The sequence below is a fragment of the Epinephelus moara genome, chromosome 22, assembly GCF_006386435.1.
Source record: "Epinephelus moara isolate mb chromosome 22, YSFRI_EMoa_1.0, whole genome shotgun sequence".
NCBI classification, from domain to species: domain Eukaryota; kingdom Metazoa; phylum Chordata; class Actinopteri; order Perciformes; family Serranidae; genus Epinephelus; species Epinephelus moara.
The window spans coordinates 22,286,034-22,358,122 of NC_065527.1; the positions used below are offsets into that span (position 1 = coordinate 22,286,034).

The following is a 72,089-nucleotide window of genomic DNA, read 5'->3' on the forward strand; positions in this document are numbered from 1 at the left end:
TTTAACACCATCAGCAAAACGAGCTGCAAAAGGCGACTGCGGAAAGTTGCATGAGTACTACTTCCCATCTGTCAGCGGGAGTCAGCAGCAATGCCACTGTGGCCGTTGAGTGGACGTGCATGTAAAGTATAACCTCTTGTTAGCAATGGTGTCACTTGCTGTTGCTGTCAGTGTGACAGTCAGGATGGCACTATTCTGGGCATGCCAACTGCCGATGTCTCCTCTCTCCCTCAAGGATCCCCAGGGCTGATCAGTGCTGGGAAGGTCTGGGCACTTTGGACAGATCGCTGCTCTTCGGGGGAAGGCAGAGCATGTCACTTTCATTTCAACATATTTCAGGGGGTAATGAGGAAAACGTGGACGGCTTCAGCGTCCTTGGGATTGACAGCGTGAGTGCATGCTGTTCTCACTCAAATCCGGTTACGTTGACTCTTCTCGGGATCAGGTGCATCTAGCCTGCAGCTTCTTCCAAAAAAAAACATGGCTCTGCAAACCTTGTCATTACTATTCAGCTTCCCTTCTGCAGATTTTCTCTGCAGAATGGTGCTCAGCTGGCCCCTGCGAGATTGTTGGAGCTTTAGGTTTAGAGGTCCAGTGTGTGGGATTTAGGAGGATATAATGGCAGATATGGAATATCATAAAATAAATATGATTTCTTCAGTGCAAATAAACAATGTGTTGTCAGTACCTTAGAATGAGCCATTCTTATCTACATAGGGAGCGGGTCCTTGTCTTGCACCGCTATGTTTCTACAGAAGCCCAGAACGGACAAACCAAAGACTGGCTCTAGATAGGGCCATTCACGTTTTTGCATTTTTGCATTTTTGCATCACCAACTAGTTAAGAGCCCCTGCACGATGAGAGTGTCAGCAAAATGCTTATTTTTTTTAAAACATGAAATTACTTTATTCAGTGTTTTTACTGGTTTAAATCACAGGGTCCATTTGTTTTGGAGAGTATGAGACCTTTGTAGATAATTTGGCTCCCAGTAAAATCTCCTGAAAATCTGGACCTTAAGTTATTAGAGAAAAAAGGTGAGCACAGATTTGAAGTCGTTGGGCTAGTGGCCCATCTGCAACGAGCCAAATAGCATCTGAGAAACCCTGATTTGTAACATGAGACTATTTTATTCAGTATTTTTACCAGTTTAAATCAAGTCCATTTGTTTTGTAGAGGAGGATAATTCGGCTCCCTGAACAATGAACACTGAAGCAGTCCCTCCAGGATCTCGCAGCAAAAAAAAAAATTGAATTTGCGGCCAACTTTGTCAAAAATTGCAGTAAAAATTGTCACATTTTTATGCTTTTTTTTTGGGCAGGAAATTGCGGCTAATGACAAAAGGAGAAAAAAAATTGATTTTTTTTTTTAATTACTACTTCCAAAAAAATAAGTCATGTAATCACTTGCTATAATAATCATACTGAATACTACAAAATAGCTGCTAATGTTTCTTATAGTTCTTTAGTTTTATTTAATTAGTTTCAAAACATGCACTCCAATAATGTTGCAAAAAATCCTGAGTGAATGTTGTAGCTCTCAAACCAGACAATGTGACAGTAAAACAACATGTAAGCTACATTTTCTGTAAACTTAACAGTTTAATAAATTCAACACATATTGTATGCATTTAAACAGTGCAAATTCTTATGTCAATACAGAGCGTTTCTCCATACTGCAATGCCATTAGCGCATTTGATAATGCGTCTGATGACGTTTCAAATGACGTCAAATGCGCTACGACTTCCGGTCGGCTGGAAAAATCGCAGGAAATTGCAAGCCAATCAAATATTGCGGACTTTCGTTGAATTTGCGTTAATTATTGCGACCGCAAAAAGAAGGTGTCTAGAAGAAGTTTCATCTTGTTGCAATCTGCAATCCCTCACCGCTAGATGCCACTAAATCCCCCTAAATCTTACACACTGGACCTTTAAAACCCTGATTGTATAAGTGTGGTGTGGTGCTGGGTTGTTTACTAAGCGATATGATTTTGGTTTCCCTTTCACTCCTGTCTTGTATGTGTTGTAATGATGTAATTGTGCTTTGGTGTGTCGTTGTAATTTAGTGGGGCAGGTTATTCACACTGAGCCTACTATGCGCCGGCAGGCTGTTGTGTTGTTGTGTCAAGGGGAAGCAGGGGATGGTAAACAGAGGCTCTGGGTGGTCCCCTTTCTCTGGACTCAGACTCCCTGGACAACACTGTAAAGTCTGCTGACAGGAGAAGAGCTCTTTCTTTTCAACACAACCTGCGTTGCTGCTCTCCTCTCCTTTCTGTTCTGTCGCTTGTTTGTGGCTGCCGGAGTCTATGGAACTGCCCTCATACATATTGAAGGGGCTTTTGAGGAATCCACCAGTGTGCAGCTTTTTCATCCAGTCTACCCTCCTCTCCCCTATTTACATTTGAGTGTCAATCTCTCCCTCTTTTTCTCCCCGCGTCTCTCTGTATCTCTCTAAAAAGTACTTTTGCATTCCACTATTCAATTTCTGTTTTTTCTCACTCTCCCACCTGCCCCCACCTCCCTTTCTCACACCACTTAGCTCCAAATTTCTCTCTGCCTAAATTTTTTCTGGCTTTTGTTTTGTAGATCAAAACTTTTTTTTCATGCATCTCTCAAAGCCTCCCTACCTTAACTCATACTCCGCTCTGTCTTTTTTTTCATCTAAATCTCTCTCCAGCTCCAAATGTTTATTTCAGTATATCTCTGTCTTTCTAGCTGTCTCCTTAAAAACTTTGCTTGAAACCTTTTATGCATCTTTCACACCCTTTCTTTCTGATCTTACTCTACTATTTTTCTTAGACTGTCTCTCCCCTGCTCCAAATATCCTCCGGTAAATACAGTAATAATCTATTTCTGCTTTTCTAAATCATCCTCGCTTCCTCTTTATTATGTTGTTGCATCCTTCCAGCCTCACTCTCGTATCCTGCTTCCCCATCTTTGTATTTGTGTGTCATTCCTCATCTGAACATCTTATTACATTTTGTGCTTCTCCTCTCTCTCCCTCTGTCCTTCTTGTTTGTTTCCTGTCTATTTCTATCTTTCTCACTCTCTCGCCAGCCCCCTCTTATTCATTTGGCATCCGTCCCTGCTTCCACTTCTCCTCTGCACTCACTTTCGCCTCAAATATATTTATGTTTACACATTAAGTCTCTTTTCACCTTTTTTTTTTTTTTAAACCTTCCTCCTTCACATCTCCTCCTCGTTATTTTTTTTTTTTTTAAACCTTCCTCCTTCACATCTCCTCCTCGTTATTAAACTTCCTGTAGATATCTGTCTCACGTGTAGGATTATTATGTGGTTTTTTGCTGCTTGAAGTGGCACGGGATGGATGAGGTGGACCCCCTCCATTTCTTGCTGCTACCCAGCCTTTCCAAATGACTCTGCATTTCCCAAGAGATGGCACCACATTGTTCATTTGTTTGTCCGTGAGTCACCTGCAATATCTCAGACACCACTTACTAGATTTTGACAGTCTAAGGGAAATGATGCATTGCACCTGTAAAATTTCAATTTGCCTAAGGGAGGAATCCATAATTACAGGTCAGTGAAGGCAACATGCTTGCTAATTACCGGCTCAAAGGTTTCCCTGCATCATTTATAGGTGAAAACGTGTTTATTGTTGCCGTATGGTATATCCCTCCTTTCCTGCATCTTTTTTGCTTTGCATATTGTTCTTCTTAAGTGCGTCTTTTTTAAGCTCTTCACTCTCATCTTGCACGCCTCCTCACTTTTGCTTTCATTCTTGGTCTTACACTCTTCGTTATCTAACATTGTGTTTGCATTTCTCCTCAATCCTCCTCCTCCTCATCCGCCTCCTTCTCAGCTGCTCTTTGTCTCTCAGTTTGGCTTGTATGGTGGGTATGCAGGCGTACATATTTGTGTGTCTGTGTGTGTGGGTGCGTCTGAGTGTGTGTGTGTGTGTGTGTGTGCTTTCCTGAATGTCTAAGCACAGCGACTGCCTGGCTGTCAGCAAGGCCACTCACTACGATGTCATCTTAATAGTCTTACCTGAACTCCAATCTCTCAGCCGACACACTGATCATTAGATACGGCTACGCATAATCAACCACCTCTTTGTTTACCTCTGATAATTAACCAAAGCTAATTAAGAACTGGCACTTACCACTTCATCTCTTCGCTGCAACGCTAGGGTTACTCACTGATTACCTTTGTTTTGCTTTAAAATTGCTCCAACTAATCATTAACTTTGCTTCTATCGCCTCAGGAAAGTCGAGGGAAAAATCAACATTTGTGCCAGAGCAGGCCAAAACAAGACCATGAACAAACTTGTTCTTCACGGCCAAACTATTGAGGGAAGGATGGTTATGCTATCTTTATAGCGTCTGTATTTCATAAGAGGAGGTAGACCTGTGCAATGCTAATTACAGGAAACACTTCACTTCCATTGTTTGCAAAGAAAGGGCTCATAGGTTCAGGAACAACTCCTGCAGAGGAGCTGCATTGACTAACAATGGAGCACACAAACCAATGCAGGCTGGTGAAATGAGGCACACAGTGGACCGAGCACTGCCGGGCTGCTGCACAGTTCACACCAACACAGTTCTCTTATGTAAATAGATGGTGGGGTGTTGTTTGGGGAAGGGAACATGATGATAGTCTGTCATTAAAGCTAACATTTGTATTCACAGTGAAGGGACTGAATGGCCATGCTGGAGAGCAAGAAGGAAGACTTCTGCAGAAGACTTGCTGTACATTAGACTTGCTCTGAGAACATTCTTAAGGGAACTTTTGAAGCTTTTCCTTATTTTCTGTCATAAATATAATGTTACAATGTCAAATGTTCATGTTATATGTGGCCAAAGCTTCAAATTATGAGGTAAACGTTAGAAAAGTAATGCCTGTGAGCAAAAATCCCAGGCTTCAGACTCTTGTGGATACTCTGTTTCCAATGTTTTTGTTCTACTTTTGAGACAAGCTGACATCAGCTCATGATGCATATTTTTACATGGTCATCTGTTCCAGGCACACTACAAGTGTTTACATTACGTAGCCTTCACTGCTACATGGAGTTACATGCTAACATCAGGGTAACATTAAATCTCTGATGATGTTCCTGTAAGAACATGTCCATTTGTGTTTAGAAGCTGTTATTGGTGAATTGGTGAGTACATCCTAGTATGAAACACAAGCCACTTAAACACTGCCTGTTCAAAGTGGGAATATCACAGCGTTATGCCACCTCGCCATTCTGTATATACGGTACGGTCATGGAAAGGGGGGACAGAGTTGTATCGCTTCTAAGCTGGAAACAGAGGAAGTAACAGCCCTGACACAAGGTCTGTAAAAAACATAACGCCGGAAAGACATGACCACTAGTGGAACGATTGTGATGTTTTGATTATGACCTACCGTGGGAGATTTAAAAAGTAGCTGTTAGCAGTTAGCGGCTAACTCAAAGAAGAAGAACAGCAGCTGTAAATGTCAGAAAATTGGGAAAAAAATGAGATTTAGGAGCTCCTTACCCTCAGAGCAGAGGACGAGATCAGCAGCCAAATAACAGAGAAGGTAAATAATTGTAGTTGACATGTTATATTATTGTTACTATTTATAAGGCGCTGCCGACACGTATGTTTTATTTCATACCAAAGGCCAACACTGTCTGTTATGCCTCTTGTGATTGCAGGATGCCAGGATGCGTGTGTAAAATCACACACTGCAGTAGATTGATGCCGCCGTCACTTGGTTCTGTGTAAAAATGCAAAGTAGGCATAAAGAAGGGACTTTGGAGCAGCTCTATAGTACGACCTCTGTGTAAAAAGGGCAACACAGGCAGTGTAGCTTCATTTTCACAGTCTTTTTACGACACACTGACTTTTTTGACTTGTTTTATCTTTAAAATTGACAAAGACGATATGCATAATTTGTGGCACAATTCAAGCAGGATCAAAAAAGTATCTGTCTCTTGTCATGAACTACCGTACATAAATTTTGTGTGACATATCTCTCATGGTGGTCGACCAGAATAGGAGGTCCTTCACCTCTCTATGCAGAGACACAGGTAACCCAACACAGACAGTACGGGGAAAACTGTGTTTTTTTACTGTTAAAGCATGTAGACATGTTCTCGCAGAAACACAAAATACAAGTATGAACCTGAAAAATAAGCACAACAGGTCCCCTTTAAACAATTAAAACCATGCAGCATGTTATAAGAACCTCTCCAAACATGGCATGCAGGTTGTTCGCATGCAGAGGTAGTTATTTTTCAATATTATTATCAGAGTCTTTAGAGGGAAAAATCCTCTGTGTTTTGGTTCCTCTTTTCAGGATCACAGAAAGTGCAACTCCATGACATCATCTAATTACTCTGGTGAAATGGCTGAAAAAAACAAATTATGGACAGTCAAGTTCCCATGCCTACATGAAACGCTTCTCCCTATCATTTTCCTATATCTTATTTTCATGCCGCAGAACAGGCTCAGTGCAAATTCTGTCAGGATTTGAGGTGGATAGGGTTGTGTTTATGTGTGTACGTGCGTCTGCGTTTGTGTCTATGTGGGCGTGCAAGCCTGCAGAGATCCATGCGTGTGTGTCTGTTTGTCTGTCTGCTGTAGAAAATATATATATATCAGGGCTGAGCTGGAGTTTGGTTCCACTTCATCTTTCTATTTACACATTCAGTATTTCAGGTTGGTTTGAAATTAGAGGTCTACTCATTTGGCTCCTGATAGAGTTTTGACATAAATGTCTGTGGCGTGGCGAAAGCTTTTCCACAACAATTTTCGATTGCAATGCAAATGACAATTATGTTGGCAGTCCCTCTCACCCTTTTATCTTCCCACCGAGCCAGAAAAAACAATTGGACGCTAAAAAATTGATCCACCGGGATGAGCGCTCTTCATGAATACAAAACACATTATTTGGGACGACCTGCTTGACACTGAATAGCACACAATTACCATATATATGTGCATTTTCGCATTTGTACTGTTAGATCTGAAATGGTTTGTCAGTTTGGACTGAATTTTTAAATGCAGATTGGATGAACTGTGACTACTCAGAACCACTGAGCACAGAATATATTGTCCAGAATATGCAGAGGACTCCTCTTGAGTCTGGATCTTTTTGCTGCATACTGGGAAAAAAAAAGGCTTTATGTAAACTGCTTGACGAAAAAGTGTGGGTGTCGCATAGAGGTGATTATTCAAAGATAAGGACAACACAGCCCAGAGTCGGACCAGGGGGTTAACAGGAGATGTAAATAGATATTAGTAGTTGCTTGGAGCTCCAGATGAGTGGGATGTAATTGCACTGTGACAATTAAACTGTCAGATAAACTGTTGATTTGCAATCAGTTGTCTACCTGACACTTTAATCATCTTGTGAAGCTGTCAGGCCTTCTCTGACAGCCGCAACCTTCTAAAATTTCATGCACTGTCTCCTGTGGCAAACCTGATGTACACTACATGAGATGACTTTAAGCAGAAACATAAAATCTTAAAGGCTCCATCTCAGGGCTGCACAGAGACTCATATACTGTAAGAATGCCCGATATATTTCACTCTTCTTTTTCTGTGCAATAGGATACCTTTCAGATTAAGTGTTACGTTCTGGTTACATCAGGAGTGTATCCTGCACTCTCTGTATTCCTACACTGCTTTCTTAAAAATGGACCAAATCCCTGCAGAGTTTATCTGATCACATCCCTTAATCGTATCTGTGTCCTGAAATTGAGTTAATCCTCCAAAAACTGTGCAATTAGCTGTTTGAATTTATTATCCAGAATGCTTCCCTTCTTTTTTTAAATTTTTACTTACTTTTCATTTACTGTTGTTTGCTGTGATACCTTTGAAAGCTGTTATGCTGCTAAGCAGGCATAGCAAATAAAGTGCTATGTCAAGCAGAAGCAGGCCTGAAAACCCCCTCTGGCAATATGGCTCACTAGGCTGAACAAGCAGCTCGCGGTCCAGATTATCCATGTCAATGGAACAGAAAATGAGAATTGGGATTTGCAATGTATCTGACAGCACGGAGGTTATGTGCTTCCAGCTGAAGGTACAGTCTTTGTTTTTCACTATCTAGGTTCCATATAGGATTTCAAAGGCTCGAAAACTCATCATATTCAGAGCAAAGGTGGATTTCCCTTCCATGTTTATATTAGAAATGAACACCATAAAATAAAATGTAAGATTTACACATGGTGGGGAAAAAAGTAATAGAAAATCTGTAGGCAAAAACAACTTCAGGTCAAGAAATCACTTTGCAAACACAGCAGATGTTGCTCAACCAGCACTCAAGCAAGGGTGGTGCACCTCAGTGACAGATAAGAGCTCAGGAGGAAAACTCAACAGTTTGAACACATTCGACATTGGACTGAATAACTGGAACAACTTCACAGTGTTATGCAACAGCCTTGCAACAAACAGGGTAAAATAATATTTTGCAGCTGGAAATGTTCAGGTTTCATTTATGTGTCAGAGAGTTGCTTAACGGTCAGTTTTTAGGCTGTTTTTCATGGTGTTTTTGGTGTTCATGTGTTTGTCTCTCCTGTAGCAGAGTATTTATATGTTGCATGACCAATTAACATGCTTATTTAACATGCAAGTTAGTAACATTAAAAATATATCATATAAATAAATGATAAGCAATTTCCTGTTTATAACCTACTTGCACATAATAAAGGCAACGACATACTGGTGTTAATATCTACAGCTATTCTCAAAGCATGATCTGCTAACCTTTGTACAGCTACTACATGACCCTACCCTGGTACACGATTAAAAGTATCCACCTTATTCCTAGCCCCCATGATACCTTGCGTGAATTATGTCCGCCGTTGAACCGAAACTGGCGATTTCCAATAGTAATCCAATAGTAACAGTTTGTTTACAGTACTCTGTTCTTCTTTCCAAGAGCAATTGGGAAATAAAACGTGGAACACACCACCTGTTATAGCTCAAACAGGGTTATGTGATCATACCTCTGCCATCTCTGACAATCAACTCAAAGCATTGTTTTTTTTTTCTTTTCAACCTAGAATGCCATCAATTAGCTCGCCTTGCTCTGTTAAAATATTGTTAACGTCAAAATGGCCCGAGCTAGCTTAAGGTAAACATCTGCTCCTTCTAAAGATGATTTATGATATATGATGAAAGCTTAGACTCAAAGACATTTTAGAAAATGCTAAGTTAACATTAGTTAAATATTTGCTGGAAAATAAATCAGTATTTGCTAAACTGAAGGCAAATTACTTTCAAAAAGAGCCAGCGTTGGCAGTTAGCCACCAAGAGTAGCCACTGGGACTAACCACAGACAGTCTAAGGGACTAACTAGCTTACTGCTACTTCGGCTATCCCACTGGAAGTAGCACACATAATCATTTCTACAGTAGTACCCTCAGGAATAAGGTGGATAGGATAGTGTAGAATGGGACTGGTTGCCACATGGGTCGGGTGTCACTTTCATTAGATCTCGTTCCCACAGGGTGCTGTTAAAACAATGTTGATCATGAAATCAGAATTACCAGAACATCTATCAGAACTGGGGTCAGAGGTCACCTAGAGGGTCAATTCAGGAGCAAGACACTTGACACTGAGGTGAGAGGACTTAAGTGTTTTTCTTGTCAAAATCTAAATGTCCAGCCCTTCTTGTTTCTCCTCCAGGCTTTTACAAAGTGGGTTTGTGATGACAGTTATTGCCATTAAATTTTTAATGGCTTTTCAAGACGGGAGAGCTATAGTTTAGATTATTTTTAATAGGCTACAACATGTAGTTGTTAGTTTAGTAGTGTTGTGTTGTTTGTACTGTTATATAAGTATGACAAATGTACCTATAGGAACAATTTCTCCTGTTTATGTTCTCTCAGTGTAGGAGATGTGTTTGCTTGATGCATTTAAATGAAACATTTCAGTGACATAGGGACAACTAACCCCTTATAGTGTGTGGACAACCGACCCCGTGATGGGGGTTGACACCAGTGCACAATTTGACAGTGCATGTTTTTCAGAGAGTAAGTTCACTCCATTCCTACCTGACATTTTAGGCTTCCATTACACATTGAAAGCGAATTTATTAAGTCTTTGAGTGGTTCAATTGGAAGTAAAAAGTGTGCCGACCAACCCCATTCTCCCCTACTATTTAGAATTGTAGGTGCGTAATAAAATCTGCAAACTAGACATTTTTATCCATGAAAATCACCACTAAGTGTGATACGTTACACTCAACAACTACCTGTGGATGTGCTCTTGCATGATTCTGATGTAGACATATGTTTAAATGTTTTGTTTAGCCCTGTTAAACATACTGTTCCTGCTGGAGTCTGGATAATGTGTACAACTACAGTGCATAAAACCTGCGGAGCTCGCGTCTCTCGGACAGCCCTCTGATTGGCTCCCATCCGGCACAGAAGGCGGGGCTTGGGGCTGTGGGCGTTTCACAAAACCAGCCACCACGCAGCTCGAGCTTTCATTCACTACGGATTTGTCGAGTAAACCTGACCTCCCTACGGTTTTTATTCCTTCTGTGAATCTGTTTGCTTTTTTTTTCCTTCACGAGCCACTTCATGCGTGAAGTGTTTTGTTGAGCGCGTGGTCTCCAGGTGCGCGGACGAGCTCTTCTAGGTGAACTTTTTTTTTTTAATTTACTTTGCACAACCTACCTGAGTTGTGTTTCCTCTCTGCATGCCTCCATTCCTCTCCACCATGGATTTGGTTTGGATTGTGGGCTGCGTTGTGAGCGTTTGCTCCTGGTTTGCTTCAGCGGAGCGACACAGCGTCTACTGGAACAGCACCAACCCAAAGTAAATATCTCTCTTTATTTCTGTTTTCCCGTGTTTATCCACTGCTCTTGAACCCAACACTTTTCTAATTATCAGTGCAAAAACAACACTGTGTGGCAGCGTAAATACAAAACAACTTTTAACTTCATTATCAGCGCAGATTGGATCATTATGAGCCATACTCGGGTGCATTAGAATAGTTGCGACTCATGCATATTCAGCGAGCTCGTTGTGATGAATTTAGGATGGGAGCAACTGACTGCTGTTGTCATGATAATGCAGGACAGTTGGGAGTCTCTCTCCCTCCCCCCTCCCTCCCTCTCTGGGCTCCAACCTGTTATTATGGGGCTGTTTACCTGCAATACTTTGTCTAACCTGTTCAGATTTAATCCGTTTCACAATCTGTGTACCTATGCTGTGGGATTAGTTACACCAGGTTGTGTCACCTATTTATCTGTGTGAACTGACAGTGAGCTAACAGTTCAGACCTTTGAGGGCAGAATTTGGGCAGAGAAATGCAGTTATATTATTCTGCCGTGCTCAGTTTTTCATTTCAGGACACAGCCCCCCCTCAATATTTAGCCATATTAAGAACATGTGTTTTCTCCCCTCCAATAAAAAACACAAAAGCATTTATATTATCAATTAATGCAGAAAAGGCAGAAAAAGATTCACAATAATGAAGCAAATGATGATCAAAATGGTCTGGCAAAGGGCCCCCAGCCACCCACCTCATTTCAAGACATAATCAAAGAAGATCTATGAATACTACAGGAAATAAATCATGTTTCTTTCATTTCTACATCTTCTGAGTGTATTCATTGTAGGCATGCAGCAATAATTTAGCAGTGTAGCACTCAGTTTAATCACACTGTTAAAAGTCAGGGCATCTGTGTGCTTTTTGTGTTGCTGTTTATTCGATGAGCTGAAATCCTATAGGGGAGTTTTTTTCCCTAGCGAGGGTTATATTTTTTGTGTTGGTTTTACAGGTCTGACTCACAGCACAACGTGTTGAAATATCTCTCGCAATATCCTCCCCATCTGACAGAGAGCCCTAACCTCTGCGTGCAGTGGGAGGCTGCTGTGTCTCCTAAATCAAGAGATATCACATGGGGTTTACGTGGCTGTCGGGGAGACATAGGGGTGTTCATATTTCAGGTGGTAAGACGAGTAATAATGGTGTATGACAGAGACAGAGGAGGTAACTTGAGGCCTGCCCAGTAGGTCACGCTGTGGGAGAGAGATGGATTGCTCAGGGAGGAGAAATTGGAGCTCAAATTGTCGGGGTTAGGGGCCGTTCGGAATAAGTGGGGGTCAATTAGACTTATGTTTGATGGCGGCTGGGGTGAAATGGCCCAGGGAACAGGGAGGTTTACACACCACAAACGAACTTCTACGTGCACCCACACACAAACACACCCACACCCACACACACACACACACACTCGGACGGGCAAGCATAAACAGGGACTCCTGGCAGACAATCACTCAATCACAAACTAGGACACTCAATCACACCAACTGACGCCATCTAAATCAATCAGTGTTGTGCTCACTCTCTCTCATGTGCAAACACAGGCCTTGTCTTGGTTGCAAACACCCAGATATTCTAATACCCCCCCCAAGCTTACACTCAACCACTGTATCCCCTCCTGCGGTTACAATTACAGCATGTTCTGTTGTCAGAGGTCACAATTATAGGGACAAAGCTCTGAAAAATCAGAGCGAAGTCCCATATGGTTTTTGTTGTTTCCCCACTGTGGAGCGACTGTGATCACTCCTGTATATATACTGGTAATCCGTCCTCTTGCACTTGCTAGTTTTTTCCGGATGACTGTGCTAAATCTCTCCCTTTGGCTACTCTTAATCCTGTATTCGCGGAAAAAGCACAGAGTCTCTGAGATGTTTTCATTTGGTACTTTTCATCATTCCCAGCAATCTGCTCTCCCCTTTGACCCGAGACTTGATACGGCGTGTTGACGTCCATCTTTTCTCTCGTCATGAGTTTTTCCCTTTTGGTTATTTGGCCTCGGTTTATTGTTCCATCCTGTCGGTCAGAAAGCTGTTGTTAATCAAATTGATCTGGAGATTGATTGCTTAAGTCCATGTAGTGTGGGCTCATTTCTCTTTTCTTTGTGTGTTTGTTGAGGGATTTGGCAATGCATACACTCAGGCATACACATGCACAGTTACCCTGCTCTACACTTTGGCTGGGCGATATGAAAAAAATAATTAAATATCAGGTTATTCTTGACCAAATACCTTGATGTCGATATTGCAACAATATTGTAGGGTTGATTACAATCTGCAGTAATGTGGACATTATAACTAAGTGGGTAAAGGTAAATAATAGAACAGCTACAATAGTCTGATAAGGTTTTTACCGAACAGGGTTGTCAAGCACAGTCCCAGGGGCAGAAAGTGTAAGGGCCCCTTGGCTCTCACTTGCAAAATGTCACTTAATTTAACATGTACTGACCAGGACCCAAAGAGGAATTGCAAAGAGACACACAATGGCTACAAAAAGGGGTAAAACAACCACCAAAAGACACAAAACTACGTGCCCACAGGGGGCCTTTGCCTATCTGTGCCCAGGGGCCCATTGTCTGAAAATCTGCCCCTGAAAATTACATCACTTTTCTGTAATGCAGCCTAAAACCATAAAAAGATGACACTTGTGATATAAGCACATCAAAAATCTAAGATTTATCTAGTCTGATGTCATGATATCCATATAATGTTGATATATCACCCAGCCCCACTCTACACTGATGTGTGTGTATATGTGTGAGCGCACTTTTAGCCCTGCTGACTTCCAAGGTCGTATCTGCCCGTACTTTCACGACTACTTTGTTTCAGCATGAGTGAATCTATTCCCGACAGTTTCAGCACTTTGTGACCTTTTCCTTGCTGGTATATTTGTAACCTTTTGTGTCTGATTCGCAACAGCTTAATCACCAGCACCGGCTGATTCCCAGAAAGAGGCTCACCAGTATGCCCAGTCAGTTCGAGCCCCTGCATGCCAGTGTGCGTGCGTGTCCTTTGTGAAGGGAGTGTCTGGGCAGAAGCGCGTGTATGCGTGTGCTAGCGCTCACAACATCACCAGATCAGAGTGACTCACACAGTCTCATACACATTAACCCCAGTCACACACACACACACACACACACACACACACACACACACATGTGCCATGATTGATGTTAACATCGTCCCAGGAGCCCTCTGGACTCTACAACCTCCAATGTGAGGCAATAATCTGCTCATTCAATGCTTCTTCCTCCCTTTCCCCCTTTCCCCTGCTGACAGAGCATGAGTAGACCACCACCTCCTCCTCCTCCTCCACCACCTCCTCCTCTGCTTTGTACCTGTCTCTCCCTCTCTCCGGCACCTCCCTCCCCCTCTTCTTGGCCAGGTTCCCTTTTCAACTTGGTTCTGTGGTCTCCACTTCTGCAAGTCTGTTAACTGTTTCATGCCTCTCATACGCACATGGTTGATCCACTGTTTATTTTAACATCATCACCTTTTCTGCTGCTCTGCCTCTGAAGTCTTGGTCTTACCATGCATTTCTAATGAGCTTTTTGATTTTGTTAAAACCGCAAATTCCAGATTGTTTTTGCTTACATTGCTGGCGCAGTGGTTTAATCCATTTAATTGAATATGCCTTTGTGCTGTGTTGGCTCAAACGAGGGAGTTATTTAAGGTATGTTTCACCCACATGAAGGATTTTTTTGGTATTTATCCAGTCAATATGGGTGTTTTTGTGATGCTTCCCATACAAATTGGGGGAATGGTCTTCACGGTGAGCCACAGAAAGAGAATAGTAACTGGTGTGACCGATTGGGGGGTCAGAGTTCGCTATGTGATGAAGTGGCACAGCCTCTATCAATCTGTCAGTCATTCTGTCACGGCGGTGGTCCCTGAATACTGGCTGCCACTCAGGCCAGCCCCTCTTCACACGACCGTGGCTCTGCCTCTGGGAAACTCTCATTCTTCCCCCTCCTGTCTTTTCGGTCCCCTTCGCTCCTTCACCAGCTTTTATCTCAACTTTACAAGCTGTCCCTTTTCAGTCTATTATTTCCTCACCTCCAACTCTGGCTCTCAGAGAAGGGGGGAAGGAGGGAAGCATGCTAAGAGGTGTGGAATTTTTTTATCGTTCTTGGCACCCATGGCGATCCGTCACAAGGCACTTTGCCCTTTCCTTCACGCTTTTTTCCCCCCTCTCTTTCTTAAAGCTTCCTTCTTCTACGTCCCTATGAAAAGCTGCTCTAGTCTTCCCAGCAAACCTTTTTTCTTTTTTTCTCCTCCTATTTCTTCACTTGTCTGACCATGTATGTGTGCTTCCCCCCTCTTGAGTGTCTTGCTGAAGTTGTGGAAGTGGTAGAGCCAGTCTGAGAACTCAAACCATGAAAGGACTGGATTTTAATGGAGAAAAAACAAAGGTATAGGCGTAGCAGTTGGTTAAACGTGCCTGTTTGCCTACTGTGCATGTGAGCGCGTACACGTTTAACAGATGAAAGACAAGATTGGGTAGTCAGCAGCTGTGATTAGGTGGACGTAATAGATGTGGGATTTCTGTGACTTCCAAGTAATCTGAACCGAAGCTACTTTCCTCGAAAAACATCCAGGTTTCCCACTTCACTTCCTAATCCGGCCTTCGCTCTAAACCCTCCACCACCTCCCCTTCTCCTCAGTAAATTCCTAAGTCTCTCCATCTTTTTCTCGCATTGTCTGTCCCCTCCCACCACCCTTAATCTGGGTTAGTAATCTGTCTGGTGAATTCAATCTGGGGAAAATACTCGAAGAGATTGTCAAACTGATGGTAATCACCTCTTATAGGCTCAATGCTCATTGAAGTGTGTTGATGCTGCCTATCTTTACAGTCCGTAATCATCTGTAAGAAGACTTTAGCTCGGTGACCATATTGACAAGAACTTTTTTCTTTTTTTCCAAAAGCTGATTTTCTTCCTGTTCGATATTCCCACTTGTTGTTGCCAGTGTCAGTGGCAGGAGGGCTTGTTTTATTGACTGTACTAGATAGAGAATCAGGCCAAAGGTTTTAACTTCCCGCAGGCGTGCTGTGTCGGTGTTACCAAAGTCTGCACGCTGTCTGCTGTGTGTTTCCCTATGAAGTGCTGCACTTCCTGGCTACGTCTTTTCCCGGGAAAACAGCGTATCCTGTCTGCACAATAAACAATACAGTTCTCACACTAACACGCAAGAGACTTTAAAAGTCTGGACTCGGGAGTTGATTGAATTTCCCAGGCTTGTTTGAGGAGTGAATGTTTTAACTCCAAGAATAAGTAGATTAGCAGTGATTTGTAGTGATTCATTGTTTTTATGAGGGATGTGTTCAACTGTCATGCCTTCAGGATGATTTGGGATCCGCCTCCCCGCCTGCGCTGCTGTCAAATCTCTGTGTGTCTCTATTTGGGATTCTCCTCTGATCAGTGTCACCCAAGCCAACCCTGTCAGCGTCCTGCTGCCCCCTGCACATCCTCATGCCTCTTCCTTATCTCCTCAGCAGACTTCCCCTGCTCCTTCCCACTCTGCTCCTCCTCTCTGTGCTACTTTACCACACTCCAACCCCACACAAAAATCACAGAGGAAGAAACACTTCATTAGTACACAGATTTATGATTTCTTTCTTTCTCATGGTGTGTGTGTGTGATGCAGAGATAGAGACTGTGTGTCCTCCAGACTTGTTTGTCAAGTCTTCAACAGTGAATATGTGTTTGGATGAGAAAGAATTAGCCAGCAAGAGTCAGATATTATCTCTGAAAATGAACCATTGTGTTTGTTTTGTTGTGTAAATAACGTTCATTGTGTAACTTTTGTTTTTCTCTAGCCTTTTTTCTCCTGTTTGTTAGATGTCTGGGTTCAGTGTGTAAACATGCCCACACAGCAAATACTGCCACCCCCTAGAGGTCAGTTGCATTATTACCATCATTACTACTAGGAATCTGTAAGCAAGAACTACTACAACTACATTTTTAAAAATCCATTCAGTAACTATGGCCTGCTCTCACATATTGTTTCCCCATGGAATTCATTAAGCCACAAGCTTAGATTGTGTTTGCAGAGAAAAAAAACATGAGCATGGAAGTTTTTGCCGTGTGGAAATCAATCCAGCAAAATCAATTTTCTTGTACAGATATTTGCCTCCTGAGAAATGTGATGTCAGTCCTGACCTTTGTGTTCTGGCCCTTATAAGATACAAATGGCTCAGGGGACAGCGTGAGACAGTTGGAAAGAGCGTATGTATTCATCTAAGCCTCCTTAGTGCGGTGGAATCAGCCAATTATTCCTCTGCTGGACTTAAAGCTTTGTCGCTTTGCTGGGTGGCAAAAGGAGCTCGGCGAGTTCAGCCAGGAACGCCGGCAGAATGACCAATGACTTGCACAGACAAAAGTTGAATGACGGACGGGAGAAAGCTGATTGAGACAGATGACAAAAAGTCAAACGGTGCAAAGAATGAAGGCTGGAATATTATGTTAAAGGGGAGGGGCCAAAATGAGTTGGACCATATTTGTTTCTATGACGACCCCGGCATACCCACGCTGCATTGTGCTCTGCAAACGGCGGGTCAGAAAGTTGCATATTTGGAATACCACCAGGAACAGTTTTGTGATTGGTTCAGCAAGACTGTGGTGGGGGGAGGGACAGAGTTGACATGAGGATCTGGTTTGCTTATTGAGTGATGAAAGACGGACAGAGAGTGGGAGGGGACGGCCGACATTGATGGATGAATAGATAAGACAGATTAAACAAAAAGAATTTGAGCAATAACGTTAAACAGTCCCGCTTAACTAAACTCCTCATGCATCTCTTAGAGGCTTCACCTCCGTCCGATGTGCCACCTCCCTCGTGGAGCGTTTACCAGATACATTTTGAAAAGAAATAGCTCCCCTGCGTCCAGCGTCTTTCATTAAACACTTCTCGCTTTACCCTCCACATCCACGGACACACTTACACCACACACATGCATAGCCAGTGTGTCTCTTTTTGAACTCCAAAACTCCAGTGTAAAGGAGTAATACCCCTTTACTGTGTGAGAACAATAGGGGTGGAAAAAAAAGCTCCACCCTGCCTATCTCACCCCTTACTCTGTCCCCAGCCCCTCAGCCCCTGCTCTGGGCCTCGCTGTCCACTCTAAGCCCCTGTATTAAGCAGGGTCTGGTGCTGATGAATGGACCAGAGCTCAGCCTCTGCCCCACCCAATAATCCAGGCTTGGACGAGCCGATTAGGTGGTCCCCACATTCCTGTTCACTCATCTGTGACGCATGCCAGTCACCTTTTGGGTCACATAAATGGTGTGTTTAAAACCCGGGAGGGAAATAATCATGTTTGTGATTAGGGTGACTGTGCGGGCCTCTGATACCCCTTTTTCACCAAAATGAAATGGGTTCCACTTAGGTTCCTGCACCTAATTATGAACCATCTGGAACATTTAAATCAAAATAAATTAGGTGGAACCAAGAAATAGCTGTTTTTTCTTTACCTGAAGTGCTAACTGTGACGACATCAGTGAGGGTGTCATATTCTACAGGTTGGAAAGAAAGGATGGAGAAGGCATTAACAGAGACATTAAATGAGAAATCATTGGAGAAAAAGAACAGTGTGCAGTGGTCTCATTAATAGCTGGTCCATGCTTTTTTGGATAAAAACAGATATCTGTAGTAACAGAATAAAGTTTGCAGGTAATCAGTGCCATCAATCACCATCTTGCTACTACTGTGTACTTCCATTGTGGGTTGTGCAGTGCCCTCAATTGATGACACATCCTTGATTATAATGGTTCTAATCAAAACTGGTGGAAACATGGGCTTATTCGTTAAATAGCACCAAAGTTTCAGAAGATCCTGAACAGACCCGGTTCAAGAACCAGAGCTACTTTGGTTGGAAAAGGGTATAAGAGACAGCACAGGTTGAGTAGACTAAAGCTTCTGTTTTTAGATTAAGTGGTCAGATACTTTGTCCTCCGGTGGCCTTTATGGACCTGAAAATAGATCTGAATCAATTTTTAAAGCGTGCAATTCCTGTCTATAGGATTTAAAATGCACAAGGCCCCTTCTCGCTGACTGTTCATGTAAAGAAATTCTCCGGTGCTGACTTGGCGATTGTCCGACCTTTGATCCACATTGCGGCCCCTTTGCCTCAGAGGTCCAGCATTCCACAGGGCGATAGAGTGAAGAGATGAGAGGGTGATGGATGGATGAAAGGAGGGGGTAGAGGTGGAGAAGAAAGCAAAATGCTGGCCAGCGAGATTAAAGAGGAGAGATTAGACTTCTGCTCCTGAAGAGGCTCCAATAAATCAGGAATTCCCTCTCAGGATAGGAGCAAGAGTGGCCGGGAACAGCCTGTAGTTTATTTTTCACCAGATTGCGCACACACACACATTTGATCACTTGACATTCCCTCACTGCTATCATCTGTGTTCATTATTGACATTTAATATCCACCTTATCATGACCGAAACACACTCCCAGATTCCTCAGAGCTCTACAGACGCAACACACACACGAAAACTCCGACACAAACAACCACATATTTAAAAGTCTGAGACACACATGCACACAATCCTCTCTGCATATTTGCCATAGCTCCACAAATCATCCTTAAGTAGACAATACAACTCCTCCACGCCGTTACTTCTGCTGAAGCTCCGAGCGTCACTGTCATTAAAAGAGCGCATCCTGGAATAAACAATGGGAATAAATCAAGACAGCCTATTGAGAAAGAAAGGGAAACAGTCTGGAGGAGGAAAATGACAAGGGACACACACCGGGGGAGACGGAGAGGAGGATTTCGTCTACTAAAGTGAAGGTGGCATGATTTGACTTTGTTAGCTAAACCTTTTCACACAGAGGCCCAGGCTCTTTTTGAAGTGCGTTACTCCAATCAGTTAATTAACCAGATGATGTGGAACGTTTCAATGCCAAGGCGTTAGAGGGGAACAAAAGGCAGCAGGATAATTAAAACTATTTGCCGTTAATAAAAGGAGCTAGCCAGCCTCCCTGGGTGTGTATTCAGCCACTGTTCTCTCTGCTAAGTGAGGTATTTCATCAGCGCGGGCACGTTGTGAATAGAGACACTGTATGAAACAGTGGCATTGATAAAGCAACTGTAGCACTCGCATAGATACTCTCACTGAGAGAAACTTCAAAAGCCATTTCCAACTCCAGCCCTTTGACCCCCCCTGCCCACGCCTATTCATGCCCTCTGCCTCCCCCACAAACTCTCAGCCTGAAGGGGCTGGGAAGTGGGGAGCAGGAGGGCATAATTACCCCCCTCCAGGGCAACTTTAATACCCTTTTTTGTGTTTTAATTGCACCCCCCTTCGACCCCCTTTTGATGAACACATTGAGAGCATACCACAACCAGTTTGTAATCCGGACTCAGAGTGAGGGAGGGATTGGGTACGGGGAGTTTGTTTGTGTGTGTTTTCTGTGTTTGCAGGGGGATGATAACTCTGTCAGGCAAAAGCAGACAACAGTGTTTGTTCAATAGTGTTATCGATTCGACTGGAATTGAAAGTGGCAGGGGGAAAAAACACTTTAGCGCCAATCTGGTAAACAGAGCGTGGCAGGCAAACTGCAGATAAGCACTAAGCTGTCTGGACCATGGCAAAATGATAATTATTGCTCTCCCCCCACCGAAAGTTGGCTGGGGCACACGATTATCAGCACAGTTAGATGGAAGTTTCATCAGTATACTAAAAAGGTGCTTGTTTTCTAACGGGCCTGTGTTGCTGTTATAATGGTGTTGCCGGCTAATCTGGTCATCAGTATTGAGGGAATGCAGTCAGGCGGAGAGGGGGAAAGGGGTGGAGGGGAGCCAGAGGGGGAGCAGGAGTCAGGGCCCGATGTTTGGAGCCACAGCGTCTGTCCTTTTTACCACGGGGTACCAGGGAGACCCCCCAGGCCAAAAACAACAACAGCAGCTAACGAGCAATGGGGGCCTGTGCCTGCACACTTTGATCGTCAGTCACACATATGGACCTTGTCACACAAACACAAACTTCCCAAATGCTGCTTGTTACATTCAGGGGCTTTTATGAGAAAACAACAGAATTCTCAGAAAAAATTTACTCCACGGGTGAGTTTTTTCCTGTGCCAAAGGTGTCCGATTAGCACCCTGTAGGCTTTTGGGAACTCATTACTCTTTGAGATCTGCAGATCTGATAAAATAGCAGTCAGTAACTTAACTCACACTGGCTGCCTGCCTCGTTTTTTTTGGTTTTTGGAGGCCTGATGAACCAACCATGTATTCATTGCAAAAGCAACAAAACCTTATATTAGACACACATTCTCCTTGTGTGTTGTGAAAATATTAAAGTCTGTCAAATTTCATCCATTCTCAGAGAACCCCCGGTGAGTCAGAACAGTAGGAGACGGTAAACTGATAGGCATCGCTGTGGAGCTCAGGGCCCGGGGAGGAGGTGTGTGTGTGGGTTCGGTGGGTGCAAATAGTAGGTAGCTACTGCTTTAGGTTGTTGATAGATGGGAATTACTGGGGAAGTGTGTGCGAGTTTGTGTGTGTGTGTGTGTGTGTCTTACTAGCGGCCAGCTACCGCTCCGGGCCGCTGATAGATGGCTTTGGCTGAGAAGAGAGCATTAGCTGTGAGCCGCCCCTGGAGCAGTCACTCAGTCAGGGGGAAGGGGACAAAGCTGAAATACCTTTAGTGGGAATTCCCTGGAGATAAACTCATAATATCTCTGAAAGCAAATCCAGGAGGGGCAAGGAATCATGGACAGTTGAGATAAGGCCAATTTAAACTGCCTCACGGTATGCTAAATTGTAGTTAAAAGTCTGTCTGTAATAATTAAATTATGTTTGTGGACATTTGAAGGAAGCTAAAAGGTTTTCTGCGAGGGCTCTTTGACCAACGTCCAAGGGGAGAGGGAGGAAGTTTACTTGAAGACCATCGTAAAGAGGGTGAAGGAGCGAAGGGAGGGATGCAGGGAGGAATGGAGGGGAGGCAGACAGTCTGACTGTCTCTCTGTATTTGTAATGAGAGGGAGTGTGGTGGGAGACGGTTACAGGCCGTCACCAGACTCATTTTCTATGTGTCCGCCTGTCTCCCTGACCCTAATGAAGGGTTTAAAACATGGGACCTTTTATTTTTATCCTTTTCCCCACTCTTAAGTAAACTCAGGTGCATGTGTCTGCTTCTGTTAAAGTGAATTTGCCATCATGCATTCTGCCTCTTTATCTGTGTGGGTGTTTGTGTGCGTAGCCCTGCAGATGTCGATACTCATCTCCTGTCTTGACGGGCTAACTGACTGCTAATGTTTCTCTGTAAACATCATTCAACTCCTGGAGGACGTGGGATCAATGTGCATTCAGTGCTAACTCTCAACACAGCAGCAAGCAGCTACACTGGCCTCACGTTCATCCATATTTATGCACATGTTCTCTGCAGATCATTCTTCCCCTTACTGCGTTTCTCCCTCTTCATTCCACTCCAACACACAAATATATCGTCACTCACAAACACACTCTCGTTCTCCTGCTCTATCTCTCACTCCCAGGCCTCTCAGTCTTTCCTCTGATTTCCCTGTTGTACACTGGCGTGCAGCCGATCAATATATAATCACAGGTTTTGAGGCTTATATTTATTACCGCTCCGATGCTATAAGCACGGTTATCAGTCTCCTGCCACTTGCATAACTGTCCCCCTCTGCCTCCTCCTCGCAGGTTTCTATGGGACGACTACACCGTGGAGGTGAAGCTCAATGACTACCTGGACATCGTCTGCCCCCATTACCCTCAGGGTGAGGTGCCGCTGCTGGATGCCGAGCGATACGTGCTCTACATGGTGGAGCGCGAAGACTACGAATCCTGCAAGCCCCAGTCATACGACCAGATGCGTTGGGAGTGTGGCCATCCATTTGCTCCTCACGCCCCGGAGAAGTTCTCGGAAAAGTTTCAGCGCTTTACTCCGTTTACTCTGGGAAAAGAGTTCCGCCAAGGAGAAAGCTACTATTATATCTGTAAGTGTCACTGTAGCTGTTTTCCAGATTTGTGTTTGCTGGTTAGACTTATTTTATAATATATTGATAAGTCTGATTAGTAACATTTGCTAAAGTATGACTGAGGCTGAGGGAATGTCATTAGTTTTGCAGGTATTCGGTCAAAAACCAAAGCATTGCACAAATTCTAATTTGATCTGATGACGAGATGAAAAGTTCTGTAAGCACCAAAATTATTATAAGTCATCCTCAGGGGTAGACCTGTTTGTGTACCAAATTCAGAAAGACCTCCAACCCATATGACCACAAAGAGTATACTTCTGTTTCCTAAATAAGCGCACCTACCAGTGGACAACAGAATAGCTCATATATGACGGTTGACGGTTGCAGTTTTAAACGCAGGGTTAACATCTTGAATGAGGTTTGGTTTAGGCAGCAAAAGTCCTTGGTCAGGTTCAGTAAAAAGACTGTGGTTTGGCTTAAAATAATTACATTTATCACCAAGGGTATTGTAATGCAACATATCTCACATGACATACTAGACATACTGTCTAGATTGAAGTAAGGTGCTTGTTTGACCCTAACCCCGAGGAACGCCGATTAGCTTTGCTTCCAATTTTTCCCAGTGGCCACCCGTGGTATTGCACCAAAAAAATTGTTATTTATTTTTGTGAAAGTGTCCTCAAGCTGAGAAAAGCGATTTAAAAATCTGTGACATCATCACAATATAAAGTCTATGAGCTGAGCGGGAACTAGTGGGCAGGGCCAGCGAGCGAAACACTACTGCACACATTCAGTAGGCCGCATATCTCAAAAGTAAAACCTGGAAGCTAGAAACATTTTTTGGCATATGCACCAGGCCTGCAACTACAATGGGGTAAATCTGCGCCATCCTGGGGTCCAGCATCTACTTATTATTACACATCTATGATGTGACCTATCCAAGTGGATGTTGGTTGTTGCTCTTATACTCTATTGCCTGACTTCCTCCTTTGCTCCCCTAATAATTACTCGGCCACTAGAGGTTGCTGCTTGTAAAAACAACCTATGTGGTCATATTTTGGAGGAGGATTGTTTCCAACAAATTTCATGGCAACCCATTAAATAGTTTGGATTAACCATGTGGGAAACATATGGGAAAATTTCATGGCAATCAGCCCAAGAATTGTTGAGATATTTCATTCTGGTGTTAGACTGATCGACTGCAGGGAAATTTTGCTTTGTATTTCTACTAACAGGGATATGCTGGAGCTTGGTGGCCAGCTCTGTTAACATGGACATTAACTGGGGTGTCGGCTCAGTTTGCCAAGTTTATACAATACTTACCCTGCTAGAATGTCACCACAGAGAGCAAGCAGTGTTGTCACCCTGACCATGGCTGTAATTAGATAAACTGCAGGACAAGACACACTGCGCCTGGTCACAGATGGCTTCCTAAGCTTTGTCCCTGTGTCTGTCTGTTGCCAAGTGTTTGTGTGTGTGGGCGCATGCATGAAGGTGAATTAAGGGGCCAGTGGAGGATAAGTGCATTAGTTAGGATGTTAACGCCTGTGTTGTTTCTCCCCAACAGCCAAACCTTTGCACCACCACGGACAGGAGTGCCTCAGGCTCAGGGTGGACGTTGTAGCTGCTGATGGTGAGTTTAAACGCCCTCCTGGCTATATGGACACTAGTCCAGTGGCTTTTGATAGTTGTGTGCAAGACCGCAGCTGAGTAATTGATGGCGTTTTTCTTTCAGGCTCTCAAGAGGCCAGAGTGGCTAAAGGAGGCACAGGTGGGACTGGAGTTGGAGCTGGGGGTGGGGTTCACAACCCGTCCAACAGACTGCCTGCAGGTATGTTGACCAACCCTGTGTCCTTTGTAATTATCCCTGACCTTAAAACAATCCAGGTGCATTCAGGATTACATTAGGTCATAAATATGTGTTGCTAATGTGTCTTCTTTATCTCCCATCTTCAAGCAGATGACCCAGTGGTAATCCTGCCAGAAGTCCAGAAGAGCGTACGGTCGAGCTCTGCAGTGACGGCTACATCCCTCTCAATCCTTTCATTGCTAGTCCCATTTTCATTACTGCTATTGTTGCACTGAGAGTACATGAAAGGACTGCTGTTGGCAGACATTTTTTCTTTCAGGGACTACAATGAAGACAGTCCGTGGGGATGAAACCACTGACTCAAAAAGACAGTTTTCCATGCCCAGTGCTGGCCACGGGGAGAGACTTTTGAAGCTTGTAAAGTACAGATGGACTCGCTTGCACTACACGTGCTGAGTAACTCCTGAGCATTTAAGACAAAGCATGTGTGCTGCGTCTTATTTTTCAAAAGGTGACAGTATTTTTTCTTGGAAAGACCAAGCTCTCCTTGATTTGTATTTTTTAGGGCTCTCTCTAAAAAAACCTCTGAGGATGATAACGCTAGCGGAGTTGAAGAGGAAGTGGCCGAAGAACAATCAAGAGCAAAGACAACAACTCTGTTTGAATTATATAAATGTAGATGGGATGAATCCACATTCAATGGAAAAGTAATCTCTTACCTTTTGAGCCAAAGATCAGTCATCTCTCCAACTTGTACACTATTCCACCCTTGAGTATTGTGTACTATTTGTTGTATTGTTATCGTAATGGTATTGAGTGGCATTGATGTCCCAAGTGATTACTTTCTCTAAATGTAGCATTGACAGACACGGGGGCCGTTCTCATGACTACCATTCCTTTGCGACCATGTGCTTATATACTGTAGCACTAATACTGCACAGTACAGACACACCAACATACACTCCACAACAGTGTTATATACACACACACACACACACACACACACACACACACACACACAGACGTCACATGACATTAGACATGAAAACACACTACATTGAACTGTGTTACGTGTACATTCTGTGAAGATAATTTATGACATTTGCAGCTGAGAAGTTTTACTGTACATACCATGTGCTCACGAAAAGAAACGTTTACTGTTGGCATCGGGCGGGTTTTTTTCCTCGCTCTCCTGGTAGAGTTAGTATTTGTGTGAAAGAGAAAATGTGTGAGTTGAAGTGAGAGTCAGAAAAGGGAGGGATTGATTTGAAAGAGTGATGATACAAAATGTTTTTTTCTGCCAAAAGCAAACACTGAGATGTTGTGTGTATCGCAGAGAGGCTGGACTTCTCTGTTTGTTGGATCTTGCCACTGTATCAGTTAAACTGTCTGACATGAAGTGCTGGTATCAAACGTTTCATTACTACAGGACCTGACCCTGTGTATCATGGTGCTTTCCTTCATGTTTTCAACACAAGCGTATATTTCTTAACGCATAGTGCAGTTATTTAGACTTTCAGAATGGTTATCACAGTTTTGGATGATTAGAAAATGTTTTAGTCACCAGTACACAGACAACAGAAAAGACACGGCATCACACCGAGTTGCCAAGCACATCTTTACCTGACAGGCTGGCTTGATGAACAAAGCACAACAGTGTATGACTACCATTGAAGTCAGTCTTTTTTTTTATCTGAATTCTTGTTACCTAATTTTGTACATGTGTAAGTATGAAAAGTGTATGATATGTACATATATACATATATATATATAGAAGATTATATAAAAAGACCCGTTTGATAAATATGCTAAATGTGAAAATTTCATGTGAAATAAAAAAGATATTTTTTGAAAACCAGAACCATTTTCTTGGGGTTATTTTTAGCTGTGCTTGCATGGCTAGGCATGCTATGGCCTGTATGGCTGCGGCAGCATTGGTCTGACTGTTTTGTGGTTTTAAGTGACTGCCACAAATTTAATGGATTGCCATTAAATTAAGTACAGGTGTTCATATTGCCCTCAGGATAAATTGTAATAACTGTTGATCTCTTAACTTTTTTTCATCTAGCACCATCATCAGGGTGAAATGTCAACTTGTCTAATACTTTGGTTTATGAGCAAACACCTGTAAAACTGATGTTATTCCCATCAGCCTCTGTTGTTCTTTTTGTTAAGCATTAACTAGCAAATGTTAGCATGCTAACGTGCTAAACAAAATGTTGGTGATTAAAAAAGGGGTTCCCAGATCAAAGGAAAATTCAAAATAACATCTCCTTTGCCCAGCCTGTGTCTCCTAGACATAACTGACCTCAATATACCATTGTTGTGAGATTATTGAGACCATATTCTCATACTTTTTAAACTCCAAAGAAATAGCCTTCTTGTCTCAGCCCGATCCTAATTTAGGATCTTAAAATGCTCTCTCTCCTCTCTGACTGCAGTAATCTTTATTGGTCTGATATAATCAGCTCTTGAGATAACAGTAAAATCCATTAGAAAACTTGAATGGCTCATAAATGAGCCTGCACAATTTCAGAAATGTGACTCTGTGATTAAATTCAAGTCTCAATTCTGTGAATTTTATCTGTTCTCAGAGTTGAGAAACCTTTGAGAAGCCTATGAGCACAGCAAAAACCTCCTGATGATTTTTTCTTTTACTCATTTCTCTTAAGAAGGAGTTTAGGAGAAACAGATTATGATTTAGTAATCTCCAAATAAGAAGCTGATTTATTTTTGATGAGACAAAGAAAGACTGATGTGTGCTGTAAAATCCAATCCAATTTTTTGTTTTTGCCAAAAAGCTAGGCCTATATGTAGAATATAACATTCATTCTGTTGCTATGCATCTTTTCATCATGTCGTATGCCTTCTTTCGGCATGTTTATGGACAACACATGTCAGTCAAGCCACTGGGAAGCTGTCTCTACGTCCAGACAGGCTTCAGTAATTCTGACCATTGCTTTTGAGTGGATTTCTTGTTTCAGTTTGCACTGTCTCTTGTCTGCCAATCCAATAAATGCATATTGCTCTAAGCAACCTGCATCTGCCACTGCCTGGCTGCGACCAGCCAGCCACACCAAGGCGGGTAGTCATGTTGTCAGACAAGAACGCCTTCAGTGCTAGAAATTCAACAAAGTTTTCCTTCTGAAATCAGAAAGGGCTCCTAATAGTACTGTACAGTGTAAAGCTTGTTTAGCAGCAGAGAAAATGATATCAGCATTGAGATGCTTCATGTCAAATCTGATGAAACATCCATAGGTTAGTTGTTCAACCACAATCAGTCATGTAAGAAAAGTAATCAAAACGTAATCCCATGTAATAATCCCCATTATTTTAATAAAGTAACTAAAATAGTTACATTAGGTTTTACAGTTTAACAGGGTAGCCTAACTTGTAATCGTAAGCTATTACATTTCAAACATCAAGTTACAGTTTTTGTCCTTGGTATACACACAAAAAATTAACTACTGACACAAGTCTGAAAACTTAGTGCCCATGTATCAACAACAAAACTCCAGACTGTTAATCTTCTCACACAGTTCCATAGTTTTCACTTAAATCGAAATTCTTAATCACATTTTCACACAAACGGCATCATTTAGCACACTGGCCTTCAAAATGCCACACCCTAATTACCAATTGATTTCACTCATACCTCACCAGTTTTAACTCAATCAGCAAAACACTCCAATCAAAGAGGCCTCAGGAGACGTCTATTGTGTTGGGGAAATAAATGGAGCAGCATGGAGAACAAAGAGAAAGAGGAGGAAGAGGAAAGCGGAGACAGGCCAATATTTCTAATGAAATCTGCGCAACTTTGGTTGACCATGTGTTCAATCATGGCCCAACAATGACTGAAGCTGGGCAGCGAGTCCAGCTGAATCTCAGCCACTTCACAGTAGCCTCAGTTATCCAGGCATTTATAGATGAGAATAGGGGAATGCCTCAGTAGTCCTTTATACTCTCTAAACGAATAACAGTTTATGGTTTCTATAGATATCTACAGTACTTGGAGGAATGTATAATGTGTTGTTTTGTCTTATATTTATAAAATATGTGTAGCCCATACTGTATATACTTTTCACAGAATTAAAAGGAGGTGGCAAAGGCCCAGAATTTACTGATGAGCAAGAGGCAACCATTGTATGCCAATACAGTGATCGTGTCAATGCAATATTTACTGTATGTGATATATTCAAGTGTTGTATGACAATATGGCAACAGACTTTATACTGTATATACCATAAATTGCAGCCAAGTTTAGGGCCAAAAAACAAATGTAACAATTTTACACAGTTTTACACATTTAAATGTGTAACATGGCCCTGGATAAACCAAACTATATATAAACAATATTTTGTTGGATGTGTTTTCAGTAATCACACCAGTGTTAAAATGACCCTCTGTAAGATATATTTATAATAGCTTTTGTTAGAGATGTCTGGAGTTTGGACAAGATGGTTAACACTTTTCAGTTTTGTGTTCGGATATTTGAGAAACTCAGCTCTAGTTTCAGGAAACGCATATTGGGGAAAAACTGTAACGTTGCCATTTTGAGTATGTTGCCATGCTAGCTTTAGCATTAAGAGGATAGTTTGGATTTTCTGAAGCGGGGTTGTAAGCTGTTCTTATCTATAATCAGTGTATTAGATACAGTAGATGACAAGTTCCCAGTTTGGAGAAGCAGGCGGGAGTACCGCCACGGAAGATAAGCAATGCACTGCTGTGGACGGGAGCTGCAGCAGAACATATTTTCAGGCTGAGAACACACTATTTTTTAGAACTTTTTTTTTTTTTTTTTTTTTTCACCTTGAGACAGGGAATTGACGTCGATATCTATGCTCTCATCACTGACAAAAACAGTAATTTACCCAGCTGTACAGTAGCTGTTGGTCTACCGCTGCCTTGGTTGGTTAGTTAGTTTGTGTTATTGTGTGACTTTGGTGAAATCAAACTAAGGGCCTGTTTATACGGTTCCATATATTTCTGAAAACGGGTATTTATCTTTGCGTTTGCACCTATCATTTACACGTAACCGCGTTTTTCTTGACAAAAATAGAGATTTTCAAAAACGGCTTCCAAAGTGAAAGTTTTTTAAAAAATATCTGTTTCTATGGAGACGTGTAAACAGGATAGACAGAGATTTTGGAAAACGATGACGCTGCAACCAGTTTGCGCATGCCCATTAGGCGCCCGGGAACCACAACAACAGTGACGGATATATGCCGGGTTGTTTACGTTTTGTTAGCACTTTTGGGACTACTTATGAGCTAACAAATGAACTTAGCACTGCTGCATCAACATCACCACTACATCGGCGCACAAGACATCTGCTGTGCCCAATATTAGTAAGTGCATAGCAGCTAACTATGCTACATAAGGTTAAAATGTAAAAGAAAAAAAAAAGAGGAAAACAAATCACTGTGCATGCGCAGAACTTTCTTCTGTGGTGTTTGACATATGGCATATCGCCACCTACTGGCCTGGCATGCAATTTACAGTATAACTAATGCGTTTTCGTGTAGACAGGGATATCGTTTACACAACTGGTCGTGTAAACCCGGATTTTTTTTTTATACTGAATAAATAAAAATCGTTTTTTATTTGTATTGGTATCCATGTAAACAAGGCCTAACACCAAAGTGGCACAATAACACAAACTGGCTGAGGCACTAATAGACCTGCAACTGCGTATTCTGGGAGGTAAAATACTTGTATTTGTCAGTGCAGTCTGGCGTTGAAGAGAACATACATAAGTTTCACTTTCAGTTCTTTTTTTTATGTTGTCCTTTTTTAGGTGGCTAAAATAATGTTATGCTGCCGCTCCTGTCCACAACAGTGCATTGCTTACCTCCTGTGGCAATATTCCTGCCTGCCTCTCTGAACTGGGACGTGGACTGCAGGTTAAACACTGACAACCCCATATTAAAAAAATCCAAACTATCCCTTTAAGTGCAGCCTCTCACAGCTGCTAACAGTACTTAGAGTCTTGTTTACACATGGCTTAGGGTAAAGGTTTAATAACTATCCTTGGAAAGAACCAACAATTCAGCTTCCCAGCATCTTCTTAAATGAAATATCACTTTTCCCCTTGGAACTAAGGTGATTTCAGTGCTGAAAAAGCTTTCAGGAAATTCAGCCTATTGTACTTTCGATTACAGCAGGAAGGATCTCCACAGAAGGAGCCAATAGCACAGATAATGACCCACAGACACTAATGTGACAGGAGTTGAAGGCCAAGGTGGCCGGAGACCAGCTACAATAGAGTGTTTATCATTACCATTAAGGTTGTCTTTTGGCATGAAGACTAAACAGGCAGGTGTGATCCCACTACTGTTTTTATCTCAACCTTCTGGCAAGCATCCACCCTGAGCTACAACACCCTCTTCCCATACACACACACACCTTCTTTTTTCTCCACCCATGATTCTTTGCTCATCTGCACGTTGCATGACAAGCCATTGTTTTCATCGCTCCTTCTCTTGTCTCTCCCTTCCCAGGGGAGCTTTACGGCCGTGACAGTTAAAACAGCTGTAGCACCAAAAACTGGTGCCACTGCCTCACAACTCTCCAATGTTTTAAAAGGGGTGGTCATAAATTAGGGCCGGCGGACAGGCCCCTTAACCGCCTGACCTCGAGAAGAGGCTCCACTGAGTAGTGGCTCGTCGGGGGGAGACAATTCTTTTTATTTACTCGCTCGTTCAGCGTACCAGCTTGAGTAAATGTGAACAGCAAGTGTGAAACTTTAAATGCTGTAGTAAATGTTAAGGGCATTTAAGAGATAACTGGAACAAACGTGGAGCACAGAAAACAAGAACATCCTGAGGGCAATGTTTTTACAAGCCTGAGAGAAGAAAGGGCGATTTAATGTTTGCATAAGATTTTAAAGGCTAGCTTCAAGGATCAGATGTAGTACAAGCAGTAGCAAGGACAACATGAATCAAAATGTCTGAATACTGAGAATGTGAACAAAGAAGATAGAAACGATTGAGGCAATAGACTGTATGAAGTGTATTTCAATACCAGTACTGTTAACATTTCAACCTCCAAAACAATCCTGTTTGAATGTGTGATGTATCTGTGTATACATGTGTCAGGTGATTCATTGGTTTTCGTATAGACAAGTTGAGTTTTCCCCCAAAAAGACAAATAAACAGCTTTGATTTTTAAGGAGTAAATTGAGGGAATAAGCCTTTTCAAGTTCAGAGGAAACTTATGGGTACCCTGGGAACCCATTTTAATTGGGATATCTTGAGGTGAGAGTTCATGGGATCCCTTTGAAAATGGCTATGCCAATTTTTCCCTCACCATAATTTAACCTAACTTTGGAGTGTTATTTATCCCCCTTCCCAACATAGTATGCCTACATGGTGGGTACCTATGGATGCCTTTGGTTGTCTAGTTCACAAGGTACCTCTACATTGGTGCTAACTTCTTTTTTTTTACCAGTAAGGGGCCAGCAATTATATGAGGAAGGTCTAATATTGCACCGTCCATGTATGTCCGTGTACTCCGTGTTCAACAGGCGGTCATCAAATTCAAATGGCTCATCCAGATCCAGTTGGTCAAAATCAGGTAAAAATTCAGCCATGACTACTCCAAACAGAGTAACTCCTCGCGTTTGTAAGGTCACTCCAGCGGTAACTTCCTGCAACAACTCAAATCTCACGACACGTGAGATTTCAGAGCCAGACTTTCCCTCTCTGAGTGAGTGTTTTGACTTGCCACATCAAACAACGATGTCAAATATTGAATATCCTATCACTCATTTAGACAAAAGTAGATAAGAAAATAGGGCCCAGGTTGAAAAAAACATTAGTTCCCCTTTAAGATGGAGACCATGGAAAACAAACCTGCTTAACACTGGCATGTTAGCATTGTCAGGGTGAGGATGTTAGCTTGCCGATGTTAGCATTTAGCTCAAAGCACCACTCTACCTAAATACAGCCTCACACAGCTGCTACCAAGGCTGTAGACTTTTAGTCTTGCGAAACCTTTCCCACCAGACAAAAAAAAAAAAAAAAAAGTTATTTTGTATTTAATGGGAAAGGTTACAATTGGCATTCACTCTGTCTGTGACTCTGATCGTCTTTGATCGGCAGTGATTGAAATACGACATCCGGGTGGACACGCTAAGTTTAGCCCTTTTACTGGAGCAATGCAGTGACAGGCAGCCACGAAATACCATCTATCTCAATCCGAGCAGCGCTTGAACGTCATTCAAAAAATTTTGGCACTGAGTTTGAAAGAGAGACTGAATAAGTAAGAGACCAATGTTACATTTCCACTGGCCTCCATGCTGCTTTCTTCTGTTTACTAACCTGTTTGACGGCTCATCTGTGACATTGAATGTGACACTACAGAAAAACATACAAACAAAAACAGAAAGGCATGCTCATCTGCTGCAGAGCCAGGTAAGCAGCTTTGGTCTCCTTGCAATGGGAAAGCAGTCTAGCGCCTATTTTTATCTTGCAAAGATTTTAGTATCAATATGTCTAAAAATGAATGTTTAGCTCTGTGATTTAAAATGTACTGGCAACACACAAGAGGCACAAACTGGGGCTACACTGAATAAAACACTTCCCAAGAAGCAGAAAAACAAGGCATTTATCAATTTATCGGTCGTCAGCGTTTAACCGAGCGAGAGTCGCGCCAACATTGTGTGTAACTAAAAACTGGGAGGAGGCCATGAGACGCAGCAAGAAAAATCCACAATTCAGAGCAGGCTTGGCATGGCCAGCTGGTCTATCTCTGCATCTCTGGACTGAGTCATGCCTCACTATCAGCAGGACACATGACGACTGGTCCCTGTCTGCCTACTAGCATGTGTTACTACTCGGAAGAGCCAGAAGTATCTGCCTTACAGGGCCTCTGGGAGGTTACCTAATGTTATTGTAGCTATTTGTAGCATTTATAAGCTTCCATGCTGCCCTAGAATGGGAACCTGGTGTCCTGTAAGTATCGAAGCAGCTGTTTATGAGCAGTGAAAGAACAATAGGCTAATCCATGAGTGACTTTTTGACCTCAGATCATTTTTTATTCAGTGATGATGCACTATGAGTTCAGATTAAATGGCATTTTATTGTTGCGGCATGTCAGAAGCTCCTTTATTCCATCTTCTGCTTGAGTCCTGCTTTAGTGCCTGTAAAAGCTTTAGATGACAGCAGGGTCAGACGGGGCTGATGAGAAGGAAACACCTTGGTTATACAGAGTAAGTTAGAGCCTCTGGGCCAATCAGGGCACATCTTGGTCCCCTGCCATTGCCGGCGGTCGGGGTGTGGTCTCTTCCCGAAAAAGTCCTGTCACACACACTCTGCCAGGGTCGTCTGTCTTGTTCCAGCTCATGCTTTGGTTTCCTGTCCGTGTCACTTAGTCACTTTCCTTTTTTATTCATTCCCACTTCCACACTGTTTTTCCCTGCCCCTTAAACCAATCTCTCTCTCTGTATCTATCTCCTGTTTTGATCCCCCCTCTTCTCACTTCTCTCATCTTATCATTACCGTTGTTCACAGTTGTCTGTATCTGTAGCAAATCTCCATCTCTTTCAGCTCTGGGCCTCGATTACTAACTCCATCTCTCTTTCTGTGCGTCTCTAGATGGGTTTGAGGTTTTGCTGTGAAATGTGTGGGTGGGAAAAAAAAGTCTTTTCTGTGCAGAAAAATGATAACCTATCATTTTTCAGTCTTGGTTCTCAGCCTGTCGAGATGGATTTGCTCCCAGCAGTGTCACTGAGTGTCTCTAGAAATGTTTTTTTATAGTGTCTTAAGGTCTCAGTGGGGCCATGCTGCGGGCACAACCCTGTGGCCTGCCCCTCTGCCTGTCTCTATCCCCATTAAGTTTTCTGTCTGTTTTTCAGCTCCTCTCCCAATTTTCTGACACCTCTCACCTTGCCACTTTAGAGCAGAAGGTGAAGAACATTCTGTGCACGTTTGTCATCTTTCTCAGCCTCCTCCACTGTCAAAATCCTCCCGGCGAAGACAGACAGAGCAATTATGAAAAAAAAAAAAGCTTGTTAAGTGGCTCTCATACACTAAACCCGAAAAAACTGAAGCAAGAGGATTTTGAAGTCACCACTTAGACATGTTACATCACTGAGAGATTTTAGATGAGTTTGATACATGAGTCAAGTGTACAGAAGTCACCACTTTATGATACAAGAACAGATAAATAATTTAGGTCATTCATAACAAACCAGTTACATGTCTTTAATGTGAAAAACAGCAGAATCTCAACGTTGGTTTGTATTATTTTAGGTCAGATTTTAGCTCAGAGTGATCTAAATGATATATGATGTCATGACTGAAGGACTGAAGGACTGAAGGACTGTATGACGGTTTGATTCTCACAGTGATATATAAAAGCTCATTATCGGCACGAATAAAAGTTAGGGCATGATAAAAAAAAAAATCCTCAAGGTAAGCCAAAATCTTGACTTACAAAGGCTGCGTTGAGGTTGAGACTGACAGGCAGAGAAACAGAAGTGCTATGCAATTGTTATTATGGATTTTGCTCAGTGCTTCAAGTTGCTGTACTCTATTAGGTGCACCCTCTCTTGTTAATACCGCCACTCACTCACCAAACAACAGCAGTGGTGATGCTAGTCATGTCACGTTTTTATGTCGTCATCAATTCCATCCATTTTCAGCAGCTTATCAAGGGGCAGCAGGCTGAACAAAGATTTTCAGACGTCCCTCTCTCCAGCAACGCTTTCCAGCTCTTCCTGGAGGAACCTGAGGTGTTCCCAGGCCAGACGAGATATGTCATCCCTCCAGCAAGTTCTGGGTCTGCCCCAGGGCCTCCTACCAGTTAGACGTGCCCGGAACACCTCTAACAGGAGGCGCCCAGGAGGCATCCTGATCAGATGCCCGAACCACCCCAACTGACCCCTTTTGACGCGAAGGAGCTGCGGCTCTACTTCGAGCTCCCCCCAGATGTCCGAACTCCTTACCCTATCTCGAAGGCTGAGCCCAGCCACCTCACAGAGGAAACTCATTTCAGCTGCTTGTATCCGCGATCTCATTCTTTTGGTCATTACCCATAGCTCATGACCATAGGTGAAGCGGTAAATCAAAAGCTTTGCCTTGCGTCTCAGCTCCGTCTTCACCACAACGGTCTGGCACAGCGCCCACATCACTGCAGACGCCGCGCCACGTGTTGTTCACGAGTGTAGTTTATGATGTAGAACAAAATGCGAACGTCTCTCAAGCTTGTGTTGACCATGAACCTCATTTCAGGCGTCTAACCAAAAACCTATTTTAAAAAAACAGACTTTGAGACGAGAGAATTGGAGGTGCTAGAACGCTATCTCATTTCCTATCTCATTTACTCCTGCACTACTCTATTTACTGTCATCAGAAGCAGAGGGGGACATACTTGGTCAGATACTGAATTTGTGACACTAATCTTGGGTGTTCACATTGACACTGTGCTGATTGTATAGATCTTCTGTGCTGTCAAGTTGAGGATGTGTTTAAAACATCCATGTTTTGAGGATGTAGCTTCTTTGCAGCTACATCCATGTTTGAAGCCTTGTCAACTGTCATGGCTGTGTATGAGTCTGGACGGACATGGATGTAAACTGTACCTACAACTTGACTGGTGTGCAGAGGCATACAACCGCGAGGCTGTAATTCTAGTTTGCAAATAAAATGCGTGGAGATTTAAAAAAAGGAGAAAAAAAGGGTTGAGTGTTTGAGGTTGTTTCTGATGGGACAGCTTTTGATACATCTCTGTCTGAGTGTCAGATTACACTTAATTACACTTGCTATCATGTGAAGAGCTAAGTCTGGGATGAGGGTTATGTACTGTGTGTATGAAAAAAAAAGGATTACAAGGAAAAGGTCTAAAAATACTCGTACTGTACATACACACACACTCTGCATATGTCCTGAAAATATTTGGCTTAATCTGATTTATACTTTTGTCTGAGAGTCTACAGAATAAAAAACCGAACAGATGGATTTCTTCAAAGTTTGATTTGGGGAGAATGATGACAAAGAAAAGCGATTAACTATTTCACATGTGGTTACGAGTAAGAACATAACTGCCTACCAAGGGAAGCCTTTGGTGTAATTGCCAAAGTAGAAGATTTGCTGGTAAATAACAGGTTGCCTTTCATCCAGTCTGCTCTTGCAACAGCTTGCAGACATTCATGGGGGGTGACGTTGCAAGGCATGATGGGGCTGCAGCCAAACGGCACAACAGGCAGAGCTTGCACACAGAGAAATTGCCAACTCTTTTGTATTTGTTCTGAAGTTATGGGAGCTTTTTGAAACCCTATAATGATGCCTTTGGCCAGGCTATGCTTTGTTTATGCCCAGCGGGATCTCACTGAAAATGAGCATAGGCAGCCTTTTAAGGCTCAAACAAAAGAACTATACTTGCCAACATCAGATTAGTTCAGAACGCCATACTTAGCTTACATTCTGTGATTGGAGCAAACCTCTGTGAGGGAAGAAAAGGAAACGCTGTATAATGTATATTCCATGTTGTTAACTGCTAAATGGGACAAAAGAGATCTGTCTCTGGCACAGAGGGAGGCATTGAGAAGTCGATATAAAACCCTCGGGCCATGTGGGTTATGCTTGGCAAAGGAATGCATCGTATATGCAAGCACTCATGCACACACTCGCATACCTCCTAGGCCTTTCCGAACCCCCAACCCACAAACACACACACATTTGTAGGCAGAAAAACTCAAGAAAAATAGACTCCAATTTAATTAAGTTCCAGCAATAGCCGCAGGGGCACAAGTCTGAACTTGGACAATGGAATGTACACTTCTTTACAGATAAAATCTAGTCCATCTATACAGACAAGCAACAATCTTCAGACACACACAAGGTCCACACTGTGTAGCACTATTTCGGAGCTCACACAGAATTGAAAGCATGTGGTAACAGTCTTCAGTGGGATTGTGCCAATGTGACCTTTCAGTTTGTTGGCATTTCAGTGAATTGGCAACTTGCTACAGATGATAATTAAGCAGAACAGTGATTCTCAGAGGGTGGTTTAACTGTGTGTAGTTCGCAACCAAAGACAGCAGCTTCTTCTAGCTGGATGAAGGCGTGCTGGCCAGTAAAACCACCTGCAACAAACTAATACCAACAGAAACTGGTGTGGCTGAATATTATGCAGTTGCTTCATTAAAGAGGTCTTTAAGTTCAGAGCATGGTAAACATTTTCACGCTTATGAGAAAAGCAGAAATCACCCATCAGATGGTTCATTCCTAATTTCCTGGAGCACATATCTGATCTGAAAGCAATGACACTGTGTAAGACCATGTGAAAACACTGCTGCATTATCACTGATGTTGGGATCATGTCAGCTGGAAACAAAAAAAAAGAGGGCGCTAGTTCACACATTTCAAACATCCTAAACAAGAACAATTTAGTGACTCTGGCATCACAAGTGCAGACACTAGGCTGTGTGTGAAGTTAGTCCGTGCATCTTTTCCAGTCTCTCAAAAGTTTCTACATAGTCTCTCTCAAAATTCTACATCTTTAAGCCCTTTTTCCGCAGGTCCTCTCTGGCTTCTTTTATCTGCTCCTGCAACTCTTTAGCCGCCTCCTCACAGTCATTGAAGGTGGCCACCCTGTATCCCACCGTAGCCAGCGAGTAGCAGCCAAATGACACCAGCAGGTACAGAGGCATCGGCCAAGCAACCTCTCTGTAAGTCTGCGGCAGGCTCAGATCCAACAGGTCGAAAGAGACCAAAGCCCAGACTGCGCCCACCACCGACACACCGAACAGCCACTCCAGAAGTTTTGTCATGATGGGAGCTGCCGCGAGGACTTCAGGTGAGCAGCCGGAAAACAACCTGAGGGAGAAACGAACGGTTAAAACGCTGTTTATCCAGTTAGCTTAGCTTTAGCACACTAAAGTAGCACCGTGTTAGCTATATAGCTACACACGCGAGTAAGACAAACAAGCGGGTGGATGATAGAAATAAAACAGTCGGACGAAAGATATGCACTCGTTTAAATTATTAATTCATTTAAATAGCGTTAAATTCATTTAAAAGATTAACAAGAAATAATCCGCTGTGTTTACCTCCTCTCTAACGCCAACTCAGCTCTGCGCGGATTGATGACGTAAACCGCAACGCTTTATGGGAAATGTAGTCATTATTCAGATATTCCAACAAATCCACTGAATTATTGATTTATTTTGTTGTTAAATCTTATAAATTTAACACTTTTCTCAAATTAATTATTCACAAGCAAAAAAGGATATTGAAATATATTGAAATATTTATTAGTATTAATATTTACACCCCAAATCTTAAAATGCTACTTGAAATATTAGTTTACAGTATAATTTGCACACTTCTTGCACTTTGTCCACCTCACACATGTATATATGTACATGATGTATGTGAAGTCTTTTTTTTATATCGCATCAGGCTATGCTGAAGTGTTTATGTGATAGATAGATAGATAGCTAGATAGATAGATAGTTTACTTTTATCTATCTATCTATCTATCATTTCTTCATACATTTTTTGCATGTAAACCTTGAACTGCCTATCGAAATATTAAGTAATTGTAATTGTTATCGTTGTTGTACCGATACTATACTTACACTATAGTCTGTATGTCCTGTTGGGTTGTAGTTATCGACCACTATTAAGGAGGAGTGGGAAGACAGCGGTCAGAAAGATTAATTACTACATTCCCTCATTAAACTTCTCAATAAATCTCAATGTTGTTGCTGTCTATGTTTTCATTAAAACATTGCCCTAGACTGTTGCCTGATGTATTAACAACAGCAGCACCCTATCAGCTGAAAGACAGAAAACAATTTGTTTCAACTGACTCTATAATGAGCCCCCCAGTCAGGCTTTTACCACACATTAGACCTTTAACTGTTTCCCTGTTCCATCCTCTTAATTTAGAAAAGCCATTTTGAAAATTAGTTTACCATTAGCACTAGCTGAAAGCTATCCATAAATACTAATGTTATTCCAAAGCGAGGTATTCAGCAACAATTTCATTAGGTGGCCTCCGGGAGCACACTGCTGTTTGATTTCAGTGTCTCTTTAGGTGCTGTGGGACACATCCGTTCATTTAGGGTGGTGAACTATCCAGGTGCAGAGGGCACAGACCTCTCCAGGGTGAAATCAGGAGGAGTGGGAGATGTAAACATTATGCAGTTAGCTGGGGAGAGGGACACACCGAAGAGCCAGTGAGAAATAAACATCATTCTTTGGGGAAAAATGGAGAGTTATTCTTAGGTAGGGTAGTGTTTATGTTTGTCTGCACCAGTGTTAATGGCGAAAGTGACGATCTGCACGTCTGCCAGAGGGGTAAAGCCTGTTTCTTCTGTTTATGGAGACTGTTATGTGCAAGACTGGAAGATAGTCAGGGTTTATGTCTGTTTGCAGAGACATAAATCTTAAAATTCTGAAATCAACAATTATCTTTCCAAGTCTGCAGTGTAGTTCTAGGATGCTTTATCTTCTTAATGGCTTTGTGGCTAAGTAAAACAGCAATGATGCATATGCTATGACCTAAATGTCTGCTCATGTTTATTGTGTTTGATTTTCCTAAAAGGAGCTACAGCACAAAGAGCTACAACTGATGTTTACGTCCATTATTGATTAATATATTGACTATGTTTTATTAAGCTTTTGATAGTTTATTAATTTGATTAGTAAAATCTCAGAAAATGTATTTTTCACTGCCCCAAGGTAAAATCTTCACATTCACATAAATCCAATTCAAAGATATTCCATTTACATTGTAACCTGTAAATGTAAGGCATACTTTTGCTTTAGGGGATTGAGTGGCTAGAGGTGAGGATTGCACATTGCAACCAGCTGAAACTTCTCAGAATTCTTTTAGTGTTCATTGCTCAGGAGTTTTTTACTATGTGCCCAATTATCCGCAGATGTCTCTTCCTCTCCAAAGCAAACAGGCTAGGTGATTAAATTGCAGCAGAAACAGTGAGTAAAACAGTTTTATGTTACAAATCAGTGTTTCTCCAATGCTGTTTGACACATCGCAGCACCTGCTAACGTATACTCACCTTTTTTCCCTGATAGCGTAATGTGTGCTCACCTAATTTCTGATCCAGAGATTCAGGAGGTTTTTACCAGAAGCCACATTATCTGCAGAGCTTTCCTCCTCTCTTTAACAAATGTACTGGGCGATTTAAACCGGTAAAAGCACTGAATTTTCATGTCAAAAAATGTGTGTTTTTCAATTTTTCTCATCACTGAGGGGCTGTGAACTACAGTGGCTGACTTGAATGTGAATGGCCCCAGAGCCAGTGTTTGCTTTGTCTGTTCTGGACCACATGGCAGTGCAACATGGCAATCTCCATAGATGAGGACCTGCTCCCTAAACAATTCATTAAGGTAACGAAAACACAGTTCTTATTTTCAGGTGATTATACACTAAAGAAAACATACTTATTATATTACACCATTTCTGCCAATATGTCCCCCTAAATCCTACACACGGGACCGTTAAATTAATTAATTATCCAAATTTTGCCCCCTAATTTCATATCAGTCCTATAATTTTATGCCTTTATGCAACTTTGTTCATGTAAGAAATAAATGGTAAATCAAATACTACTACTTTTGAATCAGATCCTGTGTTGATGCAACTCAAAACAGCCTGGAACTACCTGCTACACTTAATAAGATGTGATATGACACATATCAGACTGTGAAGGTCAGGTTACTCCATCGCATCAATAGATTAAACTGAATCCAGGTGGGATTACCTCTGACATGCTGCATCATTACATACATCATAGCGTGTGCTGTATCCTGCCTGTGTTGCATCGTTATGAGCAGCAGTGTGAGCGCGTGTGACGCTCAGTGGGAACAGTCGAGCTGGCTTTTCTCAGTGAGTCTCCCTGCCAGCTCCTGTTCCGTTCCAGTACTCAGGAAACCTGTGCTCCAGCCGAGAAGGCCTGGCAGACNACAGAAAAGGAGACAGGGATGTAGGGAACCAGAGTGAGAGAGAGGGGTGAAGCAGTGGCAGCAGTTACTTTCGATAAAGGACCAGAAAAGGGGGGGGGGGCGGTGGATTTCATAGCTGACAGGGCAAGAGCAAGAAAGCTGAGAGGGCCAGGACTGAAAAGAAAGGGTGACTGAGTATGTGGAGGAAAGAGGAGAGGGCAACAGAGAGAAGAGGAGAGGAGGGAGCAGACAGGGGAGAGAGGTTTAGACAGGGGGGTGAAATCAGGGGATTTGCAGGTGCAGCTTGAACAACCAATGACCTTAATGGTGCATTAAATCCAGCTGTTGCTTATCCAGACTTTTCTTCAATCCCCCTAACACCTTCATAGACTGCATGCAGCACCTCGGTTCCCACAATGGGGAGTGAATAAAGCAGCATAGGATGAAGGAATGAGGAAAAAAGCATGAAGCGAGTGTGTGCGACGGATCGGCAGAGACAGAGCGATGGCAGAGGAGGCACTTGATCCTCAAGTGCAGAAATAGGAGTGACTGTGTGACTCCATCCAGGGAGCAAAGATAAGAGGCATAGATAAAACAGGAAAAGTGGTAATGGAGAGTTGTGTTGACTCTATCTCTCTGGCTTTGTCAATATTAGTAGAGTGAAAGGTCCAGATAAGAATGTGTGCAACCAAAGAGCTATATAGGGAGCAAGATTTGGCTAGATAATAATTGTGTAATATCTCAAGTGTGTGAAGCAAGAGCTGGGGAGGCAGAGAAAACCAGCGAGGAGAGGGAGAGAGCATGTACTGTCAAAATTCTGGTTAAGATAACAATAGAGCTTGGACTCAAAAACAGGAACCCTCTGTTTCCTGAGCTGGAGACCGTGGCTGTGTGTTATGTTGTCATAAGATGTGTGTGTGTGTAGGTGTGTTTGGGAAAAGGAAAGAGTGACTAAAAGTGCGTCACAATGTCCACGTACCAGGGATAATGCTGGTGGAAGAGCAAGAACCAAAGCTGTGTTCAAGACTAACTTAATCGAGTCCAAGACCAAGTCCAGAGCAAATCATGTCCTGTTCAAGACAAAAACAGGCAATAGTGTCTTTCCAATGCTGATGTAGTGATTAAGGAATTAGGACGGACAGAAGAAAATATATAAACTCTATAATATCTCACTGGAAACAAATCTAAAATGTCAATAAAACAAATAATTTTCCTGACATCACGATACTGAGTGAAGTTTAGAAAGAATGAGGAACACAGACATCAGTCAATATCAGTCATTCATCCTGTCCTCTGTCCTCCTCCCTCTGCTCCTAATGCGATTCACTGCCTGCAGGTACTGCTGGTACAGGCAGGAGGGAATAGTTTGTCTCAGCCAGCAGCTAAGTTTACAAGAATTCACTTAATTGTAAGATATGTGGCCAACTAAGCCAAACAGTAAAAGCATAGACATATACCTAGACGCTGCATTGAGTGCATCAGAACACTGCTGCAATACGTGTTTGTTACAAATCTCTATTTACCAAGATATAAAACACAGCAGTCATCCTGGTCTCACTCACAGAGCATTAAAATATGCTGCTTGGACAGTGTTGGCACCATTTGACATCTGTGTAAGATGCAAAAGGCATTCCACCATGTCGCTCCACGTCGTTATGAGACGCTCAGAGAAACGGATGCATCTTAAAGAGCGTGAAAGTCTGGTCAGGGCGGGAGGGATTAGAGGTGGATGGTCTCAACAAACACTGGACTTTGACCCAGTAGAGCGGTGCTCAAGACCAACAATCAAAAACAATGGTTGCGGCATTTGTGCCACTTAAAGCTGGGTGTTTTCTTGTTAGCCTTACCAGCTACATTTGGGATATTCAAAACCGGTGTTCTGCCTTTCCAGCTGTGTTTGTATCATTCAATAGCAGTGTTTTGTAGCAACACGCCACTGCCTTTCGAGCTGCGTTTGTATCATTCAATGACAGTGTTTTGTAGCTACACGGCACTGCCTTTCCGGCTGCGTTTGTATCATTCAATAACAGTGTTTTGTAGCTACACGGCACTGCCTTTCTGGATGCGTTTGTATCATTCAATAACAGTGTTTTGTAGCTACAGGACACTGCCTTTCGAGCTGCGTTTTTATCATTCAATAACAATGTTTTGTAGCTACACACCACTGCCTTTCCGACTGTGTTTTTATCATTCAATAATGTTTTGTAGCTACACGGCACTGCCTTTCGAGCTGCGTTTTTATCATTCAATAACAATGTTTTGTAGCTACACACCACTGCCTTTCCGACTGCATTTGTATCATTCAATAACAGTGTTTTGTAGCTACACACCACTGCCTTTTCGGCTGTGTTTGTATCATTCAATAATGGTGTTTTGTAGCTACACACCACTGCCTTTCCAACTGCGTTTTTATCATTCAATAACAATGTTTTGTAGCTACACACCACTGCCTTTTCGGCTGTGTTTGTATCATTCAATAACAATGTTTTGTAGCTACACACCACTGCCTTTCCGACTGCGTTTGTATCATTCAATAACAGTGTTTTGTAGTGACACACCACTGCCTTTTCGGCTGCGTTTGTCTCATTCAATAACAGTGTTTTGTAGCTACACGGCACTGCCTTTCCGGCTGCGTTTTTATCATTCAGTAACAGTGTTTTGTAGCGACACACCACTGCCTTTCCAGCCGTGTTTGTGTCATTCAATAACATTGTTTGTGCCACTCAAATCTGGATGTTTGCTAGCGAAACACTGCTGCCTTTCTGGCCACATTTGTGACATTCGAAACTGGTGTTTTGTAGTGATACACCACTGCCTTTCCAGCCGCGCATGTGTCACTCAAAGCTGGGTGTTTTTTAGCCACATCTGCAATATTTTGTTAATTATAATCAAGTAGTTTTGTTGCCTAAACCTTATTACAGACCCCTTCTTTCAGCTGACCCCTTCAGCTTCAAGATACAACGCAAAGGGCTTTTCACAGCACTGGGGCTTCTGCCCAGGTGGCAAAATATGACGATCTCAAATGAGAGGCTACGGACAGAGCCAATTTAAAAAGCCTGAGACCAACCCAACAAGGCATGAGACCAAGACAAGTGCAAAACTTAAAAAAGTGGTCTCCAAACTGGACTTGAGTACCACAGCCCTGGTGAGAACTGATACTTGTACAGTAACCAAAGCACGGAGAGAAGAGACGAGCCTGGCAAAACCAGCCAAAATCTTTAAAGCTCAGGTTTAGCTATGAAATTTTGGCCTGAAAAGAAATTAAATCGATTGAGCCTGGCGGATCAAATGCCAGACCAATCAGCAAACTATAAGGGGGGATTTAAGTGAAGCAGCAACCTGTCAAAACTCCTAGATCTTGGCAAAATTTCTTTAAACTAGAAAGAGTCAAAAAGAAATCCCATGATTTTCTAGTTTGGAAATCTGAAGACTCTAGGTCATGGTTTTGAATCTATAAATGCTCAGATTATCTACCCTAGCTCTGGTTTTGTGATTATGAGCTTCTTCTAACTAAAATAACTGTCAAGGTAACTAGGGGCTCTGCTTTTTAGGATCATGTGGATCATATTAAGTCAGATATGACACGCTCTATCTTCAACTGGGAACCACTGAAGCTGAAAGACATGAAACCTGCCCACATAACTTCTGTGATCCAGCCCTAGGACTACTTTCACCAATATGTTTTGTGATACTTGAGGTCTGTGTTTTGTGACTGAAGTCTGACAGTCTCAAGTCCAATCTTTGACCAGTGACAGCCCAGCAAGTTGTTTGTTCCCCCACTCAAGGGTTAGGTTTGTGTTGTCTCCTTGAGCACAAATACTTCTCAGTATTCTTTTGTACTTCCAACATGAAATGTCACCTGCCCCTTGCACATCCATTTTGTGCCTGGATAGATCATAATGAGTAAAGCACACTTTGTGGTATGACTTTGCAAGTTTAAGACAAGGCTCCTCGGACAGGTGAGGTGACCACGAATCGAAGTAGATGCATAAGGGTGGAGAGCCCCCGTGATACAGCTCATCAGGGGTCCTGATTTCCAAGCAGGGCTGCTGAAAGTTTTGACGTTGACAAGCACACTGCTCATAAATATCCTTGAGCCAAGATCATTTCTGGACAGGGAGAGTCTGTATTAAATTGCCGAGATAATAGTTGTGAGACCCATGTGCTACTTAGGGCCTACTTAATGAAGTCTTGGGCTACTCAAGTGGGTGTTAAGGTCAGTGCGTGGTCAAGTGTGACCAGTCTGAACCATGTGAGAATAGCACTTGTCTTGCCCTCCGTGCCCCGAGTAAAGACACGCACCTGTTTCAGCTGCTGCTGTGACGGCCGCAGTGAAACAGTGGAGGAATGCCCCCCCACCACCCATCCCCTCTTTCTCTCTCCACGCTCTCAATGCTGTCCTAATGAATCTCATCACATGGCCTGTGTTTGTCCCACTAGTGCTTTGTTTGTTGACCTTTATAAGACGTCATTACTTATTATCTTCATGGGTTGTGTAATTCTGCCCCATAACACAACCCCCTCAACCACGTCCAAGGCCCACAATATGTGTGTGTGTGTCTGATCAAATGCTTCTTGTCAGTGTAACAGCCATTAACAATGAACAACGGGCATAAGCTTGATGATGTCCCCCCTCCTCCCTCTATCTATCCTCTCCTCTCACCCTGGAACACAATGTCCTTTAGCATTACCATTATTGACAGTGGAACTAATTGGCACATGGTTATGAAAGTTCCCCCTGGGCCATTTTAAATTGGACTGCACAGTTTCCTTCAACATCTGATAGGCGAGTCTGTGCACGAGACCTGGGGAGGTATTGATTATAAATGTATTAATGTGGGTCAGTGCTGTGTACTCAGCAAGGGGTGGATGATGTAGGGCTACATGTCTAGACTGGAACAAACTGACTTCATCTTGTGTTTACATAATGGATGGTAATGGGAGGAAGAGGGGAATTCTGTCCAGGAGCTTTATCTGCTCGCTACATCGTTTTCCTTTGATAGATGTGTTGCACACAGGTGTAAGTGAGAAGTAGCTACTGTGTTGGTGAATTAAATCTGATTGCTCGCTGTATACAGCTGTAACCCATCAGGAAGACAATGCATCTCTTGCCAATACCACATTGATTTCAGGGCAGACATTGCAGACTTTATCGCCTCATTTCACTGATGCAATGAAGGGGCTCTGGAGAAACTGGGGCATGCGTTAGATCACCAAATAGGCAAACTGAACATGAAGCCACATATGAAAACTCATTAAGTCCAGTCCATTGATGTAAGCATCACTGTCTGCATACTATATATTGCCTCTGGTCTCTCATTACACAGAAAAAATCCTTTCTTTCCCCACCAGATTAGGGACTGTACTTTATTTATCAGAGGAGAGGGTGGTTGGGATGTGACTGCATTTTTTTTTTCAATCTTACAGCAACAAATATTTCTCCTTGAGCCTCCCTGAGTGACTCTGAGAAAATCAGCCCAGTCTCACACCCAGCTTGTCAGATACCGCCGATGTAACAGTGGATCAACTAAACCATTACATATACAACAGTGGCAACAGCAGCAGCCAGAGTATCAGGAACTTGACATGGTCGCTGTCATTAGATTAAAAAAAAAGTACCCTTTTTATAACTGAAAGTTAAAAGTTAAAAAAGGAAATAAAGACCTTTGCCATGCACGCATGAGCAAAGCTTAGATTTGATTACATTTCTAGAAGCAATCGGAAGCATTCGTTGCATATGATGTGTTTTAGGACCATCGGGAATTTAAAAATCTTACGATATTTTCGTTTTTTACAGTTTCTGGCTATGATCAATGATTTTTTTTTTAAGCAAACATGCATTTTAAACTAACTTGTGGGATTTGAGGATCTGATGTTATTTAAAATAAATACAAAACACCATTTAGAGGTGAATGTCCCCCCAGTAAGCCCAGTACAAAACATAACTCCTCTCCCCGCCGTTTTGCATCCCCTCCCCTCTCTTATAAATAACAGACAGTCCCTTAGGTCCAGCGACCAGGGCTCCAATCCAATCCAATCCATTTTATTTATAAAGCACAATTTAAATAAACACAAAGGTTTCCAAAGTGCTGTACAGTAAAATAAACACAATAAAACATAATAAAAAGACAAAATACTACATAAAATCAACAACCTATGTGGTGTTAAAAGCCAAAGAAAAGAGGTGCGTTTTAAGAAGAGTTTTAAAATTAGACAGTGAGGAGGCCTGTCTAATGTGCAGCGGCAGTTCATTCCACAATTTTGGAGCTGCAACCGAAAACGCTCGGTCCCCTCTGAGCTTCAGCCTAGTTTTGGGAACCCTCAGGAGCCGCTGGTCAGCTGACCTGAGAGATCGGCTGGGTGTGTAGGGGTGCAGAAGCTCAGAGAGGTATGCTGGGGCAAGACCATTTAGAGATTTAAAAGCAAATAAAAGAATTTTAAAATAAATTCTAAAATGGACAGGTAGCCAGTGGAGTTAAGCTAAAATCGGTGAAATATGCTCAAACTTTCTTGTGCCAGTTAAAAGACGTGCAGCTGCATTCTGTACCAGTTGAAGACGTGCGATGGAGGACCCACTGACCCCCATATAAAGTGCATTGCAGTAATCTAGCCGAGTGGTCACAAAGGCATGAATTACTGTTTCAAAGTGCTGTCTCTGGAGAAAAGGTTTTACTTTTGCCAGCTGCCTTAACTGGAAGAAGCTTGTTTTCACCACAGCTTTAATTTGGCTGAAGTCATGTTGCTTGGCATACTCAGAAAAACACGTGGGCATACATCAATATGCTGTCGATTGATCCTGCAGACTAATTACAGTGCAGTTTGCAATTAAACACGTACAGAGTTTAATTATCGTGCAGTATGTCACCTGTAATCAATAACTGCCACTTGAAAGGTGCAGGCACTTATTTATTTCACAATTACAGTTCAGTTTTGGAGTTGGAATCACACAAATGCACTGCTCATTTGTCGACGCCATCGTGGCTGTCATTGACTTTATGTTGGAAATGCAAAAGGTCAAGGATTCAAGGATTATGGATTTGTGGTGGGCAGTGGGTAATACCCTGAAAGCTGATTGTGGCCGCCTCAGGCGGGCGTGGCTGTCTGTCAATGCCCGTAAATGAAGTTGATTAGGTGAGACTGCTGCTCTGTGGTCCCGTCTACCTCCTGCTCTGGACACTGTCCATATTGTCCCCCCCACCCAGCTCGTTCAACCCAAACACTGTGACTGCTTGACCTCTCAGAAATCTGACCCCGAGGCTCCTTGCTGCTCCCTCAGGCACCTGCCAACCTTTCACCCCTTCACTGGGTGAGCATCTGGAAGGTGAGGAGGGACAGACGAGGAGGCCAGGGTGGGCTGTTGTGAAGTATTGACATGGTAACAGATAGGACTGTGGCGCTGTCAGACTTCACAGAGATGGTCAGACTGTTTTTCTCTTTTCACAGATCAAATACCAACTCCCTCTCCCCCGCCTCATATTCTGTGTATGTCTGTTAGTATCTGGTCTGTCTTTTATTTCTTTCTTTAACTGTACACACACATCATGCAGGCTATGATGTATGCACAGCTGGTCTTGACAGAGCCGTCCAGGAAACGTGTGGTTTACGGATCCCCTGTTGACATACTGATTTGACTTGCCTTTCACTTTTCAGAGACCTGGAATTTTAACTGCACAGGGGCTATTGAGGTCCGACTCAGCATGTTTGACCACGGTGGAAAACCACTCAAAATATGCTGCCTCTTGACTGACTGACACACTGAGTGGATATGTCACATAATACATAAAGCTCAATCAAAAATCATGGTCTCTAACCACACGTGCAATGGTCCCACACCTGCTCACACCATTTGTTACAAAGAATTTTGTGTCATTAGTCTCGCTAAAATGCTATTCCACACCTCGGTTTTATGGAAACAATAATATCCTAGTTACAGACAAAGTGTACAGACATATATCTGAAGTTACGCCAGCCTTAAAGTTACACTTTAGGGCCAAAAGCTGTGTAATATACTTTGGTCCATTTCACACTCGTGATCCAAAAGACAGATTTTAGTGGTTCAAACCAGTGAACCATTACTTTAGGCATGGGCGGTTTATGAGACAGTGGGCCCCTGGGCACAGACATGCTGTAGGCCCCATCACCTCTCCTACAAGAGCAAGAAACACAAACTTTAAAGTTGTTTAGCTGTTGTTTGTTTTGGTTTTGCAACTCTATGTAGTTGTGTATTTCCCCTTTTGGTAGTCTTAATGAGTCTCTTTGCAGCAGTTTTGCATCTATTTGTTTTTTTTTTTAATGCCTCTTTGTTGACATTTAAAGTCTCTCCCAGGTAGGTACATGTCTCTTGGAGTGGCATTTTGTAGATGAAAGTGAGGGGGCCCCTGGCACTTCGGCCTTTCAGTAATCCATCCATGACTTTAGGTGCAGAATGAAACAGCTTCTAAAGAAAATGGATCCTAGTGGCGAAATGTAACTAAGTACATTTACTCACTGGAAAATTCTCCTACTTCTTCAGCTAGATAAACTCTTTAAAATCCCTCTTCGGTCAGCTGTAAAATGCATCATCACCAAGCTGAAAACAGCGCTGTATTTCTGACATCATGAAAAGCTGACTTATTTAGAGATACATGGTTCTCACAGGACAGCGATGCTACAAATATATGATGATCATAAACATGATGCATTGCTGTAGATTAAACCACCCAGCTATATATAAAGAAGTTAAAATGGGCACAACCTCAAACAGCAGTAAAATCTACATCAGTAAAATGCAGCATACACATTAATGCAGCAGAAAAATTCATCCAAAAACATTTTTACTGCACAATGACTACTCTTACTTTTTATACTTGAAGTACATCTTGCTGATAATATTTTCATACTTGTGGAGTAAACACAATAGTTCGGCACATAACCTAAGATAAAACCACAACTTGTAATTTTTACACCTCAGCTTTTGTGCAGATGAAACAAACAAAATGAAATGTGTTCATGACTGAGCTTTAAGGCCCAAATGCACTACACCAACATCAAAGAACTAGTGGCATCGAAGGCCGACACTTGCGTCCTCTCACGTCACCTGTTTCTCGGCCAAAATGTTGCACTTGAACACACTATAAAGACTGCTTGAGAGGAAATAACTCATACCAGTAGGCCCTAGAGATGCTGTTAGGCTAGCTGTGTCCCCCTGTTTCCAGTCTTGATGCGAAGCTAAGCTTCCCAGCTGCAGGCTGTAGCCTCATCTTTCAGGGCCTTGACACACTAAGCTGACTGGTGGCTATTGGTTAATGTTGGGCTGTTGGTGGGCATCTGTCGCCACAGTTTTTGCATTGTGTCACATACCTTTGGCACTAGTTGGCCCTTGTTGGCTCTTGTTGGCTTTTATTGGCCAATGCAGCATGTGGAATTGGCATCAGACCTGGCAGAGCCCGTGGGTGAAAGAAATCCCTCCAATTGGCAGTTCAGCTCAGTGCATGAGAAGAGAAACCAAAGTGAGGAAAGTAAACAAATGGCTAAAGTCAAGAGGGCGTGAGGTTGAAACAAACTTGTAATATTTAGTAAGAATATATTATTAGCTATTGAGCTCTTCTGCAGAAACAGTATGTAATTGTGTTTCTTGAATCTGTCCTGTTGGTCTTCTGGTTTCCTTTTATTAATGATGCTGCTATGGAAAGTTATTTCCTCTCATGCAGGTGGAGAACGTAGTTGGCAGTTGGCTGTAGTCTTTGCGGTGTGTTCAAGTGCAACTTTTTGGCTGAGATACAGATGACACGAGGGGACCCAACAGTCAGCCTTATAGTGACTAGTTCTTTACTGTTGGTTTGGTCTGTTTTGACCTGAACAGACAAACACGAGCGTGATATCAATCTTCTCATCAAACGGTTGGCAAGACAGCAAATAAACCTTTTCCCCAAAATGTCAAACTACTCCTATAATGTAGCCTTTGATGTCACATGGTGCTCTAATTGTCCTCTTGTGCACTGATGCAGTTTGATTTATACAATAAACTGCACAAGCAGCATTGCATAATACTCACTGCATCATTAAACAGAGAAAACAAAGTGCAGTACACAAATCCAATCCAGGAGGATATGCCACTGGAGTGTAAATGTTAAACTAAATTAGCCCCGTGTCGTCTCTTACAATTGCAGTGCACTAGGTTACAGTATGTGGCCATATGGGCTCTGTCTAGCATTACTGTCACCCCTCATTTATTATAGTGAGGGAAGATGGCCCCACTATGCCCCTCAAATCCTCTTAGCCAACATTTAGCTGATTGATTTTTTTCTTCCACCTCTATTCAGATTATCAATGTGATAAAAGCAGGAAGTTGTATATTATTAATGCTGTTCAGCCTCTTGGGTGGATGGATGGACGAGAAAGAGAAACATAAATGTTTCAGCAGCGGCCACGTCTGAAAGAATAATGTCAAGGCAACATTATTGAATTTAAAGGCAGAGCAAACTGAGTAAAAGAAATAAATGACGCACGTGTGATTCAATCCCCTCGGCAAATAACCTGTTACATATGGAGAGGAAGAAATTACGAGTCATCACCTCTTGTGGTGGTAATGTACAGGTTTGTGCTCATGAAGATTAACAATTAATATACTTTCTACAGCTATAAAGTGTAGCTGTCGTAAAATGAGCTTGCAGCAGAAACACATTGCATTCATTTATTTTTTTTATTTTTTTTTTAATTCCCCCCCTGCCTACTGAATTCCTACTGCAGACCTCCATCGCAGAGATCCACGGTAATAGCTTTCACTCAGCAGAATAGTTTTAAGCAGGTCCCCCATAAACAATGTATTCCACTTCAGGCTATAGAAACCACATAGCGGGGTTCAACAAACAAATCAGGTCTTTTGAACATGTGGTTTGGCTCCATGTTGTTTAAGACAGTTGGGTTAGCGGATTCCAACAGACTCTGTCCTATGTGTTCTCCAGATGGCACCGCACACTGTCTCTCACAGATTGTATATAGCTCTTAGATCCTTCATAAGTTCAGATGATTCCCTGCCCCCATCCTCTCCCACTGAACTATACTAAATGATGATCATGGAGATTATGTATTGGTAATTCCTGCCAGGTCTTTAAAAGAATGCCCATGCTGTGTGCTTAATACTCAGTGGAGGGATTATGCAGACCCCTACATGTGGTGTTGTGGCTGCATACCTCCAGTCAGACTAAACCCAATCTGTTACAGATTTGGACTAAAGAAGAGAGGTGCAGCAAGCACAAGGGGGCTGGGTGGAGGTCTGTGCTGTATTCAGGCTTTACTGTACATTCCACTTCTTCTATATCATGGAGGATCAGAGCTAAACCTCCCTTTGGAGGCAGTATTTTTATCTGTGTGTATTAAGACGTTAAAAAAAAAAAAAGAACCTTGGCTTGTGTCGAGGCTGTGTGCTTCATAATTTTTTTTTTCTTGATTCTCCTTTTTTTCTACATTTTTATTTTCCCTTTGTGGTCGAGGCAAACCCAAATCCCCCTTCAGTTTCCCCTTGAATGTTGGTCCAATTAAACACACATGTGGATTTTCATATTGAAGCTCATAAAAGGTAAACGCCGGCGATTTACATTACATTTACATAAGGAATGCTAAGTACCTACACATGTCAGGTGTTAATATCTCTATCAAAAGCAGATGGTCATCACTATTCATTGTTCTTATTCAAGGTGTTTCTTTGAGCAACAATCTCCTGGGCACGGGTCTGTTTTCTATTTAGGATTGTAATTAGCCAATAGGTGGCATCCTTTGCACTTTTTCAAACTAAACTCAGCAAATGTTATATAGAGTGCATCAGAGGTCATGTACGACAAGTATCTGCTATTATGTGAACTTTTTATTGCATGTGTGTAAACAATAAAGTTTGATTCATGGTCACTCCTATACAGCCCCTCATACACAGAAATGTATACACATATATATGAGACCATTTGGCAGGAAATGCTTTTTTGTAGAGTTCAAAACTTGGCATGAATTTGTCTAGTTTAACTTTATGATGGTCGTCGAGTTCGGCCAACATGTGTAAAGTTCTGTGTGCTGTTATACGAATAATTTATTATCCTGGCTATCAGTGATATATATATATGTGGTTGTAGTTAAAGTGGAACTACACATATTTTTTGCTTTAAATTATCAATATAAAGTAAACTTTGACTGCACAGTGTAATGGCTATAGAATAATCACACCATTAGCATTTCGACTGGTTCCTTATAAGCCTTGTTTTCACTGTGCAATGCTGTCTGCCATCACGTATGATCCATCCATCCATTTTCGTAACCGCTTATCCTCTTGAGGGTCGCGGGGGGGCTGGAGCCTATCCCAGCTGACACTGGGTGAGGCAGGGTACACCCTGGACAGGTCGCCAGACTATCGCAGGGCTGACACATAGAGACACACAACCATTCATACTCACATTCACACCTACGGACAATTTAGAGTCACCAATTAACCTGCATGTCTTTGGACTGTGGGAGGAAGTGGGAGTACCTGGAGAAAACCCACGCTGACATGGGGATAACATGCAAACTCCACACAGAAGGGTTCCCTCACCTGGGATCAAACCAGTACCCTCTTGCCATGAGGCGACAGTGCTAACCACCACTAATATAGTTTAATTTAAGTTTAATATAGTTTAATTATATTTATTTTATCAATGATTCTAAATTTGTACTATTGTTGCATAGCATCTTTTAGAACCATTGCCGGACACATTTGGTGCCCTAGGAAAGCCTCCCCTGGATTTGGGTGTCCCCCTCTGAGTTGTGTAGGGTGTGGTGTAGGTTTGCATGTAGACAGTAGGGACATGTCAATACCAATATCCTGGGAGGATCGCTTTGTCCCCATTTTAGCAGATCTGAGCTCGTATTGATTCCATTATACACTTTAAATACCAGATGCCTCTTAGTCCAGGGCTCTGCTGGAACTGTCCTTACATTCTACATGTGCTTTTATTTATCTGTATATGTATATATGTATGCATGTATGTATTTATGCATATATATGTATACATGTGTGATGTGTATATATATATTTTTATATAATATATTAATTAATATATAACTTTTTATCTTTATATTTTTATATTTGTAAGTGTATGATGGCAATTTGGGGCTGGGAGAAAGCACAGTTTCGTTCCCATGTACTCTGTATGTGTAAATGACAATAAAGGTGAACTTGGCTTGATTCAGTACAGGACAGCGCATTTTATTTTCAGCACATATTATGCCTTATCAGAAGTTTTCAGCTAGTGTCAGTATTTCACCTCCAATGAAGAGCTGCATAAATTTTCATCCAGAGAGACTCCCAAACAGGGCTCTGTGTCTGTCAGACAACCTGAGGGGGACACTACCATATGAGCAGAGCATTACCGTAATGCACGGCAGTCTATAGGACAGGAAGATTTTTTTCTTGAAACATTATGACTTTACTCATTAAGTAACAAGTTTATTTTCATAATATTACAACTTATTCTTGACTTTTCAGTGAGCACAGATATTTAGATTTTGTTTTGAATGTGCATTACTTTCAAACATGAACAGAAATCTTGCTAAAACACATATGAACTAAAGTTTAGGGGTTTATGAATTAAATAAAATGATGTGAACAGGTGCCACTTGCACATTAAAGAGGTCACTACAACACGTTATATTTTTATATTTTGAATTGTTACCTGCAGCCTGAATTTTGTGTTGTTGTTTTTTACACAAATAAAGACATTTACACCATAAATTGGTGCATGAAATTTCACCAGGACATATGAAACAAAGTGTTTGTCACTCAAAACCTTCTGGGGGATGACACCCAAACTCCCATCTATGTATTCCCACCAATGTGAAATAAAACTTACGCACTTGGGATGGCGTCCTGCCTATGTCACCCATAGGAAGAACCGCCACTTTTTATATCATACAGAGTAACTTTCAAAAGTGTAATTAAATAAATCACAGTAAGCAAAGCCAGAAACTGTACAGTTAAAGGGGAATGTAATAACAAAAAAAGGGCAGGTGGTATATACTTTAAAGACCCATAAAAGTAAGAAATCCATAAAAGCAAATCTGTAAGAGTTTTAGGAAGAGATTCGGGAAAGGATGCCAATTTTTAACAGCACATTTCAAAATTTATGTCTGCCAATATCTTATAAAGGAGAACTTTTTTTGTATGAAAAATGGGTATTTTCCAAATAAAACTACTACAAAAGCTGCAATGTGTTGAGATGAGGTTGGGGATATCACTGGTGTTCTGCTATGTCCTGCTGCACCCTAGTGGTGGAATAATGGTGACGCTCCATCCTCTCAGAGAAGTAGGTGATTATGTACGGTTGATAGATTCGAATTAAACAGAAACAACAACAAAAGGAAACAGGAGGTGATTTTGTAATTTAAACAATTTGCATTTATTCAGTGTTTATTTCCTTAATCCATTTTTCTTTTGCAAATATTCTGCCAGCAGGTGAAGTTTACATGGATTTAGCCTGCTAATCATTTCATAAGAAGCACTGCTCATTAACTTACAATCAAGCAAGGTTAAAAAAAACAAACAAAAAAAAAACAATCTAAAGTATTGTTTGCTAGAAAACAACTTTTAACCGTCAGCCAATGAATCAATGCTGTTATCAGTCAAACCACACACGCACCCATGCGCAAAGGGAAGCAAACACACACATGCTCGCACACACACATCTGAGTCATGTATTTGAAATACAAAACAGCAATGCACAAACAAAACCGCGGAAACTAGTGATTAGCTGTGCAGTGGAGGTATAATTGGAGCTTCTAATTACAGTATTGCCTCATTGTTCCTCTCTATCTCTAATTTACCACATTTACATCCCAGAAAAACAATAACTTTGGTTGGGATCATAATGGGTGAATGACTGGAAAGTGTTCAGCGACAGCAAAGAAATCTGTGTGGTTAAACACAAGTTATAGATGCAATAAAATAGACGAGGCCTTTGTCTTTACTCTCATAGTGTTCATATCTCTTAAACATAAGCTCTTAACATTGAGGGCATGAATTAACAGTAAAAGCTTCTACAGCAAGGACGACATTGTATGGTGCTGCATCTACATAAGCTTTATAAATGTATGCAATTTAGCTTGGCTATAAGTGCAAGCATCAAAGATATAATTACATATTAAGTGCTGGATACACCAGACACTACTTAAGCAATAACTCTTGCAAAACTGCATATAACAAAAATGTAAGAAACTTAATTACATTGCATATTTGTTGCTATAGAAACGTTTTCTTATACAAAGAAACTCAAATACAAAACAAAATCGCTGAGATGTCTAACTTTTCGCTCTAGCTGAGTAAATACTTCACAATTACCAATTACATTCCAAATTACCATATGACCTCAGATCAGCTGTCAGTTGTTATTTAAATTAGAGACACGGGGTTGGATGGTTACCCTTCTGACTGGGGTCTGATCCGCATTGCGATTGGCTACCAGCTCCTGCAGCTGCAGCGCCCCACCACCAATGAAACAGAAAGCCGGGCACACAGGGCCGGAGCAATCCACATGACCCTCCCACAGGGGCCGCAGAGAGTGGGCATCGTAGAAGGTGACGCGACCCTTCTCAAAGTCAAGGCACACACCGAGCCGGGGCGGCAGCGGGTAGGTGAGGCCTGCGGGTGAGGAGGGGCCGTTGCCGTTGGTGATGGGGTCTCGGTTACCGTTCCCATGGTTACTGTGGTGGTGGTGGTTGTTGTGCTGGGGCAGGTAGATCTTACCCATCCCCATAGTCAGGAAGCAGAATGGTGGAGCAGAGTCCAGAGCATCCTCCGCTCCGCTGTCATGACCGCTGTCTGGGTCGTAGCTGGAGGGAGACAGCAGTTTGAAAAATGAGAATGTGAACAATTATTATTGTTGAGTCATCTTCTTATTTATAACTTTTATAACATACAGTGGCAGATGAAATATTCAGATCCTTTCGTAAAGTAACAGTGCTAATACGACTGCATTCAAAATCCTATTTAAAGGTCCAGTGTGTAGGATTAAGGGGAATACTGTAGTTCATAACCTGGAGGTCAGGCCTCCTTTAAAGGGTCAGAGGATAATTCTTAGGGGCTGTGAGATGGTTATTAAGGCAGGAAAAAAAAAATACAGATATTTGCGTTCTGTTTTTTTTCCACTTCAGACTGAATCTTTGGGCCTATACTTGCTGTTTACATGAAACCATCGGAAAAGTTTAGAGATGACATGTATTTCTGACGGAGCTGCTAACAACACGGTTGGTTGGTCCACACAAATTTCTCTACCTTTTGGCGGCCACATTTTTTGCCCTTGGAAGCTGCTGAGTGTATGTGTATGAAAGTGTGTGTTAGTGTTCATGCCTATTGACTAAAAGATTGGTTATCAGCCAAAGGACAGCTGATTAAGTATTGATACATACACCGTATGAACCTGTAGTTGAAGGGAGACATCATGGGACTACTGACAAGTGTTAAAGAAGTTGTGTGTGATTGCATGAACACATGGGATGTATGCGCATACATGGTCGCTGCTATTGCGAATTTTCAGTTTCAGTTCAAAAACAAGCTGTGTCACATTTTGTGCCTCTGTCTCTACCTTCAGCCACATTCCCACTTCCTCAAACCCATCCATTGCCATTTTCTCCCCGTCCACCAGATGCCCTCTGACCTTCTCTCCTGTCCCATGGGCTGACCTTCACGCCCACTCACTCACCGGCTTTGTATTTCCCCTTATAAGCCAAGTGGTACACTGCCAGCTTGCTAAATTGCCTCATGGGTTTGCTTGCCAGCCTCTGTCATGTGAAATCTGTTACCTGAGACATGTAATCTTCCTGTTTTTGAACCTTGCCTGATCTATTTGGATTTAGGATTTTTTTTGGATTGCTTGCCCAGTTTTGACCATTGGCTGGCTCGTCTATCTTCAACTCCTTGTACCTTCATCTGGTCAATAAATTTCTGAATTGCCTGCATTGTCTGCATTTGGGTACAATCCCTTTTGCCTCACACTCACCAACTGTGACAAAATTACATTTCATCCAATCTTTTTTATGTAAAACCTTAACCTGAAAAGCAACAAGCAGCTATTACCTAAAAGTTGTAGAGTAAAAACTGGATTTTTGGAGAAATAGACATACCCAAGAAAAATACCTCAAAACTATAAACCGTATAGAGTAAATGTACATAGTTACTCTCCATCTCAGATTACAAACTATCATTTTGTATTCCAGCTACTCACCGGGGACTGGCCATGTCCTGTGGAAGGTGAAACCACTCCTGTAGTTTAGATTCCAGTCCAACTCCCACCTGGTCAAAAAAGAAAAAGCAATCAATTTGTAATGACATAAAAAAAAATTCTCGTAGCAAATTTTCACATCACCGATTGATCTAGTTTTCTCTTTCCTCATTTGATTAGTGTGTGTGAACCAGAAATACAAGCATCTTTACCAGATGGTAGCACTTTCTCTGCTTCTTATTTTCAATACAATCTCAGTAACAAATAGTAGTGATCATCAGCCTCACACCTGTAATCACAGCTGGGGATTTCTTAATTTTTAACAGGGGGGACTGACACTATCCCCATCCCGGCCAATGTCTCACCCTATGATTCAGTGATTCTGGGCCATAAAAAATATTTAACTTTCTGTGCCCTCAGTTTGCATTTACATGGGTATGTTCAGAAGATGCTCTGACATTGCCACTTTTAATAATCGTCAAGGTATCGTAACATATGATGAGACATACTGGTTTTCAACCGCCCGTGGGGAGGGTGAACATGTAAGAGTCTGTCCATTCTTGGTTAAAAGCTCTGTTTTCAATATCAACTTTTTTCTCTTCAGAAAACACCACGTCAAATTACTTTTCTCTGACTCATTTGTGTGTGTGGGTATGTTCTGAATTGAATACTTTTTCTTTTTACTTTTAGTAGGTACTGCATCGGCCCTTATAGGGTATGTACTGGTGCATGCAGTATGCACACAATCGGCATCTACTACTTTCTCATAACACTGTGCCCTTAACTTTGACCAGGTATCTCATATATCCTTTACCTTGTATATAAAACAAAACGCTGTTCACTGAGTTCACCAGAGGCAGAGGTCAAGTTTTAACTTTTAAGTTATCACTGCATACAGTGTAGATTCTGATATATATATATTTTTTCAAAGATATTTTTTGGGCGTTTTTGCCTTTAATTGATAGGACAGCTTAAGCATGAAGGGGGGGGGGAGAGAGAGAGAGGGAAGGACATGCAGCAAAGGTCCACAGGCTGGAGTTGAACCCGGGCCGCTGCGGCAACAGCCTTGTACATGGGGCGCCTGCTCTACCACCACCGACGCCCCTGATTCTGATATATTTACAACAGTTAAATTACATATGCGTTTGTCTGTCATTTTTATTTTTCATAGTTATGTCCTTTTGTTGTTGGTGATCTTCATTATTATTCTGCTCGCTTAAACTATTAATATTCCTGTTATTACCATTCGACTGGTCATCAGTCACTTGAATGTGCTGTCAGCCATCATTGCGACTTCTGCCAACTGTCAATCAGCTGTCAATCAGTTGTCACTTAGCTGTCAACGAGTTGTCTCAAATAGCTGTCAAGCCGTAATCAATGTGACGTATCTTTTGCTATGCAGAGGTCTGTAGATCAGAATAGCCAGAAAAGCATGCTGGCTTGCACACTGCAAAATGCAGTAGAACATCCTGGTAGTTTTGGCTGTATTTGACATACTAGTACTGGGACATACCAAATCTTTTTCTGGTATTCTATATAGTATAGTAGTATGGATATTGGAACGCACAGTGTGTCGCACTCACTCGGTTTGCAATGCTTATCAGAATGCAAAGATTTGATTGGCTATCATCATGTGAGATGATTTGACGAGTGCCTTTGGTTGGTGAGTTTCCTGGCTGCCAAACCAGTATTACAGATGCTGTGCCTGTTATATAAATTATTGCTTGTAGGTTTGGGTCTGGACAGGACAGTGTCTGGGTGGAGAGGGATTGCAGTTTAACAACCAACCACATAACAACCACATTTATACATACTTCTCACATTGCAAAGCTGTTGAAAATCAGCAAAGTATCTCTTTAAATGTGAATATTATCTGGTTTATTTAATCCATCATGAAAGTAAACTGAATATCCTCAAGTTGTGGCAAAACTGACAAAACAGGACATTTGCGGACGTCATCTCAGGCTTTGAAACACTGATTGGCATTTTTCACCATTTTATGACATTTTACAGACCAAACAACTAATCGATTAATTGACAATGAAAATAATTATTAGTTGCAGCCTGAGCATGGTGCACTAATAGTATAAAGTATTCATAAAATAAAATATGTAATATGTACTACTAGAATTCACTCACCTTCACTAGGTAAGACCCAGGCTCCACTGAGCATGCCCAGTAATGCCGTCCCTGTGTAATAGCCACATCCCCCACCAGAAGGTCAGAGGTCAGGTGACAGGAAGTGAGGGCGTGGTCAGCAGCCTGCAGCAGAGAGAGACCAGGGACACTGCGAGCACAACGTTGCTCTTTACTGACCACCAACCGGTCGGCATGGAGACCCCAGCGAGAGTCCAGGTAGAAGTTGAGCACTAGGAGGAGACGGGAAGAGAGGAAACAGCAGAGAAGAGGCAAGGGAGAGGAAAATAAGTACATGTGAGGTTATAGGAAGGACAAAGGGAGAGGTGCATTCAAAACTGACATATAGGAGTTTTAGTAGCAGCAAGAGAAGCTTAGGAGGCGACAGAGGGAAAGTGGTACAGATTTACAGTCAGAAAGCAGCACTGAGAAGAGAAATGAGGAGAATACGAAGCAACTGAGAGGAGAGACGAGAGGGAGAGGAACAGAGAGCAGGCATGCACCTCCTCCCAGCAGCACTGGAAAAGAAAAGGACACTCATCTATAAATTGATGACTCAGGGAGTAAAATACAGAAGGTATCACAAAGAAGCTCTTGCTGTGGGGAGTGCAGATTTTTTCAAAGGAATTACAATTTACAGAGGGAACATGTGCAATAGCAGGGAGGAAAAAACACCCTATGGGGACACAAGGAATTCACCAATCACTCAACTCGACCGCTAAAAAGCCCCGGATCTGGATCCGATCCATGTTGTTAAGCCTCACGTCTTAACAAACTGCAAACCTCACCAGCGCTCGGACATATCCCGTTATAGGAGGTAGAGTGGGAGGCAGAGGGGTGAGTGGGTGTCTAGATGGGGGTGGAAGAACAGAGGATGCATGGGATGACCACAAAGAGAAAGAGGAGAAGAGTATGGGGGCTGAGAGGGGTGGTCAAGAGATATGAATGCACTTCTTACGTTTGGTAGGAGGTATGTAGGTTGGCAGCGTGGAAGTAGCGCAGGAGAGGATGACAAGTACAGAGCTGTGAAATGGAAATAATACATGAGAGAAAGATGAAGTAATAAAGTGAAGATGTGATGAAAGTGGAGAAAGTGGTGAAGAAAAAATTGGGAATAAAAGAAGATGGGAATGGGCAGAAAAGAAAGAGAATGAATTATTAACCGCTCATCATGGTAACCATCACGTATGCTTTTAAATAATAGCATGTGTGAAGAGATGAATGGCTCCTGGGTGACAGCAACTACAGCCTGCTGTGTGGATATAATGAGATTTTTTTTTGTAGCTGTCACACATGTGTCACTGATTTAAATGGCTCTAAGACATTAACCAAAAATAGTAGAAAGGCATAGTTGGGTGGAGGACATGTATAAAAGAAACGTTCTGGACACTTAATGCAGGCGGGGATGATGCTTCTGACATCCTCTTCTTTAGCACAGAACAAGTTAAAGGAATACTTCACCCACAAAGTGACCATTGTTATAGGAGTTACTCATCCCATGTTGACTTTATGGCATACTTTCTTGGTAAACAAAGAATCCAAAAACAGAAAATCAAGGGCAAAACTATCCCTTTACAAACTCTCACACAATTCGTGCACTATAATCCAAGTCTCATTTATCCAGCTCTGTCCTCAGTATATGATATAAATATATTATATAAATAAAGTATATTATACATTACAAGTTATCCACATTCAAAAGAAATAAATTACTTCACAACATTACTGTCTGTACTGAGTAATGCAGTACTGATTACAAGACAATTGTGTTTGTGTCAGAGGGCCATGAGCACAGAAAGCTCCAGTTCAATGCAGTTCATTACAAATCCAGTGGTGGGCAGTATTGTACAGGCTCTACTCCAGAGAGCAGCTCTGGCCCATTGATGCTTTCACATGCAGTGGTTAACACCGTGTATTGTAATATCACCTGCTTCTGTTAATAATAGTGTGATGATATAGAGCAATTAAATGGTTTCTAAGAAATGGGATGAGCAGCCAGATAAAAGATCAAAGTCTGATAAACAATGAGACAGGAATCAGTATTTCTACTTGTAAGCTTATTATATGAAACACAGTAGACAAATACTGAGTTAAGCACAACAAGCGGATTGGCGTGCGAGTCAGTCAAGTGCAAATGAAGACCCATCTTCATGTTCCCAATGTGCCCATCAGCTACAACAACTGACCAGAGTGGGAGTTGCGTATAAGAAGGGGACGTGTGTCGGCCTTGCTCTGCAGTTGTATGGCATGTAAATGGAAACACATCCAACATGCTAACAGACATTCAACAGCATCATGCTTTTCAGCAGCCTTTAGATGCCAAAGCAAAGCGGGATACATTAAAGATGCTGGAGGCATTACCGAGATGTGCCGATAACCGGCATCCTTGTATGATGTATCTAAAACCCTTGGGGGATATTTTTGCTGGTGGCACACACTGGCAGAAGTGGCACAGTGATGACGAATAAAACATTAAATAAAGAAATAGGCCTACTTTATTTTGGGTGGTAACACATAACGGGACATAGTAGATGTAATAATTTTACCTAAAATCATATTTGTAACACGCTATATGACTTTGTTACTGCTAAACTGTAATATATTACTGTAACATGTTTCTTTTGTAAGCAGAAGTGTTTTAAATACTAAGGTTTTAGCAAAAACTGTAAGAATATCAGCCTTTTTCTTAGATTCTTCTTTCTCCATGGAGGCATGCAAAAAAAAGCTTTCTTCATCCATTCAGCGTAACATGGGGTGAGTAATGCTTTGCAGATAAAGTATTCCTTTAAAGGATAATCCCAGTTTAATGCTAGTTAAGTCTTATTTTCATAGATTTGGCCATCTTTCCTCACAGTAAAGATAAGATTGTAATCACAAAGTTCATTGTTGAGATCTGGGGAAAAAAAGTCCAATGAGGCATGTTTCTGATGAGGTCATTTCTGCGAGGGTACGATGATGTACATTTTTGTGATCACCACCTTCGTAAACCTCAAAAACTGCTATCTACTATCTTGATAATGCTCAAACACACCTTATAATCTGTTTGTTCCTAAAGATCTACTCCCTAACTTTGTTATATCGCCCTCAAATTCCACAGAATTACCAAACCAGGGCAGAGTTTGACACCTTTTTACACTTTTGAGTGCAGTCTCCCTGTAGCAAAGTCAAAGTGTCTCTGTTAACTTGTTACTGGGGACAGCCAAAAAGCTGTGTGTGTGCTCTTACCTGGTGCGGGCGGGGTGTGCAGGTACACCTCCTCACTGTACTCCCCGTAGCCCGCCTTGTTGCAGCCTCTCACCCGCAGCACGTACACGCTATCCATCTCCAACCTGTCAATAACAGCGCTGGTCCCACTCACTTCATCCAATCGCTGCCAGCCCCAACGAGCGGCAGCCAATCCTCCTCTGATCCCGCCTCTAGAGGCTCCTCCTGGCACCACACCCCGACGGCGATACTCAACAGAGAAGTGCCAAGCGGGTGCAGACTCTTGGGGCAGTCGCCAGCACAGGAAGAGTTGGTCGTAGGCCAGGGTGCGCTGGGTATCGATCACTGGAGCCAGGGGAGCTGAGACAAACAGGGTTTTAATGTACATGAATAAGCAAAATTCAGGAGTTCACCATGTTATAATTGTACTAACACCTTCACCTCCATTACTGGCTAACATTCACTTACGAATATTTTATGGTATATCTGCTTCATTCAGGCCCGCATGAAGTGCGCCAAGCTTTGAAGCCAGTTTTCATAGTGGCCAAACAGTGGAATTACTACTTCGAACTCATCACATGATGCCACTGGGCCCAAAAAGATTTTTTAAGTGCAGACTTCCCTCTTCTCAGCCGAGGGAAGTCTTTAGTGCGCTTGCTCCATGGGCCCAATGACATGATGTGGAAGCGGTGCTGATCATGGTAATGTGGTAATTTTAGATACGGCAGATGAACAACTTTGGCTTCATGCGCCACTGAGCAACTTTCATAGAAATAAACAGTGTCCCTCCGCCCTTATCGCGTTCCCCTCCACTATCTCCACTCCAACCCTTTCCCTTCCTCCCATAACTCCCCTTCTCACCCTGGATGAAGTTCAACTCTGTCAGGAGTTTGAGTTCTTTGGAGACGTCCAGCTGGAAGTGTCTGAAGGATGGATCAGCAGCCAGAGTGAAATGCTGCAGATTCTCAATTGCTGTGCTGAACCTGGTGCAGTAAAAAGACAAGGGAAAGAAACGTTAGGGGAATAAAGGGGGAGCAGCGTTTACAGGATGCCTCCATCTAGATGGGTGGGAGGGTTAGGCAGACTGATAAGGAAAGACGGGGGGGGGTGCATGATAATTCTGCCCAGTTCAGACCACAGATTTGCGACGAGACAAGCTTACACTTGCAATAACTTGCAACGCGCCGGTCTGCGGCTTCTTAAAACCTGCCATTTTACACCAATGTGACGAGATGAGACGGTGTATTGTTTCCATAGCAACATCTGTACGTCTGCTCTGATTTCCAATTTTTAGGTTTATTTTGAAGCTGAATACAATTTGTAGCTCATTTAATATGAATAAGGACAGAAACAGTGAGATACTTGCTGAAGTTGGCAAAAACATAATAAAACAACCTAAACTTCAGATGGATTGTATTCATAATTAATATGCCACAATAATTATAAATAACCAGCACAGATTATCTGTCAATAAATATATATATATGTGTGTGACTGTTGTCAGAGAATGCCGCAGCAAGCAAACACGCCATCTGTGGACAGTTTGTAACTTACTTGGCCAGCTGTCTTAGATGTAAGTCAATTTTCGGTTGAAACAGGTGATGTTGTGAAACAACTGGGCACTGTAGTTTTTAGCAAATGTTACTTAAACAGAAGTGTGCATTTCTTGGGGGCTATATTCAGATGCGGATTAATACACATTTGGTGAAACCTGTTCTCATGACAAAAAGTCCCACAAGCAAACTAAGCAAGACAGGCAGAACAACGATAAGATCAATCAGGTCTCTGATAGAGCTCGATGCCAAAGATAAACAATAGGCAAACCTGTTATGAGTCTGGCGAGCAGCCTGCACAAAGCAGGGTTGGTCGGTTTCTTTCAACAGCTCCTGGGTAAACGCCATGAGCCCTGCATGTTCCATCAAACCCCGTCTCTCCGCCACTTGAGCAGCCAACGCCTCGCCTCGTTTTTTTCGCGCCGCCTCCAGAGCCTGGGTGAGCGAAGCGTGACGCTCGGCGAGAGCAGCCGTCAGATCCCTGATGCTCTGAGCCAGCTGCTCTCTGGCCGACACACTATTTACCTGGTGATAAAAAACACAGACAGACAACTTCAAACATTTGGAAACATCCAGCTGATGCTAGCCTGTAAGTAAGTTGAATCAGAAGGCCTTTCATCCAAACAGTTTTGCCGCAACATTCAAAGTACAATTGAGCCTGTAAATGAGCCTGTGTCTTTGCATGTCGCAGATTCCAATAAGAGTAACATAATGGACAGATTACTGCTGTGCACTCCATAACATTAGGATATATTACAGTTTGTCAGCTGGTTTGTACTAATTTCTTTATCTGCACAGAATAAATCTTAAAAAAATGCGGCTTTAACCTTTCAAACACATTTAAACCTCTGCAAACATCTCCGATACTCAACAAGACTTGTTCTACATGGCTGCACCTTGTTGCAGTACGAACAGACAGTACTGTGTAAAAGTTGGATGCTGAGGTAGACTGTTGTAGCTCTTTATGGAATGAGTCAGATCGCTTTAATAGGACGTAAAAAAAAAAAATTCGTTTTTTAAGCCACACAGTTACGTCACACGCACTTCCCCACCCATTCACACCATGGTTACATTTTGCGACCATGGAGCACCACTACTTGCAAATATTGTTAATATATGAACTGAAGAGTGGTTAGTTTGTTTCCCGCCCTCCGTGTATAACGGTGTCCCTGAAATGGTTTAACTGTGTCTAACTGCTGACAGGAAGCTTCAAATTCAAAGCAGAAACATCAACACTGCCGGCCCAAGATAAGCTGGGTGCTTCAGAATAAAAGCACCAGTGGTTCCACTTCGATTTATTTCATTGTTAGCGTACTTTACTAACTTTTGTCTAACAGTACGTCATTGAACTTTGTTGGAACCATACTTGATTTGACTTTACTATAACAATACTTTAATGTTATCATAATAGTACTTTAGTCAACTTTATTATAACAGTGCTTTATTTAACTTAATTATAACAGTAGTCAGTTTCATTGTAAGTACATAATGTGATCAATGCAATAATAAAGATTTAAAATTCCCTATATATAATTACAGCTACATATGTGTTATAAACAATATTAATTGTATTTATACTGCGTACAAATGCTAAATATGGGAATGTTTTCAGCAAATTTCTAACAGTAATCTTTTAAGTCAACTTTCCACAGTTGTGAGTTTACAAAGTAAAGTGTGAGCAAACATGAGTTGGCTGTCTGTCAAGGAAGCTGCTAAAAAATGAAAAGAAAATCAACCGACAGAAACCTCAACAGTTTTATGGTTTTTTGTTGCTGACTGGTGTTAATTCCATGTTCAGCAACATTTTGTCAGCCCAAAGTATTAATCACCTCAGTCTGAGTGATGGAACTCTCCAGCTGGGTAATCTGAGCCAGAACTGTGTCCTGGTTGGACAGAATGTAGTTCATCTCCTTCGTAATCTTCTCCTGTCAAACAAACAGCAGAAACACAACATACACACAACGAGCGCCAGGCGGCTTAATTGTTACACACAGCCTCTACATTACTACACCACTGTATGCTGCTTGTCTCTGATACACTGAAAGCTGCTTTTTAACATTTTGAAATAAGGCATGTTTTCAATGTCACTGCATCAGTTCACTATATAAAATATCAAAATGTAGCACAGCAATTAAACTTTAAGTGCTACAGAAGCAAATATCAAGCATGCATACTGCTGAATAAACACAATCTAATTAAAAAATTGAGATATTGTCTTTTACTAACATAAAACTATAACTGTAAATAATGTAAACCCACTAATGTATGTAGCTTTGAATGATAAGCATGAAACAAAGATTTTGGTTTAAAAAATGATCATTTGTATGTTGGGATTTAAAGGCCCAGTGTTTAGGATTTAGGGGGATGCACTGGCAGAAATATCTACGGAGGGAGCTGGTTCTTGTCCATTGAGATCGGTATAGTCCTACAGTAGCTCAGAATGGACAAACCAAACGGTGGCCACTGTAGTTTGCAGCCCCTCTGTGACAAGCAGCATAAAAATAAAAAAAAAACACTGATTATTTTTAAAATGTGAAACTGCTTTATTCAGTGTTTTTGCCACTTTAAATCACTGGGTCTGTGTGTTTTGGAGAGGAGGAGACCTCTGTGGATAATTCAGCTCCCTCTTAAAAAAACCCTGAATGATGAGCACTGAAGGAATTCTGACCCGGAGAAGTTTCAGTTGTGATCTGCAATTCTCACCACTAGATGACACTAAACCCCCGAAATCTTACACACTATTCCTTTAAATTTTAAGTGTACCTTGGAGAGCTATTCTGTGTATTGAACCTTTCATTTTGAAGGACATTTAGAGAAACCCAGTCAGATTCAGAGTCGTACCTTCAGGGCTTGGTATGCGTGGGCCACTGGCAGGATTTTGTGTCCGGTGTGGATGCGACGCAGTTTGCAGAGAGGGCAGAGCAGCCGCTGACAGGACCTACAATAAAACTGTAGCTTTTCCTGGTCATGTTCTGGGCAGGTCAGAACCTGAGGACAAGAGCCAAATTAAATAGATATAGATCTTGAATAATGTGGCCCAGATCTGATCTAAGAATATCAGAATCGCAATGTTAGTTTTGCATACAAGGACCACTGTCTAATGATGAACCCTTTAAAGGGCTTTACAGGTTGAAACAAATGTTTTTTTTATGTTAAATGCATATTTTCCGAAGCTTTATTGATCAGTTTTAAGCCATTAGCTGGGAAGCAAATGGACCAAATACATCTATTAACAGCTTCATACATTAAACACTTAAAAGTTAATTCTCATCTATAAGTACACTTTCTTAATAGCTTACTGTTTTTTACAGCTGCATTAGAGAGTGAGATATCCATGAATATTTATTAAAACATTACTAACATTTATAAGTGCATTATTAACTCATAGAAAGGATCACAACACAATCAAGGAAATGTTTTCACAACCTAGCAACCTCAAAGTTGTTTTATAATTGGCTTATAATAACTACTAACTAAAACAATACCTGCATTCGATCCTTTTTTTACCCAGATATATAAAAAAAAAAAGACTATTTACATGGAAAATCCTAAATCCTAAAGATGCCACCAAAATATTAAAAAGTAGGCTATACTACACAACACACCTGTGACATCTGATAAAAGTAAATGCACAAAATGTGGAGGGATTATTTCAGACGAGGTATACTGTTGGTAACTGCATCATGTTAAGGGTACTGATGTACGGTTACAGGTATTGTACCTTTTTAAAAATTCAAAGTAACAAGGCATGACTACTTAATTTACAAATGGTCATTTACTGTGTGAGGTATTCCTTTAATCTTTGTCAATATAATATGGTGAAGTTTGCAATATCTTATTATTACATTTGTAAATAGATAGAAAGTTTCCCAATGTCTCACCTTTGGTCTGAAGTTGAGTGTAGGCTGGATATGTTCATGTTGTGCCCGTGGCGTCCCCCACGGGTGATACAGCTTGAAACACTCGTTACAAAAATTGGCCCTGCAGTCAGCGCAGCCCTTGGTGGCCTCCAGAGCTTGAGGAGGCTTACAAAACTGACACATGACAGCCACACTGCCCAGACTCACTGTGTGTCTGTACCTGGAGGGGGTGGGGAGGGAATCATGGACAAGAGCAAAATTCTAATCAGATACAAATGACTTTTGTGAAAACTTCTAAAATGAGAGGGTAAAAGGCCAATTGTGAGAGAGTGAGACAAACAGTATTGAATAAGTGATAAATTGAGCACAAAGCCACTGGACTATGGAGGCACACAGTCAGCTGTAGTAGCTACAGTGTGTTGCAGTGCACACTCTGCAGGATTCTTCAACAGCTTAGTTGCTGCTGCAATCAAAATTGGACATGTTCCCACACCTTCTGTTCCTTCTGTGTGTGTGTGTGTGTGTGTGTGTGTGTGTGTGTGTGTGTGTGTGTGTGTGTGTNGTGTGTGTGTGTGTGTGTGTGTGTGTGTGTGTGTGTGTGTGTGTGTGTGTGTGTGTGTGTGTGTGTGTGTGTGTGTGTGTGTGTGTGTGTGAGAGTGAGTGTGGTACCTACCTCTCCACTATACGCTCCAGGGTGAGGTTGCGCAGACATTCAGTGAGGCCCTTCTCTCCCAGCTCCACATCTCGGCCACAGGGGACACAAGGGAACATCATTACCAGAGGCGGGCCCTCCTTGCGGCGTCGCCCTGGATACGTCCCATATCCTGGAGACCGGGGCATAGATGGCGACGGTGGGTGGGGACCTAAAACCAAGAAGAAAAGCCAGTTACGAACAGAGGGAGACAGAAAACAGAAGGATCTCTTCTCTGAACATAAATACTGCATGATGAAATCAATGGGAGGTTTAGGAGTAATCACAAGATTTACATGTCAAAATGAAATCCAAAACACTCACATCAAAAAGCCTCCAAGCGATCTTTAAAGAAGAATCTTTTATCCACACAAAACATAGATATCCCCCTCGACAGATTAAATTGATAGCATCTATTGAATTAAAGAAGTATTCCAAACCTGCCCGCAGCACGCGGTCAATAGGTCGCTGCTCTGCTTTGGGTGTAGGCCTTCGGGCCTGACGAGGTGAGCGGGTGTTGGGTGTGGAGGCTGGGGAGTTCGGCTCCGGGGGAAGATCTGGAGGTGGGTAGCCATTTGCCACTAAGACCTCTGATGCGCACATGAGGCAGACACTGTGCTGGCATGGCAGGACCACGGGCTGTTTGACTATGTCCTTACACACAGGGCAATGCAGCTCATGCTCCAGGCTCTTCATGTTAGACTGTCAGAAGCAGAGAAGTGAGGGGTTATGATCTGCACATGAAAGAGTATGTAATACACAGAGAGGAATAACTGGAAAAGCTCAGTGTTTGTGAACATGAGTTACTCTTCCTCAAACAATAAAGTATGTCATATCATACCATATCGGATCGGATCGTATCATATCGTATTGTATCATATCATATCATATCGTATCATATCATATCGTATCGTATCATATCATATCATATCATATCGTAAGCCTGAAACCAGAGAAGTCTCAAACTTGTGATGCCATCAAGTGTAAAGTCTGGAGCTGCTTAACAGAAAATGACTGGAAGCCTGATTTTGTGGACTCATAGAATGTTTGTTTTCTTTTTTATTCCCAGACGAGCTATATTCTATTGTAATTTTTGCAGTTCTGAAACAGAAAATATACCCACATACTCAGAACACCCCCTGGCTGCTCTCAGTGCCAACTAGAACCTCTTTCTCAATTCATTGTCTACAGAGCAGCTTCAGACTTTGTATCCTATCTCATCACCAATTTGAGTTTTAGCACTCCAGTTTTTGGAGTAGTTCATTTTTACTAATATTTTTGGACTGTCTTAGACCATAGGAATGACTTGTGAATTTTGAAAGTGGGCATAGGTCCCCTTTAAGGTGATTAAAGGAAAGTAAAACAGGTAGGCAGATAGGCAATAGGCTTCCAAGACCTCACCTTTTTTATTTTATTTATTTTATTTTTTTTTGGAAAACCTTTTTTTAATTTCAAAAATTGCCAAAGCTTTGCTTTCAAATGTCACATTTTGTCTGAGTACAAGTAGTCGTACAAGACCAGATCTAAAATTTGAAGCATTTTAATTGCTATTTGATACTATATTCATGTGGTGTCGAATGATCAAAAATTTTGGGACATGATTTTCCAAGTTGACATTATGTTACACAGAAACATTGCAGATTAAAGTAAATGTTTGGTTGGTATAAAAAAAACAAAAAAAACATTTTGATTAATTAATTTAGGTATTGTATATCAATTTTTGCACACATGTATTGCAATATCGCATTAGGTTGTAACCGTTAGTTGTTGTCCATGTAGAGTGACCTACATTAAACAGAAAAGTTATTTATTTACATTAAACGTAATAACAAGTCAGATAAAGCAATATTGTTGTGGTTTAAGGGGATGTATTGGTGCAGCAACAGGTCTGGCATAAAATGACTTTGTAGGCTAATATAAAGCTTCACCATACTTGGATAGCGACATGAATCTTAACCTTATATACTCTGAGCATTAAAATAGGGAGCAT

General features: G+C 42.0%; 3 protein-coding genes across 8 annotated transcripts in view; 1 reads left to right on the plus strand and 2 right to left on the minus strand.

Annotated features, from left to right (window-relative positions):
- The first annotated feature begins 10,426 nt into the window (after positions 1–10,426).
- efna1a (ephrin-A1a) lies at positions 10,427–25,547 on the plus strand. Of its 2 annotated transcripts, none has more exons than XM_050034174.1 (5): positions 10,427–10,755; positions 22,436–22,731; positions 24,281–24,346; positions 24,449–24,544; positions 24,671–25,547. In XM_050034174.1, the coding sequence occupies exons 1-5, from the start codon at positions 10,637–10,639 to the stop codon at positions 24,796–24,798; spliced, it is 705 nt and encodes a 234-aa protein (XP_049890131.1). In that variant the 5' UTR covers positions 10,427–10,636; the 3' UTR covers positions 24,799–25,547. The 2 variants fall into 2 exon arrangements, with proteins under 2 accessions (XP_049890131.1, XP_049890133.1); XM_050034176.1 differs by having other exon boundaries at positions 24,674–25,547.
- Positions 25,548–37,219: 11,672 nt separating this feature from the next.
- dpm3 (dolichyl-phosphate mannosyltransferase subunit 3, regulatory) lies at positions 37,220–38,652 on the minus strand. Its single transcript, XM_050034185.1, has 2 exons — positions 38,577–38,652; positions 37,220–38,343 (listed from the first exon to the last, which is right to left on the minus strand). Exon 2 carries the CDS (start codon positions 38,295–38,297, stop codon positions 38,019–38,021), a length of 279 nt encoding a protein of 92 aa, XP_049890142.1. The 5' UTR covers positions 38,298–38,343; positions 38,577–38,652; the 3' UTR covers positions 37,220–38,018.
- A 16,822-nt stretch (positions 38,653–55,474) lies between these two features.
- Positions 55,475–72,089, minus strand: part of trim46b (tripartite motif containing 46b) — a 21,223-nt gene continuing 4,608 nt past the window's right edge. For 4 of the 5 annotated variants that reach the window (XM_050034167.1, XM_050034165.1, XM_050034168.1 and 1 more), the window contains exons 2-12: positions 70,540–70,801; positions 70,082–70,271; positions 69,430–69,628; positions 68,390–68,536; positions 67,378–67,473; positions 65,820–66,073; positions 64,857–64,978; positions 64,017–64,355; positions 60,795–61,024; positions 58,659–58,726; positions 55,475–57,267 (exon numbers count right to left, since the gene is read on the minus strand). In XM_050034167.1, the coding sequence (XP_049890124.1) occupies positions 56,817–57,267; positions 58,659–58,726; positions 60,795–61,024; positions 64,017–64,355; positions 64,857–64,978; positions 65,820–66,073; positions 67,378–67,473; positions 68,390–68,536; positions 69,430–69,628; positions 70,082–70,271; positions 70,540–70,801 (2,358 nt within the window). In that variant the 3' untranslated portion in view covers positions 55,475–56,816. Of the gene's footprint in view, positions 57,268–58,658; positions 58,727–60,794; positions 61,025–61,749; positions 61,815–64,016; positions 64,356–64,856; positions 64,979–65,819; positions 66,074–67,377; positions 67,474–68,389; positions 68,537–69,429; positions 69,629–70,081; positions 70,272–70,539; positions 70,802–72,089 lie in introns of those variants that run through there. The other variant, XR_007569178.1, reaches the window with a different exon arrangement.

Bases quoted from the DNA above. Each gene is read 5' to 3' on its own strand.
- dpm3 (XM_050034185.1), bottom strand. From the start codon at position 38,297: ATGACAAAACTTCTGGAGTGGCTGTTCGGTGTGTCGGTGGTGGGCGCA.
- efna1a (XM_050034174.1), top strand. From the start codon at position 10,637: ATGCCTCCATTCCTCTCCACCATGGATTTGGTTTGGATTGTGGGCTGC. The intron at 10,756-22,435 runs GTAAATATCTCT...TCCTCCTCGCAG, and splicing joins TGGAACAGCACCAACCCAAA to GTTTCTATGGGACGACTACA. The intron at 24,545-24,670 runs GTATGTTGACCA...CCCATCTTCAAG, and splicing joins GTCCAACAGACTGCCTGCAG to CAGATGACCCAGTGGTAATC.